The 72,089-nt window shown below is 47.2% G+C and overlaps 1 protein-coding gene across 1 annotated transcript; it reads left to right on the top strand.

Annotated features, from left to right (window-relative positions):
- The first annotated feature begins 2,544 nt into the window (after positions 1–2,544).
- On the top strand, positions 2,545–59,657 carry LOC135887564 (zinc finger protein 271-like). Its single transcript, XM_065415291.1, has 5 exons — positions 2,545–2,578; positions 9,786–9,899; positions 10,224–10,853; positions 55,458–55,464; positions 57,985–59,657. The coding sequence occupies exons 1-5, from the start codon at positions 2,545–2,547 to the stop codon at positions 59,564–59,566; spliced, it is 2,367 nt and encodes a 788-aa protein (XP_065271363.1). The 3' UTR covers positions 59,567–59,657.
- The last annotated feature ends 12,432 nt before the right edge of the window (positions 59,658–72,089 follow it).

The raw sequence follows: 72,089 nt of genomic DNA on the forward strand, positions 1-72,089 counted from the left end.
CCAGGTTCCATCCACTTTTGCTTCCCCTACTAATTCTTCCCTGTTTGTGAGCAGCAGGTCAAGAAGAGCTCTTCCCCTAGTTGGTTCCTCCAGCACTTGCACCAGGAAATTGTCCTCTACTTTCCAAAAACTTCCTGGATTGTCTGTGCACCACTGTATTGCTCTCCCAGCAGATATTGGGGTGATTAAAGTCCCCCATGAGAACCAGGGCCTGTGATCTAGTAACTTCTGTTAGTTGCCGGAAGAAAGCCCCATCCACCTCATCCCCCTGGTCTGGTGGTCTATAGCAGACTCCCACCACGACACTACCCTTGTTGCTCACACTTCTAAACTTAATCCAGAGACACTCAGGTTTTTCTGCAGTTTCATACTGGAGTTCTGAGCAGCCATACTGCTCTCTTACATACAATGCAACTCCCCCACCTTTTCTGCCCTGCCTGTCCTTCCTGAACAGTTTATATGCATCCATGACAGTACTCCAGTAATGTGAGTTATCCCACCAAGTCTTTGTCATTCCAATCACATCATCCTTGACTGTGCCAGGACTTCCAGTTCTCCCTGCTTGTTTCCCAGGCTTCTTGCATTTGTCCCCAGGAACTTGGTCATCAAAGCCCAACACCCACGTGATTCCTCTTTCTGCTGACTCTCATCTAGGCTGCAAAAGCATCTGGATGCCATCACTGCCCATCTCATGGGAAAGAGGTTTGAGAACATCAGTTCCCTAACTTGCTGTATATGAAGCCACAAAACTAAGTCACTGAACTGCCTTGTACTCCAGCTAACATCATGTGGGTACTGAAGACCTCGATCTTATACACTTTAAATAGCAGGCACTATGCAGGTGCTCAAAGATCAGAAGGTGCCTAAGTATTGGCAGAATAGCTGCTGAGAATGAGAAAGGAAGGAGGGTCCAGTGATTAGAGCACTAGCTTAGGACCCTCCACCTGCTCCACCACGGGCTGCCTGTGCAAACTTGGATAAATCACTTTGGCCCAGGTCTTCAAAGGTATATAGGTGCGTAACTCACATTGAAATCATTGGCCTCCTGCAGATTTCAGTAGGAGTTTGATACCTCAATGCCATTGAGGATCTGGGCATTAATTTCCCAGTGTTTCAGCTCCCCATTTGTAACACAAGGATAATAGTACTTCCCTACCTCACAACCTTATGGAGACACATGTATTAAAGACTGTGAGCTGCTCAGCTACTGCAGTACTGGAGGCGGTATAAGTACCTAGCTACCTCACTAAAAATGGTGTAGCGTGGATACAGCGGTGTGGGGTTCCGCACAAGCTGCCCCAGGTATATATCCGCTAATGTAGCCCCCGCTGCCATGTCCTCATTGCAATCTTTAGCAAGCTAACCTGATTAAAACTAGAGCATGTCTGCACAAGCTTCAAATCATACCTCCTACTGCAGCGTAGACAGACCTGAAGCTTTGGAAGGTGCTAGTGTAGACAAGGCAGTGTGCTTTTAAGGCACAAAATGTAACCCTTCTGCCTGGTGATATAAGCTGGATTCAAATATATAGTGTTTCCTCTTAAAAATAACCAACACAATGACTCAAGCCCTCACCCAGAAACTTGGGAAAACAAAATATCTCCCTGGGCACCCTTAGCTTTGCTTTGGCAAGCACTGAGTCTATGTATAAAACAAAGAAAATGATATTAAGGGGAAACAGAACACAGTGTTAATTTGGGAATACACAACAATAAATCAACCATATATTTATATGAATTAATAAGTACAACAGCCACCCCTGCAGTGCCTTGGGCAGTAGTCATTTGCCTCAGTTTCCCCACCTGCTGGGGTGAATATCCAGGGGACAAATGTCCCTTTGGCACCTCGCTTTAACTTGCTCCCCCTTCTCTTATGGAGCAACCCACACAAGGCTGGTTGTCAGCGATTAGTGAAGCACACTGCCTTGTCTGCATTACTCTGTTAACACGTGTTAGCTAACACCTTCAAAACCCTCATCTAGACAAAGCTTAAAAGTGTTGGAGTAGATTGTGTACCATCAGAAGCAACTCCAGCTAGGCTAAGGACTGGAACCCATCTGCCCTATGGGTGGATGGATGTTTTGTTGGCTTCCAAATTAGCTAATTAAATATAAATGAGTTTGTAAAGTGGAAAAAATGTTGTATAATGAGTGGGAGCAGAGAAAGAGGAGCAGGTTCCGGCAAGGTATATACTGATGATGGTCTACAGACTCTGGGGTGGGAGGATGTTAGCTTGGGGGGCTACCCGATATTGCTGCATGGGGAGGAACAGTCAAGGATGAGCTTGGAACACGGTCTCTCACCATATGTGTAATAAATCCTTGTTCCTTGCAGCCCTGCCTGCTTAGTTACATGGACTGTTGCTAATGAAAGGGGATGTGGCTCGCTCTGTCTACTCAGCATACCGGAGTTGAGCTTCCTGAGTCAGACGCTGCTGCTGAGTGCCTCCATTGCGACCCGGAAGGAAGCCTGGACTGATCAGCTCAGCTGCTGCCCAGACCCCCTCTGTGCCCAGCTGGGGAGGCCCCTGGGGCAGCCCCGAGCTATGCCGACACCAGCCCCTGAGCCGGAGCCTGCAGGTGAGGGGAGAGACCCGGGGGAAAAGGCTGGAGCCGGGCAGGAAAGTGACTCTGCACCAACGGCCCCTCCTCGCCCCAGCTCTGCTCGGGGGGGGGGGGGGGGGTCTGCGAGTCCCAGAGCTGCTCCGGGGGGGGGGGGTCTGCGAGTCCCAGAGCTGCTCCCCTCCCTGACCCCCCCGCTCTGCTCCCCTGAGCGCCTGCAGGAGCCGAGCCAGCTCCGGGAGAGCGAACGCCCCGGGCGGGACCAGGGACCGAGTCTCCCAGCCCGAGGGGAGGGGGCGGGAGGGAGACAGGGATAGAGACTTGAAGGGGCAGCAGGAGCAATCAGTGGGGAGGGAGATTCCCGGCTCCCAGGGCCCGATTAACTTTTTGTGGGCCCAGCACTAAACATATTTGTGGGCCCCCATTGGGGAAATAGGGCATGTGATGGAGGGCGATCCACAGAGGGAGGGGCTGGTTGGGGGCAATGAGGCGCAGTGCAGCGGGAGTGGCCCCACTCAGCCCAGCACAAGGGCACTGTTTACAAACCCACAACTGCTAGATGCACACTGGCCTGCCCATCCCTGCACTGCCAGCGTGCCCCTTCCACATTGCCCAATGCCCTCCCCTTATGTCCAGTGCCCCCTCGCCCAGAGACCTCCTCCACAGATCTCTATGCCCAGTGCCCCCTCGCCCAGAGACCTCCCCCCCAGATCTCTATGCCCAGCACCCCCTGCCCAGAGACCCCTCCCACAACTGCACCCTGCACACAATACCCCCTGCTCTGCTCCCCCACCCACAGATCCCCTACTGTCCAGCACCCCCTTCACAGTCCCACCATCACAGCTGTACAGTGCCCCATATTCCTGAGGGAATTCTGCATCAAATTCTGTGCATAATATTTTAAAATTTTGCAATTATTTTTTTTACAATCAATAAATGTGGAAGCTCCACCATGGCAGTGGGGAGCACAAGCCACTGGCTACATGGAGGTGGGAGAATACCATACAGCACCCCCGGGACAGGGACTTGGCAGTGAGGCTGAACCTGACACAGCACAAGGGCCATTCCTGCCACAGAAACACCCTGGGGCCCTGTCCTTTTTGTGCCAGGCACACCAGATGTGAGCAGGGAGGCTCAGCCTGGCAGCAGGATCCAAGTGCAAAGGGACTTAGTGTAGGGGAATCCACATGGGGGTAAGAGGGTTCTGTGTGGGGCAGTCTGGGTGCAGGCAGCTCAGTGGGGGATCTGGATGCACAGGGAGGTTCCAGGTGCAGGGGCAATGGGAGTCTCCAGGGGGGACCAAGTGAAAGTGGTTGGAGCTCAGCAGAGGGGTGTCTGAGTGCAGGAGAGGTGGGGTTCATTTGGGTGGGGGTGTAGGTGGTTTGGGCTCAGTGGGGAGGGTGTCTGGGGGGGTTCGTCAGGGTGGTACAGATGCAGGGGAGGTGGGGCTTGTCAGGGTGAGGGTTTGATGGGCCTGCTTAACAGGGGAGCCCTAGCTTCTGCCAAGGGGATCTGCATGCTGGGCCCCCGCTTCCCCTATCCCCTTCTCTTCCCCATCCCATGCCCCTTCCCCACCACTCCATCTCCTTCCCATCCCACCCCTTCCTTCCCCACTGCCTCTTCCCCCCTACTCCCACCCCCTTCTCTTCCCAATCCCATGCCCCTTCCCCACTGCCCCATCTCCTCCCAACTCCACCACCTTCATCCCCACTTCCCTTCCCCCCTGCCTCCGCTTCCCCTATCCCCTTCTCTTCCCCATCCCATGCCCCTTCCCCACCGCTCCATCTTCTCCCCAGGCTTGGGGGGCAGAGGGGAAACTGCCCCCCAGCACAAGCCGGCAGAGCAGGTTGGGGCCAGGTCGCTACACTTCCTGCCACCCGACCCCGCACTCACGGGGCGGCGGGAAATGGAGTGACCCAGCCCCAGCCTGCTCCACTCTGCTCCCCTGGCTTTGAACAGGCTATCTTCAAGTGATCCATACCCTGTCACCCATTCCCAGCTTCTGGCAAACAGAGGCTAGGGAGGGACACCATCCCTGCCCATCCTGGCTAATAGCCATTGATGGACCTAGCCTCCATGAATTTATCTAGTTCCTTTTTAAACTCCTTCAGTAACCCCTGAGGTGGATGGTTTAGAACTTGTCTGCTGAAATAAAGTGACCAACTGTTTTCTCAACCTGGCAGAACTTAAAGCATATGCAGGGAGAGAGTCTGGGGGAAGCGGAGTGTGAAAAGGACCAAAGCCCTTTCTGAAACCTCCCCAATCGCCCTTCTCACCCTGACAGGCTGCAGAATAACATCCGTGTTTTGCTCCACATCACTTAATTCTGCCAGGGGAAGGGAAATGGCTGCAGTGGAGCTGGAACAGGTAGGAGATTTTCAGGGATTCCTCTGATAGATCAGGGGGAGGAGACACACTAAATACAGAGGTGTGACTGGGTTAAAAGCTACTAGGCCCAGTTAATATGGGCTTGGTTTTAAGAATGGGTGCATTGGGCTGGGATGGAAAATTCCCCATCTGTGGGACAGGAGCTAACCCTCTAAAGTGCCCTGGAGCTACTGCCCAAGAAGCAGCATCTTGCCTCTCTGTGCAGGACAGGGGCCTCTGCGATGGTTTCCAGTCATGGGTGAATTTCTGGCTGAACCTCTCAGCTGTGTGGAGATCTAAATGTGGGCGCTGTAACTGACAAGGGGAAGCAGAACAGCTGGTTGGATTTTCCCATCAAATATGTAGTTCAGTTAAAAATGAAGTTCTCTGTGAGGAAATGCTGATTTTTAAAAAAAATTTTTACATTTTATGTTGGGATAATCAACAGGAAGACATTTCATTTCAACATTTCCAAATAGATTTTTTTTCTAAACTTTTCTTTGCTCCCAACCTTTGGCTATTTAAAAGTTCACCCCAGTGAAAAGAAATGTTTTAATTATCGGGATCTCCCACAGGATGGAAGCGCCATTTTCTGAGCAGCTCTAGCAGGGAGATGAGAGGATGGGAAGCAAAGAGCAATATTCCTATGGTGACAGTTTCATGGCCTGATTCCTGTAAAGTAGGGGAGAGCAGCAGGTCTTTGAAGGGCATAATGCTATCTGTGATAAGTGGCACCACTAGGAATAAGTAACCAGTTTGGAAGAACAATTGCAAATGTTGTTTAAGGACACAACATATTGGAGACTGGGGCAAAGGGAACAATCTGGGGCCTGTGACTGACCTGGTGGGGTTTTCATTGGAGCAGAGTACTAGTAGTTGTTGTTTCAGGAACTTGTGACCTTCAGAGAGGTGGCTGTGTATTTCTCCAAGGAGGAATGGGCTCTTCTGGACCCTGGTCAGAAAGCCCTCTACAGGGACGTCATGCAGGACAATTATGAGACACTGATCTCACTGGGTAAGGAGCCGTTTCCTCAGATCATGACTAGTCAGATTAGACAAGTGTTGCCAAGGGGTAAGAAAGATACAGACTTGCTGGGGATCTGCCCGTGGTGGGTGCTGTTAGGTTACTTTACGGCCTACTCATTGGTGTGTTAGTGTAACCCACTGGTAAAGATGTGCTACAGCTCCTCTTCAATGCCCATCCCACAGAGGATATCAATCTGCTATAGCCCCAGATAAAGAGGCTTAGTTCAAACTGTAACAGCTCCTGATCAGGGCCGGCTCTAGGTTTTTTGCCGCCCCAAGCAAAACAATGTTTGGCTGCCCCCCACCCCAGCCCTGGGCTCCCCCCCGCACCTCCCTGCTGCCCCTGCCCTGGGCTCTCCCCCCCCCCCCCCACCCGCACCCCCTGCTGCCCCAGCCCTGAGTTCCCCCCCACACACACACACCCCTGCCGCCCCAGCTCTGAGCTCACCCCCTGCCACCCCAGCCCTGAGCTCCCCGCCCCAGCCCTGGGCTCTCCCCCCACACCCGCATCCCCTGCTGCCCCAGCTCTGGGCTCCCCCCTGGACCCCCAGCCCTAGGTCACTGGTAACTCGCTCCCAGGGTGGGTCATTCAGCAGGAATTTTGGATGTGCACAGAACACAGACAGGATTGGTTCCCATATGGTTACAGAACTGCAGTAAAGTGGAACAATTTTCAGCTTGTGTGATTGGAGGATATCTGGATGCATATTATAAGACTGTCCTCCATAAATGAGGAAAAGTTGAGGTGCCTTTATTATTTTTTTGTTCCACTCTTTGTTTCTATGGGAAAATTTGCCAGTGCAATATTACTGTCTTCCTTTTAAACAAATAAAACTTAAAATAAAAAAAAAATGGCAATGGCTGTTGAAAATAGCAATTCCACTCCTAATAACCACTGGGAAGCATTTCTTGCTCAATTTTATCCTACTTTTTCTACAGCAAGTTACAGTGGATCAGTATATTTGATTTGGGGGTGTTCAAATCTGGAAGGCAGGTGCTAGATTCCCTTTCTGAATATTGGCTAAATCTGGAAAGGAAAAGTCAATTTCTGCTTCCATGGCTCAGAAGTGGAAATCCTCCTAAGTGCCTGGTACTATATCTAAAGCTGCCCAGGTCCAGAGCCTCCCCTCCCTTACTTTTCATTGTAAATTCTAGTGGGATCCACGTAGCTCCCTTGCTAGGCTTCAGATAGAGAGGGGCACTGTCCATTTAGTCCACCCAATTCTTTCTTTGGAGGCTGTAAGGTGAGGTCACAGCAGTATCCCTAATCCAGGCTGGGGATGTCTTCTGAAGGGGATCTCTGGGGCAAAGCCTTCTACTCCTTGGGCATACTTGTTCCCCATTCACAGTGCCACCCCGCACTAGCAGTGAGCTCTCCATTCACAGCAAGCTGCAGCATGAGGTTTCAACTACATTCTCCTCCCCTCCCTTTCCTGTGGATAGCAGCCAAGGAAATGCTGGGAAATGTAGTTCTTTCCCTGCCCAGGGCTGGCTCTATGGGCAGGGAGCTAACCAAGGAACTACAGCTCCCAGGGCCACCTGTTGGTTCTCAGCTCCCATGCTGGATCCCTGCTGGCTGCCGCCCCTGCAAATGGGCTGCCCCAAGCACCTGCTTGCTTTGCTGGTGCCTAGAGCCGCCCCTGCTCCTGATTTTAGCTCTGGAGGTCACCATTTCAGTCCCTCGTGTTCAAGATGGTGGCTGTCAAACTAGCACTATCAGGCAAGTTCCCTGGAATAAGTCACAGGCACAACCATGTCTATACATTTGTGGGAGCAGGATCTGGGCAGCTTCCTCCCTGCTGCTGGGCAGAAACAGTAAAATCAGGCACATCCCTGAACCACCACCTGAGTGGGAGGAGCCACACCCTAGAGTGGCTGACTGCGTGAGCATCAGAAACCACCTCTTCACTCAGCCAGCACAATAACACTGTTCCACTATCATCCACCCAGAGCAGGACCACATGCTATGTCTGGGGTTTGATACCCAGTCTCTGTTGGCGCGCATGTGCACTCACACACACCCCTCAATCTCCATCCTTAGAGATGTAGCTGTGTATGCTTAGCAATGTGATAGTGGTCTAACATTGCTGCTGTCACAGAGTCATTAAATCCAGTGATGCATGGAGATCCTTGCAATTTTACAAGGGGCCTCTGCTTACATTTTCCCATCTGTTCCCATGAAATGTCACTTCTTCCCCAGGAACATTGCATAGCAGCCGTGCCTTCACTTTGTTTCTTCTCAGGACACCCAGGGCTGTGAGTTACCCTGTCACTATCTGCCTCCAGAGCAAAGGAGACTTGCCTGTACTAGCTGGGTGTTAACTCCCTAATACAACCAGCCTCTCTGTCATGCAAGCACTCTGCTCTTTGCACTTTGCACTGCAGGTTGACAACAGATGCACTCCAGCTCCCAAGTCAGCTCAAAGTGTCCCCCTAAGGTGTCCCATCCCTGATTACTGAATACCCATAGAAATGCCAGAGCACTGCCCCAGTTTACCAGTTAAACCTTAGCTTACGGCTCCTTTATCGCACACAGACCTTGAGTTCAGTTATTGTAAAACCAAAGGAAATTTATTCAAGGAAGAACAGAGATTCAACTAGAAACAAAGGTGAGTGATGTACACAAAGGGTTACATATAATACAGAATCCTAAAACACAAACTAGGGCCTATCCTTATCAATAGTTACCTTTCCTATCTAATTAAGTAGGTTCTCTCCCCAAAGTTCAGTCCTTTGCAGTGGGTGCTAGTCCCAAGGAACTCTGATCCAGTCTTTCATGAAGCAGCCCCGCCCATCAGGGTACCTCCTCAGTGAATGGATGCAGACTGACTATCTCCACCCTGAGATACACTGAACTAGTTTGTGTTTTTATTCCCAGACAGGGCGATTCTCCTCTCTGTCATATCATTCCTTTTCACTTCCAAATGACTTTGATGTTTATAGTTTTTTCCATTGACTTTTCTGGGTTGGTGCAAAGGTAGACAAATGAGTCTTGCATTAAATCACCAGCTGACCTGGGATGGGCACAACTCCCTCCTGCTTGAATGGGCCGTCACAGAGATATATTATTGCCTTTTAATTCACTCTCACTTCATAACCCTGAGACCATATTTTCAATATACCGTATATACTCGTTCATTAGCCCGTTCGTTTATAAGCCGACCCCCCAAAATGGATAGGTAAAAATAGCAAAAACGGTATGACCCTTTCATAAGCTAACCCTATATTTCAGGGGTTGGAAAACTTTGGCTCCCGGCCCATCAAGGTAAGCCACTGGCGGGTTGGGACATTTTGTTTATTTGGAGTGTCTGCAGGCATGGAGCCCCTCAGCTCCTTGTGGCCGCAGTTCGCCATTCCCAGCCAATGGGAGCTGCAGGAAGTGGCGCGAACCGCGGCCACAGGGAGCTGAGGGGCTCCATACCTGCAGACGCTCCAGGTAAACAAAACGATAATGTATTAGATATTCAATTCAATGATTCCATAGAGTTTAAAATCATCATATTTTGGTGTAGATCTGTTTATAAGCCGATCCCCGCTCTTTGATGCATCACTTTTTTACTAAAAATATTTGGCTTATGAACAAGTATATACGGTAGTTACATTATTCCTGAAATATTACATCATGTGGTGGTTATGAGTATCGATACAAGCTTTCAGTGGAGATTTCACATGCTTCCCTTTATGGATAAATACCATGAAACAGCAGTGTATCAGGTGTCGTGAGTTTGTCTGGTCTGAGGCAGGAGTTGCTTGTATAGAACAGTGAAGTCTTTGACAGTTGGCATCAATGGTCCTTTGTGCCACACTAACCCTATATTTTTTCCGTGGGTAGGATTTGTGACTCCTAAACCTGACTTGATCTCACACCTAGAACGAGGAGAGGTGTCATGGGTCCTGGATCTCCAGGGCTCTGAGAAAAGGGACATGCTGACAGGAACCTGCATAGGTGAGGAATCAGATAAACTGACTCAGAAACCATTGAGGGGTGAACAAAACAGTTGGGATTCCCACTGAGGCCCTGTGAGCTGCCCCAGTTCTGCCTCATTTCACCCAGGACATGACTATCCCCAGCCCATCCATATCCTTTTGCCAGATGTCACTCATGGCTTCCCACCCACCCTGACTGACGCCTGGCACTAGCTCCGTCCCCCTGAGTGTTTGGATGGGGTGTAAAGGTAGAATTGGTCCCCTCCCCTGCAGTTATTTGGGTTTGTTCTCCACATTCCCCTTTCTGAGGTTCCCTGTCCGGATTCTCTCTCTGTCCCAGCAGGTGATGGGACAGTGAATGAGAACAAGGAGGAGAATTCTCAGCAGGAAGGTCCTGAGCAAGTGGTTCCACAGGGGACGGTATCAGGAAGATCGGAAAGGGATGTTTCCGAGACTTCTGAGCAGGGAGAAGCCTGTCAGACACAGCTCAGGCCAGAGCGGCTGCAGAGAAACCTCTCTGGGGAGACACAGGGTAAATCCAGTCACCGTGGGAGAAGTCTCAAAGGCATCCCAATCTGTCAGGCGACCCACTTGGGAAAGGGACCAAAGACACTTGGTGACTCAGGGGAAAGCTACAATAGCATTTCACATGTTATTAGTCAGAAGAGAATCTGCAGAGCAGGAAAATCCAAGAAATGCACTGACTGTGGAAAAAGTTTTGCTTATAAATCGGAACTTGATAGACACAATAGAATCCACAACGGAGATAAACCCTATAAATGCCTCAACTGTGGGAAAAGCTTCACTCTGAGCTCCACCCTGATAAAACATCAGAAAACTCACACGGGGGAGAGACCCTATACGTGTCCTAACTGTGGGAAAAGCTTCCGTCAGAGTTCGCACCTTGCTAGACATGAGGGAACCCACAGGGAAGAAAAGCCCTTTAAATGCCCTGACTGTGCAAAGTGTTTCAGTTGCACCGCAAACCTTCTTACCCATCAGCGAATCCATACGGGAGAGAAGCCCTACAAGTGTCAACACTGTGGGAAAAGCTTCACACATCACTCATACCTTCTGGGCCATCAGAGAATCCATACAGGAGAGAAACCCTATAAGTGTCGACACTGTGGGAAAAGCTTCACACACCGCTCAAACCTTAGTACACATCAGAGAATCCACACAGGAGAGCGACCTTGCAAACCTAAGGACTGTGGGAAAAGTTTCAGTGTGAGCTCAGACGTTATTGGCCAGTAAAAGCTGGAAGGGAGACTGGCGGGGAATGGAAACCATCTTCAACAAAGACTGTATCTTGCTAGGTTAAGTTATAGTCTTTTAGATGAATTTTCACTTTTATTTGCTTGTAACTGTTTCCGACTTTATCCCTTTTACTTGGTATCACTTAATCTATGTTCTTTTGTTAAGAAGTTTGTTTTGCTTTCATTCTAAATCATCACTGTTGTGTAAGTTCAGTAAAGTGTGTGCTTCTAGAAAGCAGACAGGATGGAGTGTTTTACTTGGCCTCTAAGGGCAGAGAACCTAACTCTTTCTGAGGGTTCAGTGGGAGGGACTGGTCCCTGCTGTAGGATGGTTTTGGGGTGAACTCAGGGCTGGAAGGGTACTGAGGTCAGTCTGCAAGGAATAACTGGGTTGGACAAAGCCAGGGTGAAGCTTATGGGCTGCTGGCAGGCTGTTGAGAGGGGCAGAGCTCTGGACCAAAGCTACAGAGCCACAAGACATCCACGCTTACAAGGGAAACAGTGACTGAATCCCTTACTGGCCTGGGTGAACTCCAAACCATTAAACTTGGCAGCCCACTATCCTCAAAAAAATCTCCATTCCCCATGAATAAGATCATTTCTCTGCTCATGCACCTAAACACCCACTCTGGGAAAACCCAAAAAAGTACATTTTGGGACTTGATGATCAATAAATGTAGACTGGCTGGCTGGCACCACACCTATGAATACCAGCTGAGTCACAAATCCTGGGGCATCTCCAAGTGCTTCTTCATTGACTCAGGTACAGTGGACATCTTTATCAAAACTGAAGCAACTTGGGCACTATAGATTCCTTTGTGGCTCAAGCCTGTTCTTGATCTGGCAGAGGCAATCACGCGGGTGCTCTTTCTCCGGGCCAGTTTCCATGGAAACTGTTCCAAGAGTATTGAGAGACCCATACATTCCCCCACGCTTCAGTGTGGTCCTTGGTATTTCATGGCTGGCCCTCCACAACTCCCTTATCTGCTGGGCTGAACTAACAGTTGAATTTTTCTCAGAATTCTGCCCGCAGCACTGCTTGACCCCAGGAAATGGGCAGTGGGCACTAGTTCCTCGGTGGTTGCATGCCAGGGGTAGCTGGCCAGGCAGAGCTATCCACTGAGTATGGTCCTTGACTTCTGTCCAAATACAGCAACTACAGTGATGTGTTTTGAAAACAAACAGACACTGTGCCCAGTCACGCTACAACCAGGGGCAAACATTCTGTTCTGACATACATATATGGTATGTTTGAGCCGGAACTAGCTGTGCTGCGCATCTATCGTCTGGTGACCTCACATATGCTCCATATTGTGCCTTTGTGCCCACACCAAAAAGCCCCACAATAAACCTATCAGACATCTGCAACCCCTCAAGACTTCACCTGGCATAGTCACTGCTTTAGATTTTGTTATAGAACTACTTGAATCCAATGGGTTCACAATGGGTGGATGTTTTGCTGGCTTCCAAATTAATTAAATATGAATGCATTTGTAAAATGGGGAAAATGTTGTATGATTTTCCTTGAAACCCTGACTGTTTGGTTATATTTAGGCTTGAAAGAATTAGATTTTTATCGATAAATGTCAATAACCATCAATTTTGCTGTACAGACAAGCCAACAATAAAACATTTCCATCAATAATCATCTAAATTTATAGATAGGCAAAGTAAGAAAAATACTGGTTGAGAACTTATTAGAGTTTGATTTAAGGCAATTTACTTTGTATATTTTGACATGTGATGTTGCAAAGTTGTGTTTCGATGCTTATAAAAAATTTTTTTTGAATCACATCTGTCATTAAGAAAAAACTACTCTCTGACTCCCCTCCAACTTCCCACAACTCTGAAAAATTAAATAAATATGCTTAAAATCAATATCGGTTCAAATTATAAAAATAAAACTTGAATTCTCCCAAGCATAGTTCTATTGACTGTTTACTATTGAAAGGGGAGGCGGCTGTGCTCTCTCTACCGGGGTTGAGCTTCCTGGGTCAGACGCTGCAGCTGATGCATCTATTAAGACCCGGAAGGAAGCCTGGAACCTGAATTAAATTGATCGGCTCAGCTGCTCGGGAAGAGATCTGCATTAACCGCCCTCTGTGCTCAACCTAGGGGGGGACTTTCTGCGGTGGCTGGACCCAGCCCATGGGGCAGCTCTGGGCTCTGCCGACACCAGCCCCTAAGCCCGAGCCTGCAGGTGAGGGGAGACCCCCGGGGGAAAGGGCTGGGGCCGGGCAGGAAAGTGACTCTGCACCAATGGCCCCTCCTCGCCCCAGCTCTGCTCCCGGGGGGGCGAGTCCCAGAGCTGCTGTCCTCCCTGACCCCCGCCCCCCAGCTCTGCTCCCCTGAGCGCCTGCAGGAGCCGAGCCAGTTCCGGGAGAGCGAACGCCCTGGGCTGGGCCAGGGACCGAGTCTCCCAGCCCGAGTAGGGTGACCAGACAGCAAATGTGAAAAATTGGGATGGGGGTGGGGGGTAATAAGAACCTATATAAGAAAAAGACCCAAAAATCAGGACTGTCCCTATAAAATCGGGACATCTAGTCACCCTAAGCCCGAGGGGAAGGGAGGGAGACATGGGGAGAGACTGGCAGGGGCAGCAGGAGCAATCAGTGGGGAGGGAGGTCCTGGCTCCCAGCCCTGCCCAGCCCCATTCCCTGCAGCACCCCAGGGCAGATTGACTTTCCTAGGGAGAAGGTGAGCAGGGAGAGGAAAAGCCAGTTCCTGCCTCGCGCTGTTGGGGGAAGGTGCTGCCCTCAGGACAGTGTCAGGAGGCATCTCGTTATGTTAATTGGTAGATACCGTGGAAAAGGACACTACAAGCATTTCATCGAGTACCAGTTATGGTGATGTAGTAGCACCTGGAGATGCTGAGAGCAGGTCCTCATTTGACTATCTGCTGCACAAATGGTTAGAGAGAGTCACTGAAGTGACCCTGATATTCTATGATTCTAAGTGTTTATAATCTATGCACAAGACAGACAAAGGTTGGGAGGGGAAACAGAAGGAAAGGAATTTGTGCAAACTTACAGTTGTGGTTAGTAGCAAAGCAGAGAAAAGACCATAGTGATTCCTAGCCATTACACCACAAAAAGGATTTGTCTACATGGGAACACTCAGGAAATTTAATCCAAATTAACTAAAAGTTATGAATTTAAAACAGAATAATTAAATAGCACTAAACCCCTGTATGGACATTTGCATTCAGATTAAAGTGGCCTTAATTCAGTTTAGTTTAATTCACATTGGGTGACTTAAATTCTAAATAAAGATGTCAACATTTAATTTTAAATTTTTTTTTATTTAGATTTATTTAAGAGTTTAATGCATTTTAATTAATCTGTTTTAAATTCACACCCTTAGTTAATTCAGATTATTTTTCCTGAATTATCCTGTATAGACAAACCCTGATTGCACAGGCTTCTGTGTGCAGGCTCTATCTTTGTTCCCTTTCTTTAGTTTGCCTCCTTCAGTAACCACTGAGAAGGTTTAGGGCTTGTGTACTGAAAGGCAGAATGTAAAGCATATGCAGGGAGAGAGTCTGGGGGAAGTGGGGTATGAAAAGGACCAAAGCCCTTTCTGAAACCTCCCCAATTGCCCTTCTCACCCTGACAGGCTGCAGAATAACATCCGTGTTCTGCTCCAAATCACTTAATTCTGCCAGGAGAAGGGAAATGGCTGCAGTGGAGCTGGAACAGGTAGGAGATTTTCAGGGATTCCTCTGATAGATCAGGGAGAGGAGACACACTAAAAACACAGGTGTGACTGGGTTAAAAGCTACTAGGCCCAGTTAATATGGGCTTGGTTTTAAGAATGGGTGCATTGGGCTGGGATGGAAAATTCCCCATCTGTGGGACAGGAGCTAACCCTCTAAAGTGCCCTGGAGCTACTGCCCAAGAAGCAGCATCTTGCTTCTCTGTGCAGGGCAGGGGCCGCTGTGATGGCTTCCAGCCGTGGGTGAATTTCTGGCTGAACCTCTCAGCTATGGGGAGATCTAAATGTGGGCGCTGTAGCTGACAAGGGGAAGGAGGAGAGCTGATTGGATTTTCCTATCAAAATATATAGTTCAATCAGAAATGAAGTTTTCTGTGAGGAAATGCTGATTTCAACTCCTTTTCAAATTTCTGTTGGGATAATCAACAGGAACACATTTCATTTTGACATTTCCAAATAGATTTTTTTTCCCCTAAACTTTTCTTTGCCCGCAAACTTTGGCTATTTCATAGCTTCACCGCAGTGAAAAGAAAAGAATCTCCTGCAGGATGGAAGTTCTGTTTTCTGAGCAGCTCTAGCAGGGAGGTGAGAGGATGGGAAGCAAAGAGCAATATTGCTATGGTGACAGTTTCATGGCCTGATTCCTGCTGTAAGTAATTTACAGTAAAGACAGGGGAGAGGAACAGGTCTGTGAAGGGGAGAATGGGCAACTGGAATAAGTGTCACCATTGGGAATAAGGAATTAATTTATAGGTGGAACTACAATTGTCGTTGAAAGGCACAGCAGAGGGGACAATCTAGGGTCCCTGTGACTGACCTGGTTGGGTTTTCATTGGAGCAAAGTACTAGCAGCTGTTGTTTTAGGGTCTGGTGACCTTCAGAGAGGTGGCTGTGTATTTCTCCAAGGAAGAATTGGCTCTGCTGGACCCATGTCAGAAAGCCCTCTACAGGCTGTCATGCAGGAGAATTATGAGACACTGATCTCACTGGGTAAGGAGTCGTTTCCCCAGGTCAAGACTAGTCAGATTAGACAAGTGTTGCCAAGGGGTAAGAAAGATACAGACTTGCTGGGGAATCTGCCTGTGATGTGTGCTGTTAGGACACTTTGCAGCATAGTCACTGGTGTGTTAGTATAACCCACAGGTAAATGTGTGCTGCAGCTCCTCTTCAATGCCCATCCCACAGAGGATATCAATCTGCCATAGCCCCAAATAAAGGGGCTTAGTTCAACTGCAGCAGCTCCTGACTTTAACTCTGGAGGTCACCATTTCAGTCCCTGGTGTGTCGCCCAAGATGGTGGCTGTCAAACTAGTACCAGCAGGGGAGGGGATAGCTCAGTGGTTTGAGCATTGGCCTGCTAAACTGAGGGTTGTGAGTTCAATCCTTGAGAGGACCATTTAGGGATCTGGAGAAAAAAAAAAAAGTTGAGGATTGATCCTGCTTTGAGCAGAGCAGGGGGTTGGACTACATGACTGAGGTCCCTTCCATCCCTGATATTCTATTATTCTAAGTCAAGTCCCTGGAATAAGTCAGGCACAACCATGTCTATTCATTTGTGGAAGCAGGATCTGGGGCAGCTTCCTCCCTGCTGCTGGGCAGAAATAGTAAAATCAGGCACATCCCTGAACCACCACCTGAGTCAGGGGTGGGAGGAGCCAAACAAGCACCTCTTCACTCAGTCAGCACAATAACACTGTTCCACTATCATCCACCCAGAGTAGGACCACATGCTATGTCTGGGGTTTGATACCCAGTCTCTGCGGGTCATCACACACACACACAATCACTGCACTGCTCCATCTTCAGAGATGTAGCTGTGTATGCTTAGCAATGGGATAGTGGTCTAACATTGCTGCTGTCACAGAGTCATTAAATCCAGTGATGTATAGATTCATAGATTCTAGGACTGGAAGGGACCTCGAGAGGTCATCGAGTCCACTCCCCTGCCCGCATGGCAGGACCAAATACTGTCTAGACCATCCCTGATAGACATTTATCTAACCTACTCTTAAATATCTCCAGAGATGGAGATTCCACAACCTCCCTAGGCAATTTATTCCATTGTTTAACCACCCTGACAGTTAGGAACTTTTTCCTAATGTCCAACCTAAACCTCCCTTGCTGCAGTTTAAGCCCATTGCTTCTTGTTCTGTCCTTAGAGGCTAAGGTGAACAAGTTTTCTCCCTCCTCCGTATGACACCCTTTTAGATACCTGAAAACTGCTATCATGTCCCCTCTCAGTCTTCTCTTTTCCAAACTAAACAAACCCAATTCTTTCAGCCTTCCTTCATTGGTCATGTTCTCAAGACCTTTAATCATTCTTGTTGCTCTTCTCTGGAGCCTCTCCAATTTCTCCACATCCCAGAACTGGACACAATACTCCAGTTGAGGCCTAACCAGCGCAGAATAGAGCAGAAGAATAACTTCTCGTGTCTTGCTCACGACACACCTGTTAATGCATCCCAGAATCATGTATGCTTTTTTTGCAACAGCATCACACTGTTGACTCATATTTAGCTTGTGGTCCACTATAACCCCTATATCCCTTTCTGCCGTACTCCTTCCTAGACAGTCTCTTCCCATTCTGTATGTGTGAAACTGATTGTTCCTTCCTAAATGGAGCACTTTGCATTCGTCTTTGTTAAACTTCATTCTGTTTACCTCAGACCATTTCTCCAATTTGTCCAGATCGATTTGAATTATGACCCTATCCTCTAAAGCAGTTGCAATCCCTCCCAGTTTGGTATCATCTGCAAACTTAATAAGCGTACTTTCTATGCCAATATCTAAATCGTTGATGAAGATATTGAACAGAGCCGGTCCCAAAACAGACCCCTGCGGAACCCCACTTGTTATACCTTTCCAGCAGGATTGGGAACCATTAATAACTACTCTGAGTATGGTTATCCAGCCAGTTATGCACCCACCTTATAGTAGCCCCATCTAAGTTGTATTTGCCTAGTTAATTGATAAGACTATCATGTGAGACCGTATCAAATGCCTTACTAAAGTCTAGGTATACCACATCCACCGCTTCTCCCTTATCCACAAGACTTGTTATCCTATCAAGGAAAGCTATCAGATTGGTTTGACATGATTTGTTCTTTACAAATCCATGCTGGCTATTCCCTATCACCTTACCACCTTCCAAGTGTTTGCAGATGATTTTCTTAATTACTTGCTCCATTATCTTCCCTGGCACAGAAGTTAAACTAACTGGTCTGTAGTTTCCTGGGTTGTTTTTATTTCCCTTTTTATAGATGGGCACTATATTTGCCCTTTTCCAGTCTTCTGGAATCTCTCCCGTCTCCCATGATTTTCCAAAGATAATAGCTAGAGGCTCAGATACCTCCTCTATTAGCTCCTTGAGTATTCTAGGATGCATTTCATCAGGCCCTGGTGACTTGCAGGCATCTAACTTTTCTAAGGGATTTTTAACTTGTTCTTATTTTATCTTCTAAACCTACCCCCTTCCCATTAGCATTCACTATGTTAGGCATTCCTTCAGACTTCTCGGTGAAGACCGAAACAAAGAAGTCATTAAGCATCTCTGCCATTTCCAAGTTTCCTGTTACTGTTTCTCCCTCCTCACTGAGCAGTGGGCCTACCCTGTCCTTGGTCTTCCTCTTGCTTCTAATGTATTGATAAAAAGTCTTCTTGTTTCCCTTTATTCCTGTAGCTAGTTTGAGCTCATTTTGTGCCTTTGCCTTTCTAATCTTGCCCCTGCATTCCTGTGTTGTTTGCCTATATTCATCCTTTGTAATCTGTCCTAGTTTCCATTTTTTATATGACTCCTTTTTATTTTTTAGATCATGCAACATCTCGTGGTTAAGCCAAGGTGGTCTTTTGCCACATTTTCTATCTTTCCTACTGTAACGATGCTGGTTCTGGCAGGACCCAACTGAGTGCCAATTCAGGACCAATTGCTTAAAACAGGGCAGTTACAGCCCAAGGCTGGGGTTTTTCCACCTCTAAGGCAAACCAAACCAGCCAGACAAAGAGGACTTTGGTCTCACCCCACTGGCTAATCACAAGTCACACAAGCAATTCTCTTAGACACTCCAGTTTCCCAGTATCACCACCAGTGCCACTCGTTATGGGGACAAATGGTTATGAAAACCAATACCCCAATAAAAGAAAAAAGGTTCTCCTGATCCCATAGGACCAAGCCCCAGACCCAGGTCAATATACAAATTAGATCTTACCCACAAGTCACGCTGTTGTCAATCCTTTAGACTCTAAAATCTAAAGGTTTATTCATAAAAGAAAAAAGATACAGATGAGAGTTAGAATTGGTTAAATGGAATCAATTACATACAGTAATGGCAAAGTTCTTGGTTCAGGCTTGTAGCAGTGATAGAAACTGCAGGTTCAAATCAAGTCTCTGGAATACATCCCCAGCTGGGATGGGTCATCAGTCCTCTGTTCAGAGCTTCAGTTTGTAGCAAAGTTCCTCCAGAGGTATGAAGCAGGATTGAAGACAAGATGGAGGAGAGGCATCAGCCTTTTATAGTCTTTTCCAGGTGTAAGAACACCTCTTTGTCCTTACTGTTGAAAATTACAGCAAAATGGAGTCTGGAGTCACATGGGCCAGTCCCTGCATACTTTGCTGAGTTGCAAGGCGTATTTGCCTTCTCTCAATGGGTCAATTGTATAGCTGATGGTCCTTAATGGGCCATCAAGCAGGCTAGACAGAGCTAACTCCAACTTGTCTGGGAAGTTTCCCAGAAGCATAGAATAAGTTTGAAATACAGACAGTATAGAGCCAATATTCCTAACTTCAACTACAAAATTGATACACACATATAGACAGCATAATCATAACCAGCAAACCATAACCTTGTCTTAGACACCTCATTTGACCCCCTTTATACAAGATTTGGTGCCACTACAGGACTTTGGTTGCAACAATGATCTATATGGTCCCAGATTATATCAATAGCATCACACCTACCCAGCGGAATAGCTTGCTTTTGGGCCCTTAATAGTGTCCCTTTGAAAAACTGCCAAATCTCCTCAGTTGTTTTTCCCCTCAGTCTTGATTCCCATGGGACCTTACCTATCAGCTCTCTGAGCTTACCAAAATCCGCCTTCCTGAAATCCATTGTCTCTATTTTGCTGTACTCCCTTCTACACTTCCTTAGAATTGTGAACTCTATGATTTCATGATCACTTTCACCCAAGCTGCCTTCTACTTTCAAATTCTCAATGAGTTCCTCCCTATTTGTTAAAATCAAGTCTAGAACAGCTTCCCCCCTAGTAGCTTTTTCAACCTTCTGAAATAAAAAGTTGTCTGCAATGCAGTCCAAGAATTTGTTGGATAGTCTGTGCCCCGCTGTGTTATTTTCCCAATATATAACTGGATAGTTGAAGTCCCCCATCACCACCAAATCTTGAGCTTTGGATGATTTTGTTAGTTGTTTAAAAAAAGCCTTATCCACCTCTTCCACCTGGTTAGGTGGCCTGTAGTAGACTCCTAGCATGACATCACCCTTGTTTTTTACAGACCTTACATGCAATGGTTAGTATGGTGACAAAGCGCCAGGGACTAGAGAATCATAGGACTGGAAGGGATCTCGAGAGGTCATCTAGTCCAGTCTGCTGCACTCATGGCAGGACTAAGTATTATCTAGCCCAGGGGTCGGCAACCTTTCAGAAATGGTGTGCCAAATCTTCATTTATTCACTCTAATGTAAGGTTTCGCGTGCCAGTCATACATTTTAACGTTTTTAGAAGGTCTCTTTCTATAAGTCTATAATAGACAACTAAACTATTGTTGTATGTAAAGTAAATAAAGTTTTTAAAATGTTTAAGAAGCTTCATTTAAAATTAAATTAAAATGAAGAGACCCTCAGACTGGTGGCCAGGACCTGGGCAGTGTGAGTGCCACTGAAAATCAGCTCGCGTGCCGCCTTCGGCACGCGTGCCATAGGTTGCCTATCCCTGATCTAGCCCATCCCTGGCAGGTGTTTGTCTAACCTGCTCTTAAAAATCTCCACTGATGGAGATTCCACAACCTCCCTAGGCAATTTATTCCAGTGCTTAACCACCCTGAGAGTTAGGACGTTTTTCCTGATGTCCAACTTAAACCTCCCTTGCAGCAATTTAAGCCCATCATTTTTTGCCCTATCCTCAGAGGTGAAGGAGCACAATTTACCTCCCTCCTCCTTGTAACAGCCTTTTACATACTTGAAAACTGTTATGTCCTCCCTCAGTCTTCTCTTCTCCAAACTAAACAAACCCAGTGGTTTTTCCCCCCCTCCAATCTTCCCTCGTAGGTCATGTTTTCTAGTCCTTGAATCATTTTTGTTGCTCTCCTCTGGACTTTCTCCAGTTTGTCCACATCTTTCCTGAAATGTGGTGCCCAGAACTGGACACAATACTCCAACTGAGGCCTAATCAGCTCTGAGTAGAGCAGAAAAATTACTTCTCATGTCTTGCTTACAACACTCCTGCTAATACATCCCAGAATGATGTTTGCTTTTTTGCAACAGTGTTACACTGTTGACTAATATTTTGCTTGTGATCCACTATGACCCCCAGATCCCTTTCCGCAGTACTGTCTCTCATCTAGGTATTTATAAGGCCTGTATTATCTTAGTACCTCACAATCATTAGTGGATTTATCCTCATAACACTCCCGTGAGGCAGGGAATTATCCTCATTTTATAGATGGCTCACTGTGTAGATGAAGTTGTTGGAAGCAATGGTATGTTCAGGCATGATAGAACCTGCTCTGAGCTAACAGCCTAATAGCTTAACATAAGTAAAACTGCACATGTGTAAGAAAATGCAGAGTAATCATGTCTGTGGGGAAAACAAAAGATAAAGTAACCACAAAGAAGAAGAAACTGCTTTGAGCTAACACAAATCCTGTATTGACAGGAGGACAGTTACCATGGAAATGAAAAACAAATACATATGTATCAGAAAAGATAACAGGGTTGTATATAGTCTGTGTAAGTAAGGGAAGATGAAGTGGTGTACTGGCTGGGCCTAGGGTGGGTGTAGTGTTGTTCCGATGAGCATCCCACTGGTAAGTAACTGATCACTGCTTGCTAGTGTTTTGCCTTACTAATAAAGATTTGTTGATCCAGTCGGCTGGATAGTTAATGTTAATCCAATAGAAGTGACTCACCCAAGGTCAGATAGGGAGTCCGTGGCAGAAGCAGTAATTGAGCCCAGATCTCCTGAGTGCCAAGCCAATGCGTTAGCCGCACTATTTCTCCTTACAAGTAATACAGTTAGACCACCCTTCTAACTAATCTACCCTATATTCCCACACATCCCTTTAATATCTCTATCCAATTTCCATATGCTCTCTAATCATCCCAATACATACCACTCAATCTACATATATTATGATCCACGTCATTGTAATATCTGAACAGCTGAGATTTGTATATGAAATTAGAATAAAAATGCAAGGCAGGATGGGTCCTTGAGAGGTCATGTAGTCCAGCCCCATGTCCTGAAGCAGGACCAATTAAACCTAGACAATCCCTGACAGGTGTTTGTCCAACCTGTTCTTTAAAAAGCACTGATGATGGGCATTCCAAGTCCTCCCCTAGTAACTTGTTCCAGTTCTGAACTATCCTTATAGTTAGAAAGATTTTCATAATGTTTAACCTAAATTTCCTCTTGCACCTTAAGCTCATAACTTCTTTTCCAAAACTTTAGTGGACCTGAAGAAAAACTGATCACCGTCCTCTTTATAATGCCCTTAACATTTGAAGGTTAACTCCCCCCTCAGTCTTCTTTTCTCAAGAATAGACATGTCCATGTCTGTTACAGCTTTCCCCCTATTCCATTTTGTTTCTTACAGCTGTCCCCTTACTCCATTTTGTTTTTGTTCTCCTCCTGTGGCCGCCCCTCCCTGGCTGTTAAGTTGTTTACCAGGGCCACTGCCCTTCTCAAAGGGAGGGCCCCTTAAGTTGTTTACCAAGAGCCATTGCCCTTCTCAAAGGGATGGCCACTTGTGCTACGTGCTAAGTGGGACTACTGCCCTGTTCAAAGGGTTGGTCCTGTTATCACCTTGTTAAACCTGGGCTCGGTGTAGGGTAGGCAATGTCCAGAGCTGCAAGACCTAATGTGTTTTTAAGATCCTGGGCATGAGTCATAAGCCTCATGTGCTTTTGAGTCCTGAGGTGGGAACTCACGCCTATGGTCCAGGACTCTGCCCAGGCACGTCTCTATGCTCACCTGCAGTTTTTCCCTGTATCTCCTCCCCTGTGACAGAAGGAGCCTATCAGGATTACTGGTGGGGAAACTGCCTGAGATTGCCTTTAAGAACAGGCATTTTTGAAACAAACATCAGAAAGGTTCCTGCATTGCTACCTGGTCTGATCAGCCAGGGGTTCTGGGGGGTCCTTTCTCCGCTCTCGTTTTATTTTTGAGCGTACCCCCGTTTTTAACCCCCCCCCACGAAGAACGAATTGCTGCCTGAGAGACCTCCTGATTATCAAGACCGTACCGAGCCCTCCTTGCTTCTTCTGATGTTGTTGCTGCTTCTGCCTTTGCTGCTGCCTTGGGGACTGGTAAGAATCCCTCTGTGAAACTTTCTATACTTTTATTACTTTAGCTGCTGGCTCTGTTTCCCCAGCACACAGACTAAAGCTAAACCTTGGTCTGTGTCTTAAAACCTCTCTTAAACTCCTTGGTCTGTATCTGTAATCTGTTTCTTGCTTTGCAGCGCCTTTGCTGCTAGAAATAAGCCTGTGCCTTCCTGGACTGTATCCTGGGCTGCCAGCTTGCAGCCACCACTAGTTAAATCCCCCTCCCCTCTTGGAGCTGTATCCTGGGCACACACCACTCTGCCCTCTGGAACCACCCCTAGTATAAGGTGCACCCATTAGGTTAGATTTTGTCCTTTAGTCTAGATAAGTTGTAATTTCATTTTGCATAGCTGTAGTTAAGTTAGGTTTAGAAAATTGCTTGCATTGTACCCTGTAAGTTAGGCTTAAAGAACTGTTGCATTGTGTTTTGTTACTTGCTAATTTGTGTAGTTTTGGTTAAGTTAAATCATAGATAAGATTTTGCTGTGTTTTGTATAATTGTCTCTCTGCTGTTTAAACTTGCAGCCTGTCTGCTCTCTGTGTCTCCCTGAGTTTAAATCTCCCTCTGCCTTTGGCCTCTGCTCCACCACGTGCTCCTCTTCCCCCATCCCCCAACCTCACTTCTCTACCACTTTCTTTCTCTCTCTCTCTCTTTTTCTCTCTGCGGTTTAAACTTGCAGCCTGTCTGCTCTCTCTCTTTCTAGCATAAAACCCCATTGGTTACCCCCTTTCTCTCTAACACACCTCACATTTTACATTTACACCACTGTGACACATTTTTACCTGAAGTTGTTGGTTATTTAACCCATTTTACCCATACTGTTAGTTGGTTATATGCTGCTGTGACACACTCTTTACACAGAAATTGTTAGCTACCTGTTACATTTATACTTCAGTGTTACTTGGTTACCAACTGTATTGTACCCCACTGTATTGTACCCCACTATTGAAACCCCCTATCACATTTAGTAGAAGAACCCCCCCATCATTGTCTATTGTAAACACCCTATACACCCCATCCCATCGTATTTCATTGTTAAATTCCCACCACTTCCTTTTTCCTTTAATAAAGAAATTAATTGGCACCCCACCTGTGTGGTAATTGCTCCCCAAGATCCCACATACCTGCTGGCAGGGACATGGCGTCACGAACAGGATCTTGGGGTAACAATTACTGCCCTCCCTGTCCCTGGAAAGAGGCCAAGACCTCTGGGACAGAGGAAGATCAGACCAACCACCTACAATACCACTTGCTGCAAAGTAAACAGCAGCCTGAGGCCCTAGAATGGGTCTGTACTATTGGCAAAGGCCAGAGCTCCAGGGTGTATACCACCCACCTGGGGCTCATGGATGTGGGGTGCCTCTTAACCTGCCACCCCACATTCAGGGCCAGCCCTGCTTATTCCAGCCTCCGGCCAGTCTGCACTAAGGCAGGAGAGCCAGCCGCAGATTCAGATCCCACCCGCCTCTGGAGAGAGGTGGGAAGGGTCATGAAAGCCTGCGGGGGGGCCCCATCTAAGCTCGCCCCTGAACCTCGAATTTTGCAGGGGTCCCCCACCCACCAGATATTAACCGAACTGGTGCAGAAGCTGGATGAAATTCGAAAGCCCAAGAAACTGTGGCATGACATATATAAGCCCCAAAAGGTAGCCACAGTTACCTATGAGATCCTGGCTCAGGCCCTTGATAAACTAACTGTTTTCCATGGGGCCCTAATGACCTCGGCCAAGGAGGCCACCAGCCAGCCTAGCCAGGAGGGACCACCACTGACCCCTAGCCTGCCCAGTCCCAATGAATCCCCTGAAAAACCACCCCCATATACACACCCAGAGGCCTCATCTCCCCTCAGGACAACCCCACTATACCCAGCCCTACCTTCAGCCCCTCCAGAGGCCCAAGCCCATGAACCTGCACCCACTGTCACCTCTGGTGAAGCCCTGCCAGTATCCATCAGTCGTATAAAGATTGATGACCAGGGCAACACCACACAGGTGACAGAACTCCGACCCCGCTCCAAAGCAGAGATGAAGGAGTTCATCTCAGACACCGCTAGGGGGGCCAATGAGCCACCACTACTGTGGCTAGGCCGCCTGGCTCTGGAAAATGGACAGGAGTTAGTGGATAGGGAAGAGGGCATAGTATTAGCCAGGACCAGTAGCTGGTCCAGGGGTCTCTCAGGGAGCCTGGTGATATCTAACACTGCATGGCCCCTGACTGCCCCAGCCCTGGCCTTCCTCCATTCACTGCACTCCCTTCAAGGGGTCCAAGTCCCCAGAGGAAGCGTCAAGGACATCTCTTCCCTGAGATGTGCCATCGCAGGGGGGTCCATCATGCTATGGTCCCCTACCCAACACCCTCTCGGACTTACTCAGGCCCAGATTAACCAGGTCAATGCCTTTAGGCATGTTATTGACCCCACCGAGATACCCATAGACGAAGCTGCCATTGACTTAGCCATGGATAACAGTACCACCCCTGACACTGGGGCAGTTCTGTGGCTAAGGGGGTATGCTGGGCGCCCCATTGGGCGACTCTATGAAGCCCTCGAGAAAATAAGATGGCCCTCAGCCCAAGCTCTACCCATCAGTCCACCCCCACCACACATCAGTCCACCCCCACCACACGCCAGTCCACCCCCACCACATACCAGTTCACAACCCAGGTCCCAATACTCACAGCATTCATTTACAGAACGCAAAATCTTTGGGTTCTTATTGTACAAGGGCCTCACTAAGGAGGTTGTACGTAAGCTCAATAGCGAGCAGCAAAGAGCCTTGGCCATAACTCTGGGATGGGAAGAGCGCCCAGAACCTTCCCAGCCAAAAAACGGGTAATGGCCGGGTGCTCGGCGGCGGCCAGCACCCGGCAAGGGGACCCCCGCCCCTATTATCCGCTAGTTTTTGACAAGGGTCTCGTCATCCCCTTTTTGCTGGACACGGGGGCACAGGTGTCCATTGTTCCTCCTCACGTCCCTCACACTCCCACAGGACACACCATTTATGTGCAAGGCCTCAACAGCACAGAACCCCGCCCAGAAGTAAAGGTACACGCATCCATAGGCCGCACACCAGTAACGTTCCGGGCCCTAGTGGGACCCATGCCACTCCTTGGGGTTCAGGAGTTACGGCGTTTTAAACTGGCCAAAGCCGTGCTCGATGCACTACCAGTCACCCTATCGGGTGCCAGTGCCCCCCACGAGCCTGAACTGCTCAACCCCACACCCTGGAAATACAGACCCATACCCACAGCCCCAGAAGGTCAACCACACATTGCCCAGCTCATTGAGACACTGCTTAAAGATAATAAGATTCGGCGTGTGTCAGCGAGCAAATACTTGTCCAGTGCATGGGGAATCCCAAAACCACACAAGACCAATGAGTATAGGATGGTTATAGATTATCGTGCTGCTAACAAACACATACGGTCGGTAGCATTCGCTGCCAAATGGGATATCCCCACTATAGAACGCATCCTACTGGATGACACTAACCAATGGGCCTGTACAATAGACCTAAAAGACATGTTTTACCAGATCCCCCTCTATGACCCCAAGGGACTGTTAAACTTCACTTACCAGGGAGCCCAGTATCAATGGCAAGCATGTCCCCAAGGGTACAAAAACTCACCTGCCTGTGCCAGCGAAGCCCTAACCCGCACATTAGAGAAGGTACCATCCCTCCCCAACATTCACGTTGTCTATTACGTGGACGACATTCTTATAACTGGCACCACACCAACTGAAGTACAAAAGGTCACTGAACAGGTTCAGGCCACTTTATCCACCGATGGGTGGAACCTCAGTTTGCCTAAAAGTGTCCTCATTGCTACTTCTACCTTTCAGTTTTTAGGTTTTACTGTAGAGAAGGGACAGCTACGCCACTCAACTTACCACCCACTCACAAATTCTTTCCCCCTGGGGGTAGCTCCCCCCAGACGTGAAGTGCAGCATGTGTTAGGTGTAATTAACTATCACAGACAGTTTCTCCCTGCTGCTTTGTTACCACAACTATCTGTTTTGCAGCGATATGCCAGGAATGTTAAAACCCCTTGGACACCAGAGGCCGAGCAGGCGGTGTCTTCCCTGGCTGCCTGGTTGGGCTCTGGGCCCACCTTGGCTCGATGGAATCCCACCAACCCTATTGAGATTACCCTCACTGTGTCCTCAGACCATGTGGCCGTGACTGTGTCCCAAGAGGACCTCCCTATCCACAATCAGGCCCGGAAGCTGTCAGGACCCGAATATCGTTATGGGCCTGTGGGCATTGCCATGCTTGCTGTCCAGTGTGCTCTCCCATGGGGTAAATCTGCCACAGGCACCCTAAAGGAGCCTCATGTGGAGCTTCTCCCATACCTCACCTTCACCCCGGTCCCCCAGTTCCAGGGAGCCCCTGCTACCTGGGAGCGACTTGTTTATCAGGCCCAAGAGGTATTTGGACATTGGGCCCTCAAGTCCTCCTCCACCACAGCTCCCACTGAGCCGGGGGCTATTGCCCAACTGAGTGCCTATGCCCCTTGGATTGTATCTGATGGGGGCACATCGCCTTCTCCCCGAGCAGGAATGCTGTGTGCTACCTGTAACACCCTCCAAGTTAAACCCTTAGATTTTTCCAGCTCAGCTCAGAAGGCCGAAGCAGAAGGCGTCCTGTTGGCAGCCTCTCACATTGTGGCAGCTCACCCGAAAACACGCGTGGTCCTGGGAGTGGACTCAAGCTACTGCGTGTCCATTCTGGTGGGAGAAGGATGGCCCACCGCTCATGAAGAAACATGGGCACAGATTACTCAACTGGCAGAGCAGTCCAAGCTGCCATGGTTTGTTACTCATTGTCCTTCACACAGGTCTGACAGTAACCCTCTTCATTCCAGCCTGGATCTACAACTCCGAGAATATAAGTGTAACACATCCCAGGTTAACATTATCTCTTGCAGCGATCCCTTCATCACCTGGCTCCATAAAGAGTGGGGGCACCTGCCTGCCCGTGCCCTACATCAACTGTTGACTAACCGAGGGAGACGAACGTCAAGCGTGTCTAGGCAACAGTGCACCCAAGCTGTCCAAGGGTGTCTAAGCTGCCAACGGGCACGAGTTACTAACAAGCCTGTCTATGCTCATGGTGCTTATAGCCCTGAGCACTTTAGCCCGGGTAAAACCTGGCAGATGGACCTCATTGGCCCCCTCCCGGGGGCAAAACGGTATCCAAAGGGGCTTGTAATAGTTGACCTAGGGTCTCGCCAGTTAATGTGTTCTTCCCTCAGGCGATCTACTGCACCAGCTGTTTCTGTAGCCCTTCTCCAGGTAATTGCTGCCTGGGGGGCACCCGAAGAAATCCAGACCGATGGAGGGCCACCGTTCACCAGTAAAGCTATAGACCAGACGGTGTCTCAGTGGGGGGTGCGTATTCACACCCACCTGCCATATCACCCCCAAAGCAACGGAGTCGTGGAGAGACGGATCGGAATGCCGAAGACCCAGATTCGGGCCATACTTGGCACCCCTGATTACAAGGGGTGGGACCGGGTCCTGCATCAAGCCCTCATTTCCCTTAATGCAGCATACAGCCGATGGCCAAAGATGGCTCCTAAACCACGGGAACCTTGGAAACCTGCCTACAGTATTTCTCAGCCAGTGTGGGTCTCTATTCCCAATGCCCAGGGAACCTGCACTCCACTAGCAGCCACCATCATCACACCTGGCCGGTTCCCTAACACCTATCATATTCAAATAGATGGACGGGGCAAGCCTGACCTGGTCCACCACAACTGGCTTAGTGTTCGGTCATAACAGGCCCTAGATGGGCCACTTTTTCTTTTATGTCTTCATAGGAATCAGTTGCCATGATTGCCGCCCCACCTCGAGAAAACCCCCTGGTTGCCTGGTTGAGAGCCTACGCCCTACAGGAGGTCCTCATCGGGAACCTGTCAGATGTCCCCCCATCACACGATTGCGTTGCCTGTACAAGACCAGAGGCCTCAGAGGGAGGGTCCCCCTTCCTCTGGGAGTTCCTCCCCCTCACGAACCTTACTCCACAGCATCCAGCTTCAGCCTGCAACAACACAGACTGGGTTCATCGGCCTCTATTCATGTGCAACACCACCAGCGACGCCCTCACTATCCTAGCTAACTACGCCGAGCAGAACCACCTTCTGATCCAGACCACCCTACAAAAAAGACTTTTGTGTCGCCTGCACAAGACGGGAGGCCTCAGATGGAGGATCCCCTTTCCTCTGGAAGTTCCTCCCTCTCACAAACTTAACTCTACAGTATCCAGCCTCAGTCTGCAACAACACAGACTGGGTCCATCGACCCCTGTTCACGTGCAACACCAGCAGTGACGACCGGAAACCCAACTCCTTCGCCCCTGTTGCGTTTAACTTTACAGCAAATCCGTGGACTGTCGCTTGGTCTGGAGGCCCTCGCCAACATCACAGCCGACAGGCTTCGTCGAACCAGCGACGCTCTCACTATCCTAGCTAACTACGCCGAGCAGAACCGCCTTCTGATCCAGACCACCCTACAAAAAGACTTTTGTATCGCCTTGGAGGACCTCGATCCTCGCTTTAAGGGACAATGTTGCCTGCGCCTTCAGCCTGGGTGGAACAACGTCTCAGCCGTGGCTGACCAACTATCCTCCTTCGCCGTCCAGATTCGTGAAGAGCGTAATAAGTGGGATTGGTGGCAAGCTCAGTGGTCCAGCTGGGGTCTGGGGTCCTGGGCTCAGTCCGCCAAGCAGTGGCTTATTACTGTTGCTATTGTTCTTGTAACCTTCTTGTTGGGGATAGCAGTGGTCAAGCAGCTGATTCGTAAGGTTGTGTCAGCCCTGCCTTTGCAGGTGAGGTATTCCTCCATCCCCTTGGACAGCAGCAAGTCACCACCTCCATACTACGAAGACGACGACTTGTAAAACCTTTTTTCTTCCATTTTTTTTTTTTTTTGGTCTTTGCATGGGACATCCCCCTCACAGCCCGTTCAGGTCGGCCAGGGGGGCATGTCTGTTACAGCTTTCCCCCTATTCCATTTTGTTTCTTACAGCTGTCCCCTTACTCCATTTTGTTTTTGTTCTCCTCCTGTGGCCGCCCCTCCCTGGCTGTTAAGTTGTTTACCAGGGCCACTGCCCTTCTCAAAGGGAGGGCCCCTTAAGTTGTTTACCAAGAGCCATTGCCCTTCTCAAAGGGATGGCCACTTGTGCTACGTGCTAAGTGGGACTACTGCCCTGTTCAAAGGGTTGGTCCTGTTATCACCTTGTTAAACCTGGGCTCGGTGTAGGGTAGGCAATGTCCAGAGCTGCAAGACCTAATGTGTTTTTAAGATCCTGGGCATGAGTCATAAGCCTCATGTGCTTTTGAGTCCTGAGGTGGGAACTCACGCCTATGGTCCAGGACTCTACCCAGGCATGTCTCTATGCTCACCTGCAGTTTTTCCCTGTATCTCCTCCCCTGTGACAGAAGGAGCCTATCAGGATTACTGGTGGGGAAACTGCCTGAGATTGCCTTTAAGAACAGGCATTTTTGAAACAAACATCAGAAAGGTTCCTGCATTGCTACCTGGTCTGATCAGCCAGGGGTTCTGGGGGGTCCTTTCTCCGCTCTCGTTTTATTTTTGAGCGTACCCCCGTTTTTAACCCCCCCCCACGAAGAACGAATTGCTGCCTGAGAGACCTCCTGATTATCAAGACCGTACCGAGCCCTCCTTGCTTCTTCTGATGTTGTTGCTGCTTCTGCCTTTGCTGCTGCCTTGGGGACTGGTAAGAATCCCTCTGTGAAACTTTCTATACTTTTATTACTTTAGCTGCTGGCTCTGTTTCCCCAGCACACAGACTAAAGCTAAACCTTGGTCTGTGTCTTAAAACCTCTCTTAAACTCCTTGGTCTGTATCTGTAATCTGTTTCTTGCTTTGCAGCGCCTTTGCTGCTAGAAATAAGCCTGTGCCTTCCTGGACTGTATCCTGGGCTGCCAGCTTGCAGCCACCACTAGTTAAATCCCCCTCCCCTCTTGGAGCTGTATCCTGGGCACACACCACTCTGCCCTCTGGAACCACCCCTAGTATAAGGTGCACCCATTAGGTTAGATTTTGTCCTTTAGTCTAGATAAGTTGTAATTTCATTTTGCATAGCTGTAGTTAAGTTAGGTTTAGAAAATTGCTTGCATTGTACCCTGTAAGTTAGGCTTAAAGAACTGTTGCATTGTGTTTTGTTACTTGCTAATTTGTGTAGTTTTGGTTAAGTTAAATCATAGATAAGATTTTGCTGTGTTTTGTATAATTGTCTCTCTGCTGTTTAAACTTGCAGCCTGTCTGCTCTCTGTGTCTCCCTGAGTTTAAATCTCCCTCTGCCTTTGGCCTCTGCTCCACCACGTGCTCCTCTTCCCCCATCCCCCAACCTCACTTCTCTACCACTTTCTTTCTCTCTCTCTCTCTTTTTCTCTCTGCGGTTTAAACTTGCAGCCTGTCTGCTCTCTCTCTTTCTAGCATAAAACCCCATTGGTTACCCCTTTTCTCTCTAACACACCTCACATTTTACATTTACACCACTGTGACACATTTTTACCTGAAGTTGTTGGTTATTTAACCCATTTTACCCATACTGTTAGTTGGTTATATGCTGCTGTGACACACTCTTTACATAGAAATTGTTAGCTACCTGTTACATTTATACTTCAGTGTTACTTGGTTATCAACTGTATTGTACCCCACTGTATTGTACCCCACTATTGAAACCCCCTATCACATTTAGTAGAAGAACCCCCCCATCATTGTCTATTGTAAACACCCTATACACCCCATCCCATCGTATTTCATTGTTAAATTCCCACCACTTCCTTTTTCCTTTAATAAAGAAATTAATTGGCACCCCACCTGTGTGGTAATTGCTCCCCAAGATCCCACATACCTGCTGGCAGGGACAGTCCAGTTTTTTTAAATCTTTTCTCATTGATAAAAGGGATAGAAAACCTGAACTTTTTTGTTGCTCTCCTCTGGACTCTCTCAAATTTGTCCACATCGTTCTTAAAGTGTGGTGGACAAAACTGGACACTGTACTCCAGCCAAGTTTTCACTAGTGTTGAGTAGAGCAGGACAGTTACCTTCCAGGTCTTAGATAGGACACTCCTGTTAATTCACCAATGTTAATAGGCTTTTTTCACAATGGCATCACATTGTTGACTCATATCCAATTTATGATTCACTATAGTTCCCAGATACTTTTCTGCAATACTACCACCTAGCCAGTTATTCCCCATATTGTAGTGCATTTGATTTTTACTTAAGTGTAGCACTTTGCACTTGTATTATTGATTTCAGACCAATTCTCCAATTTATCAAGATAATTTTGAATTCTAATCCTGTCCTCCAAAGTGCTAGCAACCCTTCCCAGGAGATGTCATCTGAAAATTTTCTAAGCAGTTACAAAATAAATGTTTATTAGTGCTTATTTCCAACACTGCAACCGGCATTCATGCAAGTACAGTGTATTCCCCAAATTACAGGAAGATGGAAGGTTGATGGCGCTTTTGAGATAGATTTATGGTTGACAGAGTAACCTTAACAGTTCTTTTGTGCATGTATGTGTTTTTCTTTGATTAGAACATTAAATTTGAATTTTGAGGCTTCCTAACATTCTTAGATTTTTAGTGGGTATTTTTGTAAACACCACTTTGCCTTTAAAGCATTTTATAGAAATTATGGCTGTTGATTAATCTCAGTTAATTAACGCGATTAACACAAAAAAAATAATTGCAGTTAATCAGTTTTAATCACACTGTTAAATAGAATACCAATTGAAAATTATTAAATATTTTGGATGTTTGTCTACATTTTCATATATTGTATTCTGTTTTGTAACTGAAATAAAAGTGTATATTTTTATTACAAATATTTGCACTGTAAAAATGATAAATGAAAGTATTTTTCAATTACTCATACAAGTACTGTAGTGCAGTCTTTGTCATGAAAATGAAACTTACAAATGTAGCTTTTTTTTTGTTACATAACTGCACTCAAAAACAATATAAAACTTCAGAGCCTACAAGTCCACTCAGTCCTACTTCTTGTTCAGCCAATCGCTAAGATAAACAAGTTTGTTTACATTTACAGGAGATAATGCTGCCCTCTTATTTACAATGTCACCAGAAAGTGAGAATAGGCATTTGCATGGCACTTTTGTAGCTGGCATTGCAAGATATTTACACGCCAGATGTGCTAAACATTCGTATGCCCCTTCATGCTTTGGCCACCATTCCAGAGGACATGCTTCCATGCTGATGACGCTCGTTAAGAAAATAATGCGTTAATTAAATTTGTGACTGAACTCCTTGGTGTTTAATAGTATGTCCCTGCTCTGTTTTACCTGCATTCTGCTATATATTTTATATTATAGCTGTCTCGGATGATGACCCAGCATGTTGTTCATTTTAAGAACACTTTCACTGCATATTTGACAAAACGCAGAGAAGGTACCAATATGAGATTTCTAAAGATAGCTAAAGCACCTGACCCAAGGTTTAAGAATCTGAAGTGCCTTCCAAAATCGGAGAGGGATGAGGTGTGGAGCATGCTTTCAGAAGTCTTAAAAGAGCAACACTCCGATGCAGAAACTACAGAACCCAAACCACCTAAAAAAACCAACACAACAACCAACCTTCTGCTGGTGGCATCTGAGTCAGTCTGCACTGCTTTGGATTGTTATTGAGCAGAACCTGTCATCAGCATGGATGCATGTCCCCTGGAATGGTGGCTGAAGCCTGAAGGGACATATGAATTTTTAGCATATAAATATCTTGCAATGCTGGCTTCAACAGTGCTATGAGAATGCCTATTCTCACTTTCAGGTGACACTGAATTTTGAAGCACTTCGAGGAGAGGAAAGTGATCAGGAACAATCAGCATGGATTCACCAAGGGCAAGTCATGCTTGACTAACCTAATTGCCTTCTATGATGAGATAACTGGCTCTGTGAATAAGGGGAAAGCAGTGGACCTGTTATTCCTTGACTTTAGCAAAGCTTTTGATACGGTCTCCCACAGTATTCTTGCCAGCAAGTTAAAAAAGTATGGGCTGGATGAATGGACTATAAGGTGGATAGAAAGCTGGCTAGATCATCGGGCTCAACGGGTAGTGATCAATGGCTCCATGTCTAGTTGGCAGCCGGTATCAAGCGGAGTGCCCCAAGGGTCGGTCCTGCGGCCCGTTTTGTTTAATATCTTCATTAATGATCTGGAGGATGGTGTGGATTGCACCCTCAGCAAGTTTGCAGATGACACTAAACTGGGTGGAGTGGTAGATACGCTGGAGGGTAGGGATAGGATACAGAGGGACCTAGACATATTAGAGGATTGGGCCAAAAGAAATCTGATGAGGTTCATCAAGGACAAGTGCAGAGTCCTGCACTTAGGACGGAAGAATCCCATGCACTGCTACAGACTAGGGACCGAGTGGCTAGGCAGAAGTTCTGCAGAAGAGGAACTAGGGGTTACAGTGGACGAGAAACTTGATATGAGTCAGTGTGCCCTTGTTGCTAAGAAGGCTAACAGCATTTTGGGCTGTATAAGTAGGAGCATTGCCAGCAGATCGAGGGACATGATCATTCCCCTCTATTCAGCATTGGTGAGGCCTCATCTGGCGTACTGTGTCCAGTTTTGGGCCCCACACTACAAGAAGGGTGTGGAAAAATTGGAAAGAGTCCAGTGGAGGGCAACAAAAATGATTAGGGGGCTGGAGCACATGATTTATGAGGAGAGGCTGAGGGAACTGGGATTATTTAGTCTGCAGAAGAGAAGAATGAGGGGGGATTTGATAGCTGCTTTCAACTACCTGAAAGGGGGTTCCAAAGAGGATGGATCTAGACTGTTCTCAGTGGTAGAAGATACAGAACAAGGAGTAATGGTCTCAAGTTGCAGTGGGGGAGGTTTAGGTTGGATATTAGGAAAAACTTTTTCACTAGGAGGGTGGTGAAGCACTGGAATGGGTTGCCTAGGTAGGTGGTGGAATCTCTTTCCATAGAGGTTTTTAAGATCAGGCTTAACAAAGCCCTGGCTGGGATAATTTAGTTGGGGATTGGTCCTGCTTTGAGCCGGGGGTTGGATTAGATGACCTCCTGAGGTCCCTTCCAACCCTGATATTCTATGGTTCTATTGTAAACAAGGAGCAGGCAGCGTTATCTCCTGCAAATGTAAACAAGTTTGTTTACCTGAGCGATTGGCTGAACAAGAAGTAGGACTGAGTGGACTTGTAGGCTCTAAAGTTTTACATTGTTTTATATTTGAATGCAGTTTTTTTGCACATAATTCTACATTTGTAAGTTCAGCTTTCATGATACAGAGATTGTACTACAGTACTTGTATTAGGTGAATTGAAAAATACTATTTCTTCTGTATTTTTACAGCGCAAATACTTGTAACATAAATATAAAGTGGGCACTGTACTGTGTTGTAACTGAAATCAATATATTTGAAAATGTAGAAAACATCAAAAAATATTTAAATAAATGGTATTTGATTATTGTTTAACGGTGCAATTAAATGCAATTTTTTAAATCGTGCAATTGTGATTAATTTTTTAATCATGTGATTAAAGGCCTTTATGCTCCTGAATGAGATGTTGCTCACGGAGTCACATTATAGCCCATGGCCAACTCCTTACAATTACTTTGGAGATCATCCTTACAGAGAGCCCACTCAGCCAGCTACTCTTCCAAACCTGCCTCTTCCTCCTCCCACTAATCAAGAAATATCCTGTTACCTGACTTAACTCCTTGAGCCTATTCCCCGAGGGTCAATAATTAATCCAGGTGTGTTTGGAATCCATGTCTATTATACTAGTTCCATTGTAATTGTTTTGTAAATAAGAGTTTTATTTTCTGATACTCTTTGTGCTAGAAAAGGCATCAGTGTGAATTTTAGAGCCATAGCAGTAAAATATATTGCACCTAATGTTCCTGGAATCTAAAAAAAGATACCTGGATTGACTAGCTCCATGACCCCTTTTGATTCCCTAATCTTCCTCCAATAGGAGTTAGTGGTGATGGAAGGTCTGAAAAGCAGACCCCACCCCCTCCCTGTAGCTGCAGTCACTGGAATATAAAAGTTAGAACCATTTTGTTCTTCTCCCTCAGCCACAGCAGGATTATTTCCTATTAGTAGGGTTGTCAGTATTTTCTGTGATTTCACAGCAGTAGAATCCACTAAATGCTGCAGAATTATACTCTGGAATAAAAACTTTCATTTAAAAATTACTAATAAAAAACCCAACACTGAGTTTTTCAAAGCTGTCTGGGTGATTTGGAGACCCATGATGGGACTTTCAAAAGCATCTAATTGACACAGGAGCACAAAACTAATTGATTTTTAATGGGACTTGTGCTTCTAGGTCACTTAGATGTTTTTGAATCTTTTACCCCCAAATCCCATTAAATGTAATTCATAATTGGGAAGTTGGTGCTTTGAAGTCTCAGTCCATGTCCACCACCACCACCTCAAAGAAAACCTTAAAAATCTGAAGAGAGTGTAACCGATGAAGTGATGCCTGCCTGATTCTGTTACTAAACTGTACAGTAACTGTTGTTCTTTGAGATGTGTTATACACATATGTTTTCCGCCACAGGTGCATGTGCACCCTGCGCACTTGAGTTGAAGACTTTTGCCAGCGGACAAGATAATAAAAGGGGTATGTTCACCGCCTCCCTCTGTTCCTTTGCACCACTGTATGTAGCATCTGAAGTAACAGGGAAGGTTGAACAGTTGTGGAATGTATATGTGCACAACACATCTTGAAGAACAATAGTTACTATATGAGTAGGTAACCATTTTTTCTCTTCTGCTACGATGATCAATACCCTCCCCCCACAAAACCTTGATCTTCTATGATTCTATGATTCTAACATACCTTTCAAAATCCATGAGTCCTACACCTGCCTATCACAACATGTGGTGCATCTCGTCCAGTGCATCAAATGCCCCAACAACTACTATGTGGGTGGAACCAGTTAATCACCATGCTCTCAAATGAACTCGTATAGAAAAATGATAAAAATACCATATCACTTTTCACAAAATGATCACTCCATATCTGACCTCTCAGTCCTCATTCTAAAGGGAAACCTGCAAAACACCTTCAAAAGATGATCCTGGGATCTAAAGTTTATAACTCTGCTAGACATCAAATAGCATGGACTCAGAGAGAGTGATTTTATGTCTCATTATAACAATCTGGAATGGCATGTGAGCATTAGAACAGGCACTGCTGAAAAGGTTCCACAATGTGAACTTCACTGACCGTTGCATCCTACAAGTTTGTGAATATGCAGAGGACAGTGGAAGAAATAGGGTGTGGAGATTCCCTTCCTCCTTAGATAGTTGGTGTGGTGAGAATCTGTAGGAGGAATATCTGAGCTACTTTCAGTTAAATGACTGTCCTTACTCTGCCCTCAGCTCCTGCCAGGATCTGCTCCAGGAACCAAGCAACAGGATTCAGGAAGTGGAAGGGAACTGTGCAAGGGAAAGAGGAGTTTCAGGGGGACTATGAAATGGTTGCAGTGGGGATCCCCCTTTGTCTCTCAGGAGATGGAGTTACCATGAAGGAAAGGGGTAAAAATATAAGGAGATGGAGGGAGGGGACAGGCAGTGTGAAATCGGGTAGATTTAACTATATCTGTGCCGTTAGGGAACAATCAGTGGGGGGGGAGAAGATCAAGATGGAGGGGGGGGGGTGTTAATTCTTCATTTCAAAGTCTAATCTCATGACCACTCACCCTAAAATAAGCCATGGGGTTCTCTCCAATTCCACAGTGATCGTTAGAGATCTCTCCAAGGACAGGGGCATGTTTTTTCCATCAGACATGGAAGGTTTAACAAGGCTTGGACTGTGTATATGTTTAAAAACTTTTCCACACCTCTGCCCCTTCCTTGTAAATCATGTGAAAATTCCTGAAGTGATCCATGTGGGTCCAGTGCCGGCAGGGGTGGCTCTAGCTTTTTTGCCGCCCCAAGCACGGCAGGCAGGCTGCCTTTGGCGACATGCCTGCAGGAGGTCCCCGGTCCCACGGATTCGGCAGCATGCTTGAGGGAGATCCCCGGTCCCGCGGATTCGGCGTATCCGCCGCCAAATTGCCACCGAATCCGCGGGACCGGCGGACCTCCCACAGGCATGCCACCAAAGGCTGCACGACTGCCGCCCTCGCAGGGATCGGCAGGGCACCCCCCGCAGCTTGCCGCCCCAGGCACGTGCTTGTAGCGCTGATGCCTGGAGCCGCCCCTGAGTGCCAGGTTTACAATGGCTCCAGTGGCTCCATGGAGCTTGGCCCATGCTCAAAAGGGCCTGCTCTGCTTGCACTGTGCCCCAAGACCCCACTGGCTCCCCCGCCCACCACTTGCTCCTCTCGGCCTGCCTGCCGGCTGGCTGAAGCTCCTCTCCACCCCCTGGCCCCACCCCCCTGCTCCTTTGAGCCCCCTGGCCAGACCCCAGTGCACCTCTGGCTCCGGGCAGTCTCTGCTTCCTACCACCTGTGGGGCCCCACCTGTCTCCCCGAAGCTGAGCCGCCAGGGACTGGTGCAGTCTCAGCCAGATGTGTGTGGGGAGGAGACAGTGTGGAGGGCTTGGCTGGGCCCATCCAGGCAAGTGCGTCTTGAGGGACCCTGGCCAGGACAGGTCCTGGCCTGGCTGATCGCACCACTCCTGAGGGGATGGAACGATTCCTGGCCCTGGGACCAGCCCTGGCTGCGCTGCTGGCTCAGCCCGGCAGACACAGTCGCCTCCCAGCAGGGCTGGTGAGTGCGCCCGGGAGGCAGGGCTTGGGGGAGTGGGTCTGTGGGGTGTATTGGGGGGGGGGGGGGAGGCTGGGCTGTGAAGGGGCAGGGAGGATCTGTGTGTGTTGGGGCACTAGGGAGTGGGGGTTCTGGGCAGTTGTGCTGGGGCTGTGGTCAGGGGTGGTGTTGTGCAGGGTGCTGTGCATTTGTGGGTGGGTCTGGGAGGGGACTGGGCATAGTGGGTCCGGGGGGGCTTTTGGCCATAGGGAGTCGGGGGGTGTTGGGCGGAGGAGGCACTGTGTGGTGTGGCATGGGCCTGCCCCCGAGAAGGGGCATGCTGGCAGCACAGAGCCGGGCAGGCCACTGTGCATCTGGCAACTGCTGGTTTGTAAATAATGCCCTCACATTGGGCGGACCAGGGACGCCCCTGCCATGCCATGCCCCATTGCCTCTGGCTGGCCCTCGCTCCGGGGACTGACCTCCCCGCGCCATGCTCCATTGCCTCCATGGGGGCCCACAAATATGTTAATCTGGCCCTGTGTGGGTCCACTGGCGATTGGCACCCTCAAATTTTTTGCTAATCCTAGTAAACTGAATTCTTTCTCAAGGGCTCTGGGCACAGCAGAAGGAAATCCTTGTTTCAAACATTTGTGCCTCAAAAATTGTTTATTTCTTTAAAATAATAATCTCTCAACACTTCCATGGATTCATGACAGTTTAAAAAAGTAGGTTCAACTGGGGAGAAAAGCCCTGCCAGATTTCATCCTACAGAGATACATTTCAGGGCCTCATGTTAGCACTTTTCCTGTCCCATCAATATTTTATTTATTAATTAAATTAAAAAGTGGCAGAGAATTGTGATTAAAGCTTTCTCAAACACTTACCTTTGCCCAAATCCTTCTGCTTTCAACCTAATCCTGACAGCTGCAAAGCTTTACTTTAGACAAGCCAGTGATTGAGTGTATCCAGAATTTTTAAATATGACCTATAAAAGAAATTATATATAATTGGTTTGTGAGTATTTTTGCTTTTTTTATTACTAGAAAGAGGTCTGTAAAGTATTTTATTTCCTTTCTTTTTAAGATTAGAGACTTTGGGTGGAATCCATGTGTTGCCCGCCCAAAAGGGCTCGAGAAGGCAAACAGCGGTTCGTTGCCTGGTGTGCTTGGCACCAATAAAGACACCGAGGGGAGAAAGCAAGCCAAGTTTATTTCAGAGCTCTGAAATGGCACTAGGAGACCAGCATGTCTCAAATCCAGTGCAACAAATACAAACAAATTTTACCTTTTATACTCCAAACTGTTTGCATACATCTCTTTGTCTGGCTGTTCCCCCTTACCAACAACTGTTACAATAAGCTCTACATAAGCTTGTGAAAAAACTTTCCCAGTCTCTGCGACCTTGGGTTAGATGCCTGCAAACTAACTACCCCTCCTTTCCCTCGCTCCTTATCTCTATTATTTCTGTTAGTGTGAGTGAAACTGCAGCCATCTGCTAAAAAGCTGACCTTACATTTCTGCTTCAGCCTGCTTCAGAGGATGTAAGCAGTTAGCATAGAAGTAGGTGAGAGTTCACAAGATGGGGTTTGGGGGTTCAGATAGGCCCAGAGCAGAAGAGCTTCATCGGCTCTTTTGGCCTTCTGCTCTCCCGAGTTACCTGGTAGCTATGCCTAGTGGACCCCAACAATTCCTCCTTTGAGAACACTCAACAAACCTTTGTCAGAGTTTTCTCATACTCTAAAGACAAAATGCGATTAAGCTCCATACAATCAGGATTATCAATGAGAGGGTATAAAGGAACTTCTGGAAGGGGGAGGTACAAATCTTACATATGAGCACTTTACAGCAAATGAGCAAAAGGAAAAGGACAAAACATATCACCACACCTGTGAGCAAGATGCGAACAATGCTTCCCCCTATGCCCCCTAGTTCCCCTAAACCAGGTATCCAACCCCAAAGGGAATCCAAAATAGTGGGTTCCCCTTCCTGGGTCTTCCACTGATTAAAGGCCTATTCGGCTGACAAGATATGCTTGTTAATATCCTGTGAAAACTCCGGGACATAGGTACAACATTCTTCTCCAATAAGGGCACATACACCGCCCCGTGAAGCTAACACATAATCTAGGGCCTGGCGGTTTTGCAAAGCCAGCAGTCAAAGCTGGTACAGCTCAGCACTTATGCATTTCTCTATGGCCAGGGTATCATTGGCAAACTGAGTGAGAAATTTAGGGTATGTCTACACTACAGGATTAATTCGAATTTATATAATTCGAATTTAGGAAACAGATTTTATAAATTCGAATGTATTCGGCCACACTAGGCACCATTAATTCGGTGGTTTGCGTCCAAGCTACCATAGTAGCATCGATTTCCAGAGCGTTGCATTGTGGGTAGCTTTTACATAGCTATCCCATAGTTCCCGCAGTCTCCACCCCCCTTGGAATTCTGGGTTGAGACCCCAGTGCATGATGGGGCAAAAAACATTGTCGCAGGTAGTTCTGGGTACAGCCTCCCCCTCCCTCCCTGAAAGCAACGGCAGACAACCATTTCGCGCCTTTTTTCCTGAGTGAACTCTGCAGACTCCATTCTGCATCAAGCATGGATCCCGTTGTGCTCCAGAACGCAGTCTTGAACATTGTAAACACCTCGCGCTTTCTCGTGGAGTTTATGCTTACACAGGACCAGAAAAAAGAGGCGAGGAGGAGGAGGAGGCGGCGATTGCAGCGCAGCGACCAGCGTGATGAGGACATGGACACGGACACAGAATTCTCTGAGACCGCGGGCCCCGGTGCTTTGGAGATTATGATGTTAATGGGCCAGGTTATAGGCTTTGAACGCCGATTCTGGGCCCGGGAAACAAGCACAGACTGGTGGGACCGCATAGTGTTGCAGGTGTGGGACGATTCCCAGTGGCTGAGAAACTTTCGCATGCGTAAGGGCACTTTCATGGAACTTTGTGACTTGCTTTCCCCTGCCCTGAAGCGCCAGAATACCAAGATGAGAGCAGCCCTCACAGTTGAGAAGCGAGTGGCGATAGCCCTGTGGAAGCTTGCAACGCCAGACAGCTACCGGTCAGTCGGGAATCAATTTGGAGTGGGCAAATCTACTGTGGGGGCTGCTGTGATGCAAGTAGCCAAAGCAATCACGGAGGTGCTGCTACGAAAGGTAGTGACTCTGGGAAATGTGCAGGTCATAGTGGATGGCTTTGCTGCAATGGGATTCCCTAACTGTGGTGGGGCAATAGATGGAACCCATATTCCTATCTTGGCACCGGAGCACCAGGGTACCCAGTACATAAACCGCAAGGGGTACTTCTCAATGGTGCTGCAAGCACTTGTGGATCACAAGGGACGTTTCACCAACATCCATGTGGGCTGGCCGGGAAGGGTTCATGACGCTCGCGTCTTCAGGAACACCAATCTGTTTAAACGGCTGCAGCAAGGGACTTACTTTCCGGACCAGAAAATAACCGTGGGGGATGTTGAAATGCCAATTGTTATTCTTGGGGACCCAGCCTACCCCTTAATGCCATGGCTCATGAAGCCATACACAGGCAGCCTGGACAGGAGTCAGGAGTTGTTCAACTACAGGCTGAGCAAGTGCAGAATGGTGGTAGAATGTGCATTTGGCCGTTTAAAAGGTCGCTGGCGATCCTTATTGACTCGCTCAGACCTCAGCCAAACCAATATCCCCATTGTTATTACTGCTTGCTGTGTGCTTCACAATCTCTGTGAGAGCAAGGGGGAGACCTTTATGGCAGGGTGGGAGGCTGAGGCAAATCGCCTGGCTGCTGATTACTCGCAGCCAGACACCAGGGCGATTAGAAGAGCACACGATGAAGCGCTGCGCATTAGGGAAGCTTTGAAAGCCTTCTGCTCTCCCGAGTTACCTGGTAGCTATGCCTAGTGGACCCCAACACATGCATTGCAACAGAGAGTTGTAACAGTAAGCACTTAACTTTTAGGCACCTAGAAAATCTCAGGAACAAGACTGCAATCCACAAATCCTAAATTAGGTGTCCAGGCTTCTATACAATGAATAGGGAGACATAGGAGTCTAACAAAAGCCAGCATGGTAGGTGAGGAGCCACCTAAACTAGCCAATCAGAGATGCCGACAAAAGGGGTGCGTGCTAAATCCTATCCCTTTCTCGGAGATAGGCACCTACGTCCAGGCACAAAGGATGCACCTATGTCTCTTCAATTCATGAAAGGGAACCCCTCTTCTAGTCAGGCAGCTTAGTTGCCTAATCTATTTCTTGCGGGAATGAGGCTGGTGCTTGCCTTGCCCCATACAATACAGAGGAAGAAAGAAGAGATGGGAATGGTGCTTCTGCTACTGTGCACCTTATAACTTTTAGCCCAGTGGTTAGAAATATGGGAGGCCCAAGTTCAATTCCCCACTTTCTGCCAGCAAGGACTTGAACAGGGGTCTCCCTCCTACTAGGAGAGTGCGCTAATCATTGAGCTATGGGATAGTCTCACAGGGGGCTGCCTACATTCCTTCTAATTATTTTACCCAAAGATTCCAAGGGCAGAAGGGACCACTGTGATAATTTAGTCTGATCTCCTTGTGACGGGGCGCAGACTCACCACCGTGGCACCTCCTACTGGCTGCTCCAGGAATTAGCTCTGTCCTAGCTGTGGAGCGCCCTCAGCGGGTGGTGTCCTGCCCATTGCGGGCTCTGCTGTGCTGTCCGGGACCCGCATTGCTCCCTGATTTGCAGCATCCTCTTCTGGACACAGTCCTCCAGCTGTGCCCCACTTGGTTCTCTCCCCTTCCAGGGGTAACGGCAGTCCTTCGGCTTGCACCTGCCTCAGTGGCCAACCACAACCCAAAAGTCTAGCCCCTCACTTCAGGGCAAGTTGCAGTCTGTATCGGCCACGCTCCTCCACGGCCAGGTGCAGTGCAAGGGGGGGACCCAGGCCCACACACTACTTTGGGTCCTGACCCAGGGACCCTCTAGCAGTAGCCTCTCTCTGCCCTCCTTCTCTCCCCTTGTCTGATTATCTTCCCTGGGCCACTTCCCCTTTGGCCCCTTGCACCTTCTCAGCCCTTCTAGTCAGGGGCAGCAGTCTGGCAGGTCACAGGTAGGAGCCCTCTCTCTACTCCCCTGAGCCTGCCCAGCACTGCTCTGTCCAAGGTGTTCCCTCCTTACCTCAGGAGCCAGTCCTTCTCCCTTGCTAGTCAGGGAAAGACTGCCCTCTCCTTTGCTAGGCAGTCTTTATATAGGGCCCAGCCTAGCCCTGATTGGCTCTCTGCAGGCCTTTGCTGACTGGCTGCCGGTCTGCACAGCCTCTCTGGCCTCCTGTTCCAGCCCTTTTCCTCATGGAGTGGGGCAGCTGCCCCACTACACTTCTGTGTAACACAAGCCATACAACTTCCCCAAAACAATTCCTAGAACAGATCTTTTAGAAAAACAACCACTCTTGATTTAAAAGTTGTCAGTGATGGAGAATTCACCATGACCTCTTGGTAAATTGTTCCAATGGTTAATTACTCTCACTGTTAAAAATTAGACTATCAAATGGGAAGGAGCAAGTTGATCTCATTTGGGAGTTTAACCCTCCACAAACACACACCCATGACTCCAGGCAACAGTTTCCCTCCAAAACCCGGAGAAGCTGCTGCAGTTCAAAATGGGGGGGAGGAGGGAGTTGAAAATCTGAAATGTGAGATTTTATCTCAATATTTGATAATATGAGAGAAAGGGGGTAAAATCTGAGGGGAAATTTAGTTAGAAGCTCCTGTGGCAATCAGGAGGCAGCAGTTGAGTGGGGCGGGCACATGATTCATGGTGGCTGGGGGGAGCTGAGGTAATGACTCAGGGCAATGGATGGTTTCCCTCCTGTCAGGCAAGAGTTAAAATTTAGCTAACAGCTAAGACAGAAACCGCAGATCAAGCCGGAATGCTTCAGTAGCCCAAGGGCACTGACAACTGTAATCAACTGATAAACTTATATGGTCAAATGGCCACGCAGTAACTCAGCTCTTAGAACAGAACAAACCCTCCCTTCACAGCCCACCAGATATCTGTAAGCACTCATCCCTACCTCCCCACAACACACACCTCTTTTCTCCGCAAGGTAGCCATAGATACTTGATGCAATCATGATGACCCCTATACATATGCACTATTCCTATTTTTATCTTTGTTCAGGGTTCTCTCTTGACTTGTAACAATGTCTGTCTCTGTATGTACAGATAAATGCAAATGAATTGATAAGAGAATGTATATAACTGGCCACTGTAGCACCATATTTTGGAAGCTGTTTATCAGTCTTCCTGGTATCATGAATAAACCCCCTTCAGTATTGTCTGTGCTTGCCTGATTCTTGGGGAAAAGAATCTTTTTGCCTAACACTCCCAAACAAAGACAAATTGCTGCAGTTAAAGACGGTAGGAACCCCCAAATCTGAGGGTGTTTTGAGGTCAATAACAGCCTTTGACAATGAAACAGAATAGGGCAAAGCCTGAGGAGATCTGATATTAATATTTTATAAATAGCACGAAGGGGTGAAATCTGAGGGGATTTTAGATCAATATTCAATAACGAGAGCGAGAGGGGGAAATCCAAGGGATTTGATCAGTGTGTGATAATTAGGGGGAGGAAAGGACGATAGCTGAGCGGATTTTCTGTCAATAGTCATGAACTAGACAGAAATGGTAAAATCTGAAGAGGAAATTAAGGTTCCTATCAATATTTGATAATTAGAGGGTAAAATCCCAGGTGTTTTTATACCAATATTCAATAAATAACTAGAAATTGATTTCTTCTCACACCCCACCCCAGCTGCCTGAACAGGGACGGGGAAGTGGGGAGGGATCCGGAAGTTTCCGGGGCAGTTGAGAGGGGCAGCAGTGGGGGAGGGACAGGTGACTGGCAGCTAGTGGTTGGAGGGAGCTGGATTGGGCTGGGAGGGGGGGCGCAGTCTGGGGCAAAAATCTGTCAGCCTTTGGGTTAACTGACAACTTGGGGACACTGTTCCTCCAAATTGGAGGAGGTTCTTGGCCTTGGTGTTTACTAAATATGGGGCCAGCCACTTTTAATCAATAAAGATGATGATTTTTCATTGACATAACAGGGGTAGCAATTTGACTGTCAAACTTGGGGGGAAGTTAAATCTGGTGAGTTTAAACTCCCATCAGGAATAGTGACCCTGGGCAAGAGTTTCCCTCCAAAACCGGGAGAATGTGCTGCTCTTCAACAGGATGCGGCGGAGGGAATATAAAATCTAAGGGAATTTAATGTCGATATTTGGTAACTGGGGACAAAATAGGCAAAATACTGTGGTGATTGTTTTCTTCCTTTTATCAATATTAGGTTCCACTGTGGATAAATACTTAAATAGTCAGAGAGAGAAAGAGAGAGAATGACTCTATAGTTCAGTGGTTAGGGCATCCACCCAGAAGGTGGGAGAGCTATGGTCTAGTTCTCCGCCACAATGACTCTTTCATTATTTAGCCACAGTAGAATAGCTTCAACACCAGGGAAGCTCTAAAAGAAAGCTAATATTGTGCTAATATTTAAAAAGGGTAAACAGGAAGACCTGGGTAATTACAGGCCTGTCAGTCTGACATCGATTCCAAATCAGATAATGGAGCAGCTGATATGGGAATCGATTAATAAAGAATTAAAAGAGGGTAATGTAACTGATGCCAGTCAACATGGGTTTATGGAAAATAGATCCTGTCAAACTAATTTGAGATTTTTTTTTTAATGAGATTACAAGTTTGGTTGATACAGGTAAGAGTGCTGAAGTAATATACTTAGACTTCTGTACATACTTAGACTTCTGTACAGCATTTGACTTATCTCATGATGTTTTGATTAAAAAACGTAGAAAGATATAAAACTAATATGGCACACATTAAATGGATTAAGTGGCCAACCGATAGGTCTCAAAATGTAATTGTAAATGGGGAATCATCAACCAGTGGTTGTGTTGCTAGTGGGGTCCCACTGGCATTGGTTCTTGGCCCTACACTATTTAACATTTTTATCAGTGACCTGGAAGAAAACATAAAATCATTACTGATAAAGTTTGCAGATGACACACAAATTGGATAGGTCACTGATTCATTGTGATCTGGATCGCTTGGTAAACTGGACATAGGCAAACAATATCTGTACTGATACAGCTAAATGTATATGTACACATCTAGGAACAAAGAAAGTAGGCCCTACTTACTGGATCCTGGACTGGGCACTCTATCCTGGGAAGCAGTGACTTTGCCAGAGATTTGGGGGTTGTGGAAGATAATCAGATGAACATGCACTCCCAATGCGATGCTGTGGCCAAAAGAGCTAATGCAATCCTTGGATGTATAAACAGGGGAATCTTGAGTAGGAAGTGAGAGATTATTTACTATTTGGCACTGGTGCAACTGCTGCTGGAATACTGTATCCCGTTCTGGGTGCCTATAATTCAGTGGGAGGAGGGATAGCTCAGTGGTTTGAGCAGTGGCCTGCTTAAACCCAGGGTTGTGAGTTCAATCCTTGAGGGGGCCATTTAGGGATCTGGGGCAAAAATCTGTCTGGGGATTGGTCCTGCTTTAAGCAGCAGGTTGGACTAGATGACCTCCTGAGGTCCCTTCCAACCCTGATATTCTATGATTCTAAGGAAGTTGATAAGGAGGACAGGGCTCAGAGAGGAGCCATGAGAATAATTAAAGGATTAGAAAACATGCCTTATAGTGATAGACTCCAGGAGCTCAATCCATTTAGCTAAACAAAGAGAAGTCTAGGGGTGATTTGATAACTCTCTATATGTGCCTTCATGGGGAATAAATAATTAATAATGCGCTGTTCAGTGTAGCAGGCAAAGGTATAACAAGATCCAGAGGCTGGAAGTTGAAACTAGAGAGATTCAGATTGGAAATATGGTGTAAATTTTGCTCTTTATGTTAATTAAAATCACCATGTTGGCTGAGGGGAGGGATTGGCCCTGAATCTGCTTCCCTGATGTGGCGTTTTCCTCTCATTTCGAACTGCACTAGCTTCCCCTTGTTTTGGAGGGAAATTTCCATCCAGGGCAGGCGCAGAGTGGGTTTAAACTCTCCAGTGATAAACTTTCCACTGCATGTTTTGGGAACCAAGTTGTTTCCCCTGTTATGTCAGTGAAAATGTACATGTTTGCTGATTAATGTGACTTGCCTCATTTAATAAATATCAAAGCCAGGAGCATCCCCCAATTGAGGGAACGGTGTCTCCCAGTGGCTAATGGGCAGTTGACCAAACACTGACTGATATTTAGTTCACCCCCCACAGCCCAACCCAGCTCTCCCCAGCCATGAGGGGACAATCACCTGCCTTTCCCCCCTCCCAACTATCCCAGGACCGTTTGACTCCATCCCCCACTTATGCTAATGTGGCATCACCCAGGGCTCCCAGGTGCCTGTGTCAATGGCAGGGCCAAGGTGTCTGGAGGAAGAGAACCATCATATTGATAAAAAATATCCCCTGAGATTTGATTCCCCTCTTAATTTTGGAAACTTCTGGTTTTAGAGGGAAAATATTCTCTGGAGCTGTGTATATGTGTATGGCGGTGGTAGGGGGACCAGATGGGGTGAAACCCCATCCCCTATGATCAACTTTCCCCTCACATATGGAAATCAATGCTTTCCCCCCTTACGTCAATAAAATCAGATTTTAGTTGTTCACTAACCTTCCCTGCGTTGGCAGTGTAAGATGCAAGATATTATTGATTTTCATAGCCTTGTTGGGAGTTTGTAAATGGTGGGATAGGCCATGAAAATGTGACTTGGCAACTTTAAGAACATAAGAATGGCCGTAGTGGGTCAGACCAAAGGTCCATCTAGCCCAGTATCCTGTCTTTCGACAGTGGCCAATGCCAGGTGCCCCAGAGGGAATGAACACAACAGGTAATCATCAAGTGATCCATCCCCTGTTGCCCATTCCCAGCTTCTGGCAAACAGAGGCTAGGGACACCATCCCTGCCCATCCTGGTTAATAGACATTGATGGACCTATCCTGCATGAACTTATCTAGTTCTTTTTTGAACCCTGTTATAGACTTGGCCTTCACAACACCCCCTGGCAACCAGTTCCACAAGTTGACTGTGCGTTGTGTGAAAAAATACTTCTTTTTGTTTTTTTTAAACCTGCTGCCTATTAACTTTAACTGGTTAAACTATTTTATAATGTATTCCTTTGTCTTTTAAAGGAATTCAACATCTCTGGGGGGCAGCCACAAGGCAGGATGGAAACACAAGTCCAGAGAGTGGATTACTTGTCACTAGGGTAATGATCCCAAACAGAATTTGGATAAGAGATCCCTCCTTTATTTATTAATTGCTACTTGAGGTGTTTGAGCCCTCAAGTCTCCCACATGCCTACTCTGATTTCCCACAAACCTGCCAGAAAGATATCTGGCTTGTGAGATTTCAGGTGGGTTGCTTTACTTTTGCAGAGTGCAGGGTTCTATACCTGGCTTACAATGGAAGGCTGTAGTTTCAGCTATAGCTATGGAGAGACCAGCATTGCTCCAGAATATACATTTGTTGACCGGATTCCTTCCTGTGCTGCCTTTCTGTCTCTAGTGGGGTGGGGAGGGAAGGACGTTTTGATTAGCTGTGGCCACCAGAGGGCTCTGGTTATTGTTAAGGGAGGGAGGCTGCTGCCTCCATTGCTTTTTCTGTCCAGAGCCTGATGATCAGAGGCTGAACTTCCTGGGTCACAGGATGCTGTTGCATCCCTTCGTAATTGGGATACCGGGCTGAGGCGCTGCTGCTCCCCAGCGGGGTCTGTGAGGAGAGAGACCTGCACTGACCCCCCCGTCTGTGCCCAGCCCGGGGGGACTTTCTGCGGCAGCTGGAACCAGCCCCTGGCTCTGCCGACACCAGCCCCTGAGCCGGAGCCTGCAGGTGAGGGGAGAGACCCGGGGGAAAGGGCTGGGGCCGGGCAGGAAAGTGACTCTGCACCAACGGCCCCTCCTCGCCCCAGCTCCGCTCCCGGGGGGCGGGGGTCTGCGAGTCCCAGAGCTGCTGCCCTCCCTGACCCCCCCAGGCTCTGCCCCCCTGAGCGCCTGCAGGAGCCGAGCCAGCTCCGGGAGAGCGAACGCCCCGGGCCGGGCCAGGGACCGAGTCTCCCAGCCCGAGGGGAGGGGAGGGGGCGGGAGGGAGACAGGGATAGAGACTGGAAGGGGCAGCAGGAGCAATCAGTGGGGAGGGAGGTTCCCGGCTTCCAGACCTGCCCAGCCCCATTCCCTGCAGCCCCCTCAAAGATTGAACTCACAACCCTGGGTTTAGTAGGCCAATGCTCAAACCACTGAGCTATCCCTCCACCCCCTCAAGTTTGCTTCACCTATGCTCTCAGGTCAGGACACACACATGAAGGAGGTCATGCTGGTCCAGAAGCAGGTGGCTATAGCCATCGGGATGGAAGTGGACTACTCCTGACTGCTACAAGTCCATGGCTAACCAGTTTGGTGTGGGTAAGTCAAAGGTCGAAGTGTGTGAGGCCATCAATGGGACTTCCCCCACCCGTAGTTTGTCCTCTTCAAGAACCACCTGAATACATAAACCACTAAGGTTACTACTCCATCATTGTGCAGGCCCTCGTCGACCACACATGCCTATTGATAGACGCTAATGTTGGCTGCCCTGGCAAAGGGCGTGATGCTGGGTTTTCCGCAGATCAGGACTTTACCTACAGACAGGCTGGGACAGTATTCCCACCAAATAACATTGTTGTTAATGGAGTAACTGTTCCCACTGTTATTCTAGGGCAGGTGTTCTCAATCTTTTTCTTTCTGAGCCCCCTCCCAACTCCACAACTCACCTGTGCCACAACAACTGTTTTTCTGCTTATCCAGTAGATTAAAAGTCAGGGCCAGCATTAGGGGGTAGCAAGCATGGCAAATGCCTGGGGCCCCACGCCACAGGGGGCCTCACAAAGCTAAATTGCTTGGGCTTTGGTTTCAGCCCCGGGCGGCAGGGCTCGGGCTTAGGCTTCAGCCACTGACAACAGGCCTTGGGCATCAGCTTTCTGCCCTGGGCCCCAGCGAATCTAATGCCGGCCTGCTCTTTGGTTTATTTTGGCAGACCCCATGAAACCTGCTTGCGGCCCCACAGGGGCCCCGGGCCCCTGGTTGAGAACAACTGTTCTAGGGGACCCCGCGTACCCTCTTTTGCCATGGCTTATGAAAATGTGCCCTGATCTCAGAGGGCCTGACAAATGATTTAATTACACCTTCAGTTTACTACCTATGGGTTTACAATCCTTTTAGGTAGTCCACTTTCTGGAGGACATAACAGTTCTGGAGATTCCTGAATGGCAAAGGGATCTTCTATTCCAAGATGCCTGAAGCAAGTCATCTAAATACTTGCTAAAGAGCTTTTCAGGCTTATAGTGACTGACCAGCACATATATGATTGGAGGGGGCTAGTGACCTTCAAAGGAGGCCCTAGAAAGTATGCCCTGCTGCAAAATGTGACCACCCATCTGGAGTTCCTGTACTGAGAAAAGTTTGCATCATGAGGATTGGTTGAAAATTCATGGGGAAATCAATAGGATGTTGTGTTTGTCTGCAGATGTATTGCAGCCTCCCTGGACGCTCCCTGAAATAATGCAGTGACCAAGGACAGTTTTGGCTTACAACACTGGCCCTGATCATACTTCTGTAACAAAGGATTACAAAGCACTCCCTCCACGGAACATTTATGGACTCATAGTACGGGACCTGTGGATTACATACAACCTCCTGGTTTATTTCAGGCAGTTCATATGGCACCCGAGGACTACATACTCCCCTTCCCTCCCCCTCCCCGCCCTCCCGTAACAGTCTTGAGTAATCGGTTAGGTGGCTCAGGATGGTCTGGTATGGCCAAGTCGCACGGTGCAGCATACTGTCGGGGAGGACAATGTAAGATTCTTAATTTTAACACCCCAACAAAACAATGTGCGCGTGTCTAGTACAAATTTCACCATAGCTGCATGTTTAACTTTTCTTTTCTCTTATCGGTAGCCTTTTTGAATTTCACATGGTGGTAGGGGTGGGGGTAGGGCTGATGCCAAGGTACTGGTGTGCATTCTGCCAGCTTGTAGTAATAATTTAATTCGGTTGTAAGCTGGAAATCCATCCCATCTGTGTTTTAATAACAACAAATTTGGAGGCAGAAACTTAACGGGTTCTGGTGCTACTTCTACCTCTTCCACCCGTTCCGCTGCAGGCTACTCTTCCGGGCATGCTGAAACAGCTCCTCTGAGTATGGACCCAGGATGTGTTGCAGCTTTTCCAGCAGCAAAGCATCCCCAGGGACCTGCGTGAGCATCAGAGACACTTCCTGAGCTTGATCCAGAAGCTCCTGGCTCTCCTGGGGTGCTGCCTGTGACTCAGGAGATTGTCATGCACCGCTGTGGACTCAAGGCTTACTGCAGTTCCCAGCACTAGGTTGAATTCCTTGTCTAAGAGGCAGGTAGACAGAAATGTGGTTGTCATCCCTGACTCCTAGAAGTTGGTCTCGAGCCACCGGATTCATTCTCTGCATTGAGCAATGGTCCGGTCAATCTCCAACATTGCCAGCTTCTCTGATACGTCCTGGTACACAAAATCATATCTGGTACTCTTGCTGAAGTCAAGCATCTCGCTTGCCTCACACCAGAGCATAACCAGAATCTGGCTTTGTTCCTGTGACCAGCTAGCAATGCGCTTGGTGGAGACATGGCCTAGGATATCTTCTTACTGGTCATAGCTAATGCAGGAGATGGTAAACTGTGCTTATAGTTCAGGAGTCAGAATAAAAGGGAAGGGTTAAATGCTGAGCAGCTGGATGTGAACCAAGTGGGGTTGCTTCTGGTTCCTGGGAGTCAAGTGGGTAGTGTTGGGTTAGAAGGGCTGAGAAATACTGGCCCATGAGATTTCAGGAAAGCGTTGGCAGACTTTCCAGACATGAGTCTGGTGACCTGGGCTTGACCTATGTCCAGACTGCAAAATGATAGTGCTTGAGTCCCAGTGGGACTTGGGCTCAGACCCAACATCCCTGGTGGGTCTTAGGACTCAGGTCCTGACGGCTTTCTGAGGACTCAGAAAGATTTGTGTGTGGACGGTAGGAGGGGTTTGGGCTCAAACCTGTGCCTGAATCTGGGTTTACAATGCCGCGTAGCTATACCCAAAGCAGCTCTTTAGATTCCACTCTTTTCTGGCATTTGGTTCAGAGACTCTGTTACTGGGGAGTGCTTAAAAATGTTTTCATGCATTTCATATTGGTGGGAGCAGCGGGATCTGCTCTATAATAAAGTGAACAAGCATTTTCCCAGTGTAGCAAAGTCTAGAGCATCTGTCTTCAAGAAAAGAGCATGGAGGGAATCGGGGTATGAAAAGGCCTAAAGCCCCTTCAGAAACCTCCTCGGTCACCCTTCTCAACCCAACAGGCTGCAGAATAACACCCTTGTTTCACCCCAGATGGTCCCATCATCCCAGGGGACGGGGAAGGGAAATGTCTTCAGGGGAGCCAGTTCAGGCAGGGATTGTCAGGTAGCTGTTGGGGGGGGAGAAGCGTTCATGGGGGGGGCGGGATAGTAATAAAGACTTGTTGTGAATTGCTTAAAATGAGGCCTTTTCTTTTTAGGAACAAACTGTTTGGAATGGGGGTGGGAATTCCCCGATCTCTGCATTCAGAAACTAGAGCCCTGAAGTGCCCATAGATGGATAGGCAGGGGCTTCTGGGAATAGTTTCTGATCCCAGAGAGGCAAAAATCCAGAGCCTAAAAATACAGCAATGAGTGTATCAGAAACAGCTGGATAGAATAACTGTCCAAGTAACTCCAGGGAAGTTCTCACAAACTCCTAGTCCTGCCCAAGCCCAAGTCCAGACACGGCCTCCCAGCTCCCAAGATAGACCAGACCAGAGAAACAGAAGTACCAAGACCTGAGGACGCAGCTGGATTCATTTGTCATTGCAAAGAGCATTGTAAAGGCACAGGCACTGTCTCATGATTCAGCTTTTCTGCTGACAGCAATTTGTGTATTATTGTTTTGGTTAATGGGCACAGAAAATTTGCCTTTGAGACAAATTAAATTAATGCCTCTTAAAGCCAGCGCCAGCAGCACCCAACGAGTGCCCATCCTCCATAAATGCCAGCCCCTTCCTCCTCAAAACCAGGTCAAAACCTCAACCCTGCAGAATCCTCTGAACAGACGTGGGCTATTTTGGACCCAGGTGGGATGAGGAGTAGATTCCAAAGTATGAGGGAGAACCAGCTGCCGTTCTCTGTGGTATGGAAGGATATGTGTCCAAAGGACAGATTCTGGGATGGAGGATTCCCAGCGCATCTTTTTCTGTCACTGGCATAAGAGAAGGACTGTTTCTATTTATGGAATGCACAAAATTTGTCTGCAAAGTCTGTGGATATTTGGTGACGTCATTTCCCTTGCTGTAGGTCTGGGCAGTGATTGAGTCATGTCCTGCAGTGTCCGGAGATGCCAGAATCCCCTACAGGGGGTGCAACATGTCTCTCACTAGGAAACTTCCCCAAAGGGCCTCTATTATTGCTGAGGGGTAATGATGCAGTAGCTTAGTGACGCTGTGAAAAGTGTACTTTGTGTGCCGGTGCCTGCAGGTTCTAATCTGACAAAGAGGTGAATGTTCTCTGGAGAGGAAATGTGATCTAGGAAACTAGCCTGGCACTCTTGAGATTCAGTGTCAATTTCCTACTCTGCTCCAGCTTCTATCTGTGATGCTGGGCAAAGTGCTTCCCAGGCCCCAATTTGCCACCTGTAAAATGAGAATTTTTTTTATTTGCCTAGGAGTTGCTGTTGTGGAGCAGGACCCCACTGTGCTAGGCACTGTACAAACTGAACCAAAAGACAATTTCTGTCCCAAGGAGTTTGCAATCTAAGTAATAATAATAGCTCTTCCCTATCTCACATGGGTGCTTTGAGGGTAAATAGATGATAGATTATGAGGTGCTGAAATACTAGGGTGATGGTGGTCAGATAAGTGATGGAAATATCTAGAAAATAGCAATGAATGTTTTTCCTCTTTGTGATATGCCTGCAAACAGATAGCAGGATTCTCAGCTGTATTCAGAAGGATTACAGATTTCCTTCTTTATTCTTGGTTGGCAGGTCATTCAGATTGTGACTCTTACAACTGCATGTACCCTATTCTCCAGGTTGTTGTTGTTTTTTTTGCTGGGCCCCGCTTTGAAAGTATTTCAGGCTGTGACAACACTCCCCAACCCCCAGAAAAAAGTGATTGCAAATTACTGTACATACTCATAGGAGCACTAAGCGAAGCATGTAATCATTATCTCTGCAGTCAAAAGCACTGAAACCTTTCAAAAAGTGTAAAGCAACAGTATGGTAGTGCCACCCTCACTTCTGCACTACTTCAGAGCTGGGTAGCTGGAGAGCGGCGGCTGCTATATTCCCCCCTCCCGCTCCACTTCTCCTTTCCTCCATCCTCTATTTGGGAACTTGAAATATGGTAACCCTAGCAAAGGATCTAAAGCAGAGGTTCCCAAAGTGGGCGATACCGCCCCCTGGGGGGCACTGGAACGATCATGGGGGGCAGTAGTAGCCTCGGGTGCAATTGGGGGGCGTTGAATAAAAATAAGGGGGCGGTGGAAGCATAAAGTAAGAAGAGAATATAAGAAAAATTTGAAAAACCGTTCGTACATGTTTCATCTGTTGTGTAGCATAGAGTTAAAGTTGTAGTGATTACTTTATTTTCCAAATAAATTCACAAATTATAACCGATCAGGTGTCAAGTCCGCCAACAGCTCTTAACAAGCAAGTGTTGGCAGGCGAGCGTGTCGCGCATTGTCGGGAACTCCAGCATGCATCGGCAGGAATATGTGCGTGTAATGACTTGTTTACAATACGATACTATAAATAGGCGACATGTATGAAATCTAATTTAGATTGTTTCTGAATTGTGTAAAAAGCAGTTAACAATAGTGCAATAAGTATTTTAAAATTTTTATTCATATTCGATACCTTCGATCTTTACGGATTACGGATCACATACAAAGCAAATTGTATTATTGTTGTTTCAATAAAACAGCAATTTACACGTGAGTATTTTTATACATTTTCTTACATATCTACCTTACGTTTCTGTGTCTCTAGTGCTTACTAATAAAAAAATCGTAGCAGGCTTGTGTCGGTACAGTACTATTTGAAGTGTACAGTCAATATATTTGTCATATTTTTTATTACAATATTAACGAAAACGGGAATGAAATCGTAAAAAAACTGTTAACTATTAACATTTATTTATATCTATCGAATCATCTGTGTTAATTGGTAAATAAGGCGTGTGTTAATAAGGAACAATTATTTAAATAAGGGCAAACTAAATTAAAACTATTAACTGATTTTTAATTGCATATTGATTATTTTTTAAATTAATTATTTCTTGATAAATTTAGTTTGATATTTGACAATTTAATATCAAATACATATATCTAATGCTGAGCAAAGAACAAAACCCAGTTTATTAGTTTCATTAGTATTTTAGTTTGGTTGTCTTTTGCCGTCTTATGCAAAAACCACTGTATACCTGATGTCGTGGGCGATATTCTAATAACACATCTTTCTTTACTATATTGTAGGACGTAGGTAGAAATATAGATACATAAAAGAACACAAATTTGTCACTGCATGTTTCTGTTTGTTCGCTTAAAGAAGGTAGATTTCCAGGGGGGCGCTGAGTAATTTTTTTTTTCTGAAAAGGGGGCGGTAGGCCAAATAAGTTTGGGAACCTCTGATCTAAAGGTTATCACAATATTTTTTGTGATCTCACGACTCCCCTACAATAGCTTTGTTATCCCCTTTTGGGTTGGGACTCTAAGTTTGTGAAACGCTGCTATACTCCTTTTGTAACTCAGTTGTGCAGCTAATGTGAGATGCCCCATTCTCAAAGTAAGAAACTGGGTGTAAAATCCTACATTCTTTGTTGGAAAGACACAAAGAATGTGTAACAGACCCTGATCTCACATATTTTCCTTCCCTCTGCAGGATTTCTGATTCACCATCTGTGATCTCCTGGATGGAACGAGGCGATGAGCTGTGGGTCCTAGATCTCCAAGGATTTGAGGGACAGGAGATCCCAGGAGGCATGTGCACCAGTGGGGAACTCATCCAAGCAACTCAGAAGCCCTCAGGTACGTGAATTAAAAAGCTAGGATTCCTGCCAAAGCCCCAGAATTCCCCCAGTTCTGCCTGATATCACCCCAGCTCTCCAGCAGGTATTGTATCCTCCTGGCAGACGCCATTCATGGCTTCCTACTCACCCTTGTCAGTAAGCTCCCTCCCTTCCCCGTTCCTTTCTCTGGGGGTTCAGATAGGCTGAATTGGCAGGATTGGCTCCTCTTCTCTCTCCTCTGGGTGAGTTGGAGGGTTTGGGGGGGATTTGACTCCTGTTTTTCATCCCTCATGATTATTTCACTCCCTTTGCAGTTTCCGTTCCTGAGACTCTTGTTCTCCCTGTCAGAGGCAAGGACTTGTGTCCGGATTCTCTCCATTTATTGCAGCTGCAGAGGGGATGGTGAATGAGGATGTGGAGGACAGTCCCCAGCAGAACGTCCCTAAGGAGCTGGGGCTGCAGGGGCCTGGCCAGGGAGAAGGTTGTGGGACTGACAGCATCTCAGAAAGGCAGCAGAGAAATTGCTCAGGAAAGAGAAAGGTTCAGTCCCTTTCATGTGACAAAGGCTTCAAGGGTGAGAATGTCCCCCAGAGCTACCCAACTGGAGAGAATATGTACTTATATACAGAGTGTGGGGAAGGCTCTGGTCTGCACTCAGGCCTGGGACAACGTCAGACAGCCCAGTGGGGAGACAAACCTCATAAATGTGCCGAGTGTGGGAAACGCTTTTGTGGGAGCTCGAACCTGATTACGCATCAGAGAATCCACACGGGAGAAAAACCCTATCACTGCCCCAACTGCGGGAAAAGCTTCAGCGTGAAATCAAACCTCACGACCCATCAGAGAATCCACACGGGAGAGAAACCCTATAAGTGCCCTCACTGTGATAAAAAGTTCAGCCAGAGCTCAGACCTCACTAAACACCAGCGAATCCACACGGGGGAGAGACCCTACGGATGTGATGCATGCGGGAAAAGCTTCAGTCGGAGCTCGCGGCTCCTGACACACCAGAGAGTCCACACGGGAGTGAAACCTTATAAATGCCCTGAGTGTGGAAAAAGCTTCCGCGTGAGCTCCCATCTCACTAAGCATCGACGGACCCACACAGGAGAGAGGCCTTATCCGTGCTCGGAATGCGGGAAGAGCTTCAGCCAGAGCTCAGACCTCACTGCCCACCAGAGGACCCACACGGGGCAGAGACCCTACGGATGCCCTGACTGCGGGAAAAGCTTCCGCCAGAGCTCACACCTCATTAGACACCAGAGAACCCACATGGGCGAGAGGCCCTTCAGATGCACTGAGTGCGGGAAAAACTTCAGCGTGAGCTCAGAGCTCCTCGCCCACCAGAGAACTCACACGGGCGAGAGGCCCTTCACCTGCCCCAACTGTGGGGAGAGCTTCGGCCGGAGCTCCACCCTGGTCCTACACCAGAGAATCCACAGCCAGGAAAAGCCCTACAAATGCCCTGACTGCGGTAAAGGCTTTGGCCGTAGGTCACTCCTCATCCTGCACCAGAGGATCCACCTGGGGGACAGACCCTACAGCTGTGGGGACTGCGGGGAGAGCTTTATTGATGGCTCCAACTTTGTGAAACACCAGAGAGCCCATGTGGGAGATAAGCCCTACAAATGTCCCGAGTGCAGAAAAGGCTTTGTGCGCAGCTCGGATCTCATTAAACACCAGAGGATCCACGCTGGGCACAAGCCGTTCACATGCACTGAGTGCGGGAAGAGTTTCAGCGAGAGCTCCAACCTGCACAGGCACCGGAGGGCCCACACGGGTGACCGGCCCTACAAGTGCTCCAACTGTGGGAAGACCTTCGGCCAGAGCTCTGACCTCATCAAACACCAACGCACGCACATGGGTGACCGGCCCTACAAATGCACCGACTGCGGGAAAAGCTTCAGGCAGAGCTCGGACCTGGTCAAACACCAGAGGATCCACAATGGAGAGAAGCCCTACAAATGCCCGGACTGTGGGAAAAGCTTTAGCGTGAGCTCGAGCCTTGCCTCACACCAGAGAATCCACGCCGCAGCAAAGCCCTATGAGTGCCCTGAGTGTGGGCAAAGCTTCAGTGTGAGATCCACCCTGTCTACGCACCAGAGGATCCACAGCGGAGAGAAGCCCTTCAAGTGCTCCGATTGTGGGAAAGGCTTCGGCCGCAGCTCCAACCTGGTCAGGCACCAGCGGATCCACACCGGAGACAGACCCTACCGGTGCTGGGACTGTGGGAAAAGCTTCACTCAGAGCTCAACCCTTAATAGACACCGGAGAGTCCACATGGGAGAGCGGCCTCTCCTGCCTGCTGCATCAGAGTGATGGACAAAGCCAATGATATCTTGGCCAGCTGGCCAGAGGGTTATTGGTACTCAGTGCCTGGCCATACACCCCTCATGGCTGTGCTCCTGGGCTGGTGTGACTACGAATGATGATATTATTATCCATATAAATGTCTAGCCTTTTCCTGAATCCTAGTACACATTCCTCACCTCAGTACTTTCTTGGGTCTTTTCCTGGAGGCCTGAGTTCCCTCATGCCAGCTGAGGCCTTGTCTACACAGGAAAGTTAAGGTGTAAATTTAAACTGATCTAGTTATCCCTGTTTAACCCCCCCAGCCCCACGTGGAAGCTTTTATTCCGATATAAGAGTGGCCTTTTTCCAGTTTAGTTGACAACATTTAGCCACAGGAATTAAGCAAACTGAATACAGCACTCTTATGCTGGTATAACTGGTAAAACTTTCCCCACACAGAGAAGTCCTGGGGCTCTCTGGTATCTGGAACTTTGTGGAGTAAGTCCCCCCTCCCCCCCTTGTGTTCAAACAGTGGAAATGCATGGATGTCTTCTCAGTGATCTCACAGGCTTCTTCAGGTCAGTTCAAATCTTAACCCCTTCCTTTCTGCTTTCCCAAACATCAGCATTAGCTAGCCAGTGGTGGAAATGTCTCAGACTTGGCTGAGTTCATCACTGTACAGCAGCATCAGCCACTTCCGGTGGTGGAAACAGTGCTGGGGATGGTTCAGTGGTCCACGTTTGTTGGGGGGGGGCGGGAGGAAGTTGATAGAAAGTGAGCTGAAAGGGGCTGTTCAGATAAAATACCCACAACAAACACTGAAAAAGGATCTAGATTCTACTCTCAGTGATGCTAGGGTGAATACTGAGTGGCCCCACCAGACTCAGTGGAGTCACTCTGGATCAACCCTGGTGTAGGATAGAGTGGAATCTGGCCAGATGGGGTACATCTACAAAGTGGGAAAAATAAAACCCATGGCGGTGAGTTTACGAGCCCAGGTCTATAGACTCAGGCTTGCAGGGCTCACACTAGGAAGCTAAAAATAGCTGTGTCGATGTTCTGGCTTGGGCTGGAGCTTGAGCTCTGAAACCCAGCCTGAGCTGGAAAGTCCACACGGTAGCATGAGCCCCGCAAGCCCCAGTCTGTAGACCCAGGCTCTGAGACTCACTGGGATATTTTTGCTGTGTAGACATACCCATGGCGTTTAATGGTTTATTATCTCCTCTTACTCTCTGCCAAGAACTGTGTTGTTACAGTGGGAGGATGTGTACTCCACAAATGTGTGTTTCCCCACTGGTTCCTATAAGGCTTCCTGTATTAGTGGTGTTGCTTTCTGGGCAGATTCAGTGAGCCAGGAAATACAGCAGCATTTTACCAGAGGAATGATTTTTTTTAGTGGAAATTAAAATATATTTCTGTGCAGAATGTCTTGCCCCAAATCAAGCCGGCAGTCTGGGGGACATCAGCAAGCCACTGGAGAAGCTGGAGATGCATTTGCCATAATCCCCAATATCAGTTATTTCACCTCAGTGCTGCTTTGACACTTGTCGTTTTGTTAAACGTCCTTTTTCTTTGAGTGCATTTGTCAGAGTCCTGGTGTGGATGCTGGTTTTGCTCACTGTTCATTGAGGCATGGTCCTCAGCTGCTACGTATCAACATAGAGCTATGCTGATTTATACCAGTTGAGGTTCTGGCCCAAAGAGAGTACAGCTGGGATGTTTTAAAGAAGCTTAAAAAAATATAAAAATGTTCTATGAGGTCACATCCAAGGTACCAATGCAGCATTGTTCTCTACTGTATATTTATAAAACATCAATGCAAGAGATGTCCTCTGTGTGTCATGGATCCACAGGGTCTGGTTTATGTCCCAGCCTGTAACCCTGGGGAGTGACCTCGATAGACTGCCAGGTCCCAAGGAGCCACACAATTCCACAGGGTGCGGCCCATGGCCTCCAAGACTGGGCTGGTGGCACCAGTGATCCCGGTCTCTCTCCATGGCTCCCTGTAGCAAGTCCAGCAGAGCCAGTCTCCTGTGAGAGGCTTATCCTGTACTCCTCCAGAGCGCAATGTTTCCTGTAAAGTATTTGCAGCGACACCAGGAAGCCTTTTCAAAAAAAGGTAACAATTTATTAGTCAGCTGGCTCACAGAATCTGAAAGTCCTTAGGTTAGCATAGAAAGAAAAAGAGGTGAAGACAGAATTCGGTCTGGCCCACATCAGGGGCATCCTAGCTCTTAACACAGCCACCTGGCACTTTTCCCCTCCAAAGCTTGTCTCTCTCACCAACAGAAGTTGGTCTCTCTACTACCTCTCCTCTTTCTTCTCCAGCTGGGAGACCACCTCTCTGCAGGGAAGCCAAGCAGTGTGGGAAATTTCCTTCCTCTTGGCTGTTGGTTGCTAGGTGTTACTGTCCCCGCCACTGGGGTTTCCATGGTCTCTTCCGACCCACCATTCACATGTGTAGACTTTATTTAGTTTGTTAATGATTCTGGTTTCCAGCCAGCCTGCTGAGTTAACAGCTCATCCCTTTGCTTTACACTAAGGGCTTGTCTACATTTAAAACGCTGCCATGTGGCTTGCACCACTGTAGTGCTTCAGTGAAGACACTACCTATGCTGACGACAGGGCTTCTCCCATCAGTGTAGGTATGCTTCCTCCCTGAGAGGCAGTAGCTAGGTGGATTGGAGAATTCTGTTGACCTAGCACTGTTTACACACTGGGGGTTGGGTCGGTTTAACTGCGTCGTTGGGTCGGTTTAACTGCGTCGTTCACAGGTGTAGATTTTCACACACTCCTTAGTAATGTAGTTATACGATGGCAATGCAAAGCCCAGAGGGAAACCGAGGCACACACAGGCATCATAAAAATACTACCAAAGCCCCCACATTCATCATATTACAGAAGTCATGTACAGAAGAGCATGCCCTTTCCCTAACCCCACAGTAAACCCTTCTTAGAGAATGTACTACAGATGGCATGTAAGAGCACAGAGTAAGAGTAAAAAATTGCTGGCCTATATAGACCGCCAAAATTCACACCTCACTGAACTTCATAGTTAGTTGTCCTGTTCCCTGAATTACATCTAAGGAAGGCTGCACAGTTGGGTGAAAGGAAAACATACAGTGGATGGATTCTATTAAAATGAGTGAACTACACCCCAAAGGGAGCAGAGAAGTTGCATAAAAAACCAAAGGCCAACATTTTCAGACTTAGACTCAGTGTTTGTAAAGCCATTCAGGTGCCCCACCCTCATGCACAATATCCACAGGGGTTGATAAGCACATTTTAAATGTTTATTTGCAGTCATAAGGGCTGGACATCTTTTTCTTTAAAAAACCTGAAGATTATTTATTTGTATCACCATAATGCATAGGAGCAGCCCTACATTTAGGTTCTGGAACACGATTCTGCAGCAAGGGGTGAGAGGTGAATTCGGCTGTTAACGCCACAGCCACAAAATTGCAGACAACCTCTAGAAAATACCCACTTTGCTGAGAGAAACAGACAGGATGGGAACAAATGGACATTTTCCATTTCTAACTTTGCTTATTCTATTATACTCCAATTCAAATTAAGTAAACTGGGAATTTATAATTCAGTAACTGCAATTTCAATGTGGATACCTTATCAGTACTGCTAACTCATACAAGGAGCAGATTAACTCCTTGATTGATTCTCTTGTTATGTAGTTTTATACTGAACCCAGGTATTTCAGACTCCATCTAAATTAATAATATATTTACACATGCCTTATGCTGGGATTAACTCTTTGATACCTGCTCCTAGAAGAATAAATGAATAAATAAATCTGAAAATAAAGCGATTAGTGACAGGAGAAATACAGTGCATGTGATAACTCAGATTCTAACTAGGGCAGGTACAAGGAATTCAGCCATGGAGCTATCTTAGTCATAGGATTTTTTTAATGGGTAAATGTCAGGGGTAGCCAAACCATAGCTCGTGAGCCACATGCAGCTCTTCTACAGTTAAAGTGCAGCTCATGGAGCCCTCCTCCCATTCTCTGCCTACCAGACTGGAGGGGGCAGAGCTTAGGGCTTCTGCCCTGTGGGGGGGAGAGGGTGTGGGGTAAGGGGCTTCTGCCCTCCAGCCAGGGGGTGGGGCTAGGGGCTTCAACCTCGCAGGGCGCGCCGGCCAGGGCTCAGAGCTTCAGCAGGTGCGCTGCATCTCTCGAACTACTGAAGATTGTCGTATGCAGCTCAGAGGGTCAGTAAGTTTGGCCACCCCAGTATATGTATATGTCAGAGTTATTATAGTGTAATGCATTAAGAATGAAACTAAAAGGGCAATAGTAATGTATTGATGGTTCTGTAAGGATGACTATATCAAAAAGCAGACCTCTGATGTAATTACATTCACTAGAGCCCTGGGTGGATACAAAATTTGTATCCGCAGCCGATCTGTGGTCCGCAGATAGCAAGTGGATATCAAGCAAATATCCGCAGATTTTTAGGGCTCTAGATATAAAATTTGGATCGCATCCATCAATATGGTCCATGAATATCCACAGATGCGGATATCTGCAGATTTGCAGCACTAGGACAGTGTTACTGACAGACTTTCCCACAGGCCCCAATCTCACCCCATTTGTGTTGTAAGACTCAGACTTTGGGAAACTCAGTTGCACTTTATTCCTCCGCATTTAAAGTAAGAAAAAACCACATCATCCCAATTCTGTCTCCAGCATCCAGTTCAGGACATTGCAAACCCAAACCAGTCCATTGGTGCTCCTGAATGTATTGGTTTTCTTAACTAGAATGCTATTAAGAATAAGTCAGAAATTGCAGAAAACAAAAGAAAGATGGTTCTAGAGAAAAAGGAAAAGTAAGATAAAAAAGGTAAATGTAAGAACTTAGAGAATATTCAGTTTGCTGAAAGTAATAGACAAATCCAGTTAATTCAATACAATAATCAACTTGATCACTGTAAGGGAATCTTCTGTTCAGGGAAGCTGAGTTAGTTACCAATTTTAATAACTCCCCCTATGGCCTAGGAGGTCAGACTTCAAAGATTGGACATCTACATAGCCAGGTTTGGGAGTTTTGCATTAATCACTCCCTACAGATTTGAAGAACACATGAAAACATATGCCTGTATCGATACAAAGGACTATGAACATTCCGCAGATTCATGTGCATGGTCTATCTCAGTATAATGGTCTTTGAAGATATGCCTATGTTCATCATCTGTGTCACAACTCCCAAGCAACTGTGCCCTCCATTCTGGTTCCCAATCTCCTGACCCCAGACGTACATTGGAGCCAAAGCCCAGATTCTCAAAAGCTATTTATGCTCCTGACTTCTATTGATTTCAACAGAAATTAGGAGCCTCCTTTGAGTAACTGGGTCCAAACACCGCCATCATTAACGGGAAAAGGCCAGTGTATTATTCACAATGGCTAGGTTGGATCCAGGCTTTTTTTAAACAGTTTTCCCCTGGTGTGAGTTCTCTGATGTCGAACGAGGTTTGAACTCCGGGTCATGCTCTTCCCACAGTGGGAGCACTGATAGAGTTTCTCTCCCGTGTGGGTTCTCTGGTGGGCAATAAGGTTTGAGCTCCGACTGAATCCTTTCCCGCACTCGGAGCATTTATAGGGCTTCTCTCCCGTGTGGATTCTCTGATGCGTAATAAGGTCTGAGCTCTGACAGAAGCTTTTCCCACAGTTGAGGCACTTGTAGGGTTTCTCTCCCTTGTGGAACCTCTGATGTCTAATGAGGTGCGACATCTGACTGAAGCTTTTCTCACAGTCAGGGCACTGGTAAGGCGCCTCTCCAGCGTGGGATCGAAGATGTGCAACAAGGTGTGAGATTCTATTGAGGCTTTTCCCACATTCAGAGCATGTGTAGGACTTCTCCCCCGTGTGGGTTCTCTGGTGCGTAATAAGGTCTGAGCTCTGACAGAAGCTCTTCCCGCAGTCCAGACACTTATAAGGTTTCTCTCCTGTGTGGAACCTTTGATGTCTAACGAGGTGTGACATCTGACTGTAGCTTTTCTTGCAGTCCGGGCATTGATAAGCCATCTCTCCGCTGTGCGCAGTAAGGCGTGAAACGCGCCGGAGGCTTTTCCCAGAGTCGGGACACTTATATGGCTTCTGTCCCATGTGGGATTTCAGATGATTAATAAGCTGTGAGTTGCGACGGAAGTTTTTCTTGCAGTCGGGGCATTTATAGGGCTTCTCACCAGTGTGGATTCTCTCATGTGTAGTAAGGTGGGATCTCTGACTAAAACTTTTCCCACAGTCCAGACATTTATAGGGTTTCTCTCCTGTATGGATTCTCTCATGGGCAGTAAGGTGTGATCTCCAACTAAAGGCTTTCCCACATTCAGCACACTCGTAGGATCTTTCCCCCATGTGGACTCTCAGCTGGATCGTGGTTTCATTAAGAACATTGAAACCTCCCTGGTGGTCACTGGATTTTTCCTCTCTCCCCCCTTTGTGGTTTCCCTGCTCCCTCTCTGATATGTGCTGACTCTGCTCAGGATTCTGGGAAACATTTCTTTTGGCTCTTTCTGAAAACATCCCGTTTGGGTCCACTTGCTCAGGATCTTCCGGAGGAGCACCTGGAAGATAATAGGGCAATAAGTAGTAGCCAACACAGATTTGTCAAGAACAAATCATGCCAAAACAACCTAATTTCTTTTTTGGACAGGGTTACTGGTCTTGTGACTAGAGGGAAGCAGTAGACGTGATACATCTTGATTTTAGTAAGGCTTTTGACACAGTTCCACATGATATTTTCATAAGTAAACTAGGGAAATGTGGTCTAGATGAAATTACTATAAGGTGGGTGCATAACTGATTGAAAGATCATATTCAAAGAGTAGTTATCAATGGCTCACTGTCAAACTGGGGGATGTATCTAGTGGAGTCCTGCATGGATCTGTCCTGGGTCCAGTACTATTCAATGTTTTCATTAATGACTTGGATAATGGAATGGAGAGTGTGCTTATAAGATTTAGGGATGACACCAAGCTGGGTGGGGGTGGAGCATGCACTTTGCAGGACAGGATTAGAATTCAAAATGACCTTAATGAATTGGTCTGAAATCAGCTAGATGAAATTCAATAAAGACAAGGGGGGGGGGGGGGGAATTAATCAAATGCACAGATACAAAACTGGGATTGTTTAGTCTGCAGAAGAGAAGAATAAGGGGGGATTTGATAGCTGCTTTCAACTACTTGAAAGGGGGTTTCAAAGAGGACGGATCTAGACTGTTCTCAGTGGTAGCAGATGACAGAACAAGGAGTAGTGGTCTCAAGTTGCAGTGGGGGAGGTTTAGGTTGGATATTAGGAAAAACTTTTTCACTAGGAGGGTGGTGAAATACTGGAATGGGTTACCTAGGGAGGTGGTGGAATCTCCTTCCTTAGAGGTTTTTAAGGTCAGGCTTGACAAAGCCCTGGCTGGGATAATTTAGTTGGGAATTGGTCCTGCTTTGAGCAGGGAGTTGGACTAGATGACCTCCTGAGGTCCCTTCCTACCCTGATATTCTATGATTCTATTCTATGAAAATGGGGAATAACTGACTAGGCAGCAGTACTGCTGAAGAGAATCTGGGTGTTATAGGGGATCACAAATTAAATACGACCCAGCAATGTGATGCAGTTGCAAAAAAGGCTAAAATCATTTTGGGGTATATTAACAGGAGTGTCCTAAGACAGACACATCAAGTAATTGAGCACTGGTAAGGCCTCAGTTGGAGTATTATGTCCAGTTATTAGGTGCCTCACTTTAAGAAAGACGGCATGGACATAAAAATGCAAATAGGCTTTGAATCGCAGTAACTGTCTAGGCACCTAAAAATTAAATGCTGCGACACTGAACATCATAATGCCTTACTTACGTGTCTAAGCTCCGAAGCAATGCATGGGGAGAGACGGGTGCCTTTAGACTGCAGTTGACAAAACCCAGCATGGTAGGGAGGGAGCCAGCTAAGCTACCCAAAGTGCTAAGCCTCACCCCTCTCACAGAGATAGGTGCCTAAGTCCAGGTTGCAGAGCGGTGCTGGGAACTGTCTTTGCAGTTGGGTTCCTATGCCATTTTTGCAAGAGGCAGTTGGAGGGGTGGGAGGAGCTCCTCATAACTTTTAGCCCAGGGTCCAGTCCCCCTGCTCCAGTGACTTTTTTATTATTTATCCACAGTGCAACACTTTCCACAGGAATAATGGAATATCCCATAGCTCAGTGGCTAGAGAACTCACCGGAGATCTTCTTGTAAATCCCTTCTCCCCTTCAGATGGAAGGGGCCTTGAACTGGGGCTCTCCTACATCCCAAGTGAGTACCCTAAGGCTAAGTACACAGGGCTAATGTTTTGAGGGAGGTTCTCCTCTCCCCCACCACTGACTGTTTTGTGTAAACTTGCTTGAGGGGCCTGATCCGGTAGACGGCCTCTGAGCACGACCACTGGCTCAAGACCTGCACGCAACTGAGGCAGCTAAATGCCTGTCTTCCCCTGGTTTGTAAGTCACTTTGGGGCTTAGGCGGGTAATAAGCATCCGGATTCTTAGAGGGAGGCAGCAGCGTGCATGCCCAGAGGAAGAAACGTAGGTGCCTAAGGAACTTTGCCTGCCAAACGCAGGCACTGAGTGAGTCAGCGGGAGTTTGCTGCACCGCAGTGGAGCGTAATATAAGAATTTAGGTGCTTAACTCCTTTGGGGTATCATAAGAACACAAGAACGGCCGTACCGGGTCAGACCAAAGGTCCATCTAGCCCAGTATCCTGTCTACCGACAGTGGCCAATGCCAGGTGCCCCAGAGGGAGTGGACCAACAGGCAATGATCAAGTGATCTCTCTCCTGCCATCCATCTCCATCCTCTGACAAACAGAGGCTAGGGACACCATTCCTTACCCATCCTGGCTAATAGCCATTAATGGACTTAACCACCATGAATTTATCCAGTTCTCTTTTAAACGCTGTTATAGTCCTACCCTTCACAATCTCCTCAGGTAAGGAGTTCCACAAGTTGACTGTGCGCTGCGTGAAGAACTTCCTTGTATTTGTTTTAAACCTGCTGCCTATTAATTTCATTTGATGACCCCTAGTTCTTGTATTATGGGAATAAGTAAATAACTTTTCCTTATCCACTTTCTCCACATCACTCATGACTTTATATACCTCTATCATATCCCCCCTTAGTCTCCTCTTTTCCAAGCTGAAGAGTCCTAGCCTCTTTAATCTCTCCTCATATGGGACCCGTTCCAAACCCCTAATTATTTTAGTTGCCCTTCTCTGAACCTTTTCTAGTGCCAGTATATCTTTTTTTAGATGAGGAGACCACATCTGTATGCAGTATTCGAGATGTGGGCATACCATCGATTTATATAAGGGCAATAATATATTCTCAGTCTTATTCTCTATCCCCTTTTTAATGATCCCTAACATCCTGTTTGCTTTTTTGACCGCCTCTGCACACTGCGTGGACATCTTCAGAGAACTATCCACGATGACTCCAAGATCTTTTTCCTGACTTCTTGTAGCTAAATTAGCCCCCATCATATTGTATGTATAGTTGGCGTTATTTTTTCCAATGTGCATTACTTTACATTTATCCACATTAAATTTCATTTGCCATTTTGTTGCCCAGTCACCCAGTTTCAAGAGATCCTTTTGTTGCTCTTCACAGTCTGCTTTGGTCTTAACTATCTTGAGCAGTTTAGTATCCTCTGCAAACTTTGCCACCTCACTGTTTACACCTTTCTCCAGATCATTTATGAATAAGTTGAATAGGATTGGTCCAAGGACTGACCCTTGGGGAACACCACTAGTTACCCCTCTCCATTCTGAGAATTTACCATTAATTCCTACCCTTTGTTCCCGGTCTTTTAACTAGTTCTCAATCCATGAAAGGACCTTCCCTTTTATCCCTTGACAACTTAATTTACGTATCCAGGCAGACATGGGCAAATTGGAGAGTCCAGAGGAGAGAGACAAAAATGACCAAAGGTTTTAAAAAACCTGCCCTGCGAGGAAAGGTTGAAGAGAAAGAGAAAGACTTGGGGAGATGGAGCCTGTTAACAGTCTTTAAATACGTTAAGGACCGTTATAAAGAGGACAGTGATTGACTGTTCTCCATGTCCAATGAAGGCAGGACAAGTCATTGGCTTAATCTGCAGCACGGGAGATTAAGGCTAGATTTTAGGTGAAAGGTTTTAATGATAAGGAACAGGCTTCCAAGGGAGGTAGCGGAATCCCCCTCACTGGAGGTTTTTTAAGAACAGGTTAGACAAACACCTTTCAGAGACGGTGTAAGTGTACTTGTCCTGCCTCAACGTGAGGGGCTGGACTAGAGGATTTCTCGAGGTCCCTTCCAGCCCTGCATTTCTATGAATTTTCCTTCTCGCTCAGTGTCCGATCTCCTGCTGGGACAGAGAGAATCCAGAAAGGAGTCATTCCCTGTGGGGAAACGGAATGAAGAAAGGGGAAAGGCAAAGGGGGTAACAAACCCAAATAACTGCAGGGCAGATAAAAATAAATCATGAGCCAATTCCTCCTCCTTCCAATCACTCCACAAACCTTCCCAATAGGACAGAGAACTGGGGATCAATTCTAGCTCCACATCCCATCCACACACGCAGGGGAGTGGGAGTTACCACCAGGTGTGCTAGGAAGCCATGAGTGACAACTGCCATAAGGATCCTGACCGGGATGGGACGAGGCAGAACTGGGGCTTTATGGGAATCCCAGCATTTTACTTTACCCACCAATCTTTTCTGACTCAGTTTATCTGGTTCCACACCTGTGCAGCTGTGTTTCAGGATCTCCCTCTCCTCAGAACCCTGGAGATCCGGCACCTCCAACTCTTCCCTTCGTTCCATCTGAGAGATCACGTTAGGTTTGGGAATTGGACACACTGGGGAAAGAAAACAGGTGACACTGGTATTTGTGGAGTATTCATTATGAGAAGTGTTCCCTGATTATTAACTCAGCCCATTTTAACACATGCAAATCTCTGGGCCAGCTCTCCATGGAATCAGAGCTGCAGGCCACTCTGCTAATGGGAGAATTTAACTATCCACATCTCTGCTGACGACAAATCCTGCCACACCATTCACCACCAACATGGTTTCCCAGCCCACCCAGAAGGGGGATGAGTTTGAATTCAAAGTCAGACATTGTGGGGTCTGCTGAGGAGCAGGAGGGACTCGTCCATCTACACAGCCAAGGGGGCTAAGGGGAGAGATTTTACAAAGCTACCATGGGGGTGGGGAAGTGTCCTGGAGGGAATACAAGCCCATTAATACATTAGAAGGAAAGGACAATCCATAAATGGCCAAAACATTGGCCTGCTTTATAAAGGCTCTCCCATGGACATAATTACTCCACCTCCATGAGTAATCTGCCGATGTAGCGCCGGTGTGGACAGCAGTTAGGTTGCTGTAACTTGCGTCGGCAAGGGGGTGTCTTTTTCACACCCCTGAGCGACGTTAAGTGAGATCAATTTACGCAGTAGTGTAGACCTGCCCTAAGTCCTTTTAAACCCACCATGTCTGATGGAACAAACATGTCCTTGTCCTTGGGGACATAAAATCATCTCTGTGGATTATCTCCAGGGGAAGGGAGAGCAGTAACGAGGGTAGATTTTTAAACGAAGAAATAACACACACACACACTTCTCTTCCCTGTATTTCCCTAACTGTACAGAGATGGTTAGATCTACCACATTTCATGCTCTCTTTCCCTTCCCCTCATTTCTTTTATTATCCACCTCTGCGCAGGGCTGGATTTAGGGGCAGGCGACCCAGGCGACCACCTGGAGTGCCAGGCTTGGGGGGCGCTGGGCTCGCAGATTTACAGATCCTATGTAGTGTTAAAAATTGCTATCTGTCTTAATTTGCTACCAGTAGCAGTTACTGATATTAAACTGCTATCTGCCCTAATCTGTTACTGGAATATGGGTAGTAAATTCTAACTAGTAGCAGTTACTGATACATAAGGTTGTTCTTATTTGCTACCTCTCACCTTTCCCATCTTCTAGTACAGAAGAAAAAGTTAGAATTAAAAATTCCAAATTAGAAATCACAGTAAAAAAACATAGCAAGTGCAATACTAGAAAACCCGATGTCATTGCTAAAACTACTAGCAAGTACTAACTTATGCATATTTTCAATAAGTATTTGTTATTAAAATATAATTTAAATAGCACAATGAAATGCATCCCAGCAGCAGATAACACAAATTGGTGAACTGCTGAGAGACTCTATGCAGTCAGTTACACTGATAAGGGATTCTTTGATTATAAGGGGTGTACATAAAATATTTCACTGAATCAAGTCTCCTGAAGCACCTCAGTAGGTTACATCAGACAAAGAGGAGCAGCAATGACTAGGCATTCGGATGCCTGCACCTTTACAAATCCAGCCCTGGGAAGCCCATGAGGAGAGGTACTGTCCTGTGGGAGGGGAAATAAAAAAGCCCCTCGGCCCCCGCACCCTATTTTTTGCCAAACACTGGTGTCTCAGTCCACCGGGGTAACTGTTACCCCCTCTGCCCCTGCCTGTGCCTGGGTTTTGCCCTCTGTTACCCTCTGGCAGC

This window comes from Emys orbicularis, chromosome 13 (genome assembly GCF_028017835.1).
Source record: "Emys orbicularis isolate rEmyOrb1 chromosome 13, rEmyOrb1.hap1, whole genome shotgun sequence".
Classification (NCBI taxonomy): Eukaryota; Metazoa; Chordata; order Testudines; family Emydidae; genus Emys; species Emys orbicularis.

Excerpts from the sequence above, each read along its gene's own strand:
- LOC135887564 (XM_065415291.1), top strand. The coding sequence starts at position 2,545 with ATGCCGACACCAGCCCCTGAGCCGGAGCCTGCAG. Across the intron at positions 2,579-9,785 it reads CCCTGAGCCGGAGCCTGCAG|GATTTGTGACTCCTAAACCT; the intron begins GTGAGGGGAGAG and ends TTCCGTGGGTAG. Across the intron at positions 9,900-10,223 it reads GCTGACAGGAACCTGCATAG|GTGATGGGACAGTGAATGAG; the intron begins GTGAGGAATCAG and ends CTGTCCCAGCAG.